The sequence below is a fragment of the Equus asinus genome, unplaced genomic scaffold (assembly GCF_041296235.1).
Source record: "Equus asinus isolate D_3611 breed Donkey unplaced genomic scaffold, EquAss-T2T_v2 contig_5, whole genome shotgun sequence".
Lineage (NCBI taxonomy): Eukaryota > Metazoa > Chordata > Mammalia > Perissodactyla > Equidae > Equus > Equus asinus.
The window spans coordinates 524,113-592,433 of record NW_027225182.1 but is presented as its reverse complement, the minus strand read 5'-3'; positions in this window follow the sequence as shown (position 1 = coordinate 592,433).

Here is a 68,321-nt window from a genome sequence, read left to right as displayed (position 1 = left end):
TTGCTTTTTCCCCAGGTCTCCACGCCTTTGGGTTTTGTTTTTGCTTAAAGATTGCCACCTGAGCTAGACTCTGTTGCCCATCTTCGTCCGTTTCAGAGGGTGGATTTCTCAGTGTTGCCTTTTCGCCAGCTCCCCACGCCCTTGTGTGTTTCTTTTGCTTAAAGATTGTCACCTGAGCTAGGCACTGTTGCCCTGCTTCCTCAGTTTCAGAGGGTACCTTTTTCAGGGTTGCTTTTTGACCGGGTCTCCTCGCCATTGTATTTTTTTATTTTATTTTTTTTGCTTAAAGATTGCCACCTGAGCTAGCCTCTGTTGCCCATCTTCGTCCGTTTCAGAGGGTGGATTTCGCAGTGTTGCCTTTTCGCCAGCTCCCCACGCCCTTGTGTGTTTCTTTTGCTTAAAGATTGCCACCTGAGCTAGCCTCTGTTGCGCTTCTTTCTCAGTTTCAGAGGGTAGATTTCTCCGTGTTGCTTTTTCCCCAGGTCTCCACGCACTTCCTTTTATTTTTCCTTAAAAATTGCCACCTGAGCTAGCCTCTGTTGCCCATGTTCGTCGGTTTCAGAGGGTAGATTTCTCGCTGTTGCTTTTTTGCCAGGTCTGCACGCCCTTGTGTTTTGTTTTTGCTTAACTGTTGCCACCTGAGCTAGCCTCTGTTGCCCATCTTCCTCAGTTTCAGAGGGTGGATTTCTCAGTGTTGCTTTTTCCCCAGGTCTCCACGCCCTTGTGTGTTTCTTTTGCTTAAAGTTTGCCACCTGAAGCCAGCCTCTCTTGCCCATCTTCCTCAGTTTCAGAGGGTAGATATTTCAGGGTTGCTTTTTCCCCAGGTCTCCACCCCTTTGTGTTTTGTTTTCGCTTAACGATTGCCACCTGAGCTAGCCTCTCTTGCCCAACTTCCTCAGTTTCAGAGGGTGGATTTCTCAGTGTTGCTTTTTCCCCAGGTCTCCACGCCCTTGTGTGTTTCTTTTGCTTAACGATTGCCACCTCAGCTAGCCTCGGTTGCCCATCTTCCTCAGTTTCAGAGGGTGGATTTCTCCGTGTTGCTTTTTCCCCAGGTCTCCACGCCCTTGTGTGTTTCTTTTGCTTATAGATTGCCACCTGAGCTAGCCTCTGTTGCCCATCTTCGTCCGTTTCAGAGGGTGGATTTCACAGTGTTGCCTTTTCGCCAGCTCCCCACGCCCTTGTGTGTTTCTTTTGCTTAAAGATTGTCACCTGAGCTAGGCACTGTTGCCCTGCTTCCTCAGTTTCAGAGGGTACCTTTTTCAGGGTTGCTTTTTGACCGGGTCTCCTCGCCATTGTATTTTTTTATTCTATTTTTTTTGCTTAAAGATTGCCACCTGAGCTAGCCTCTGTTGCCCATCTTCTTCGGTTTCAGAGGGTAGATTTCTCAGTGTTGCTTTTTCGCCAGCTCTCCACGCCCTTGCGTCTTTTTTTATTTCTGCTTAAAGGTTGCAACCTGAGCTAGCTTCTTTGGCCCATGATCGTCAGTTTCAGAGGGTGGATTTCTGCGTGTTGCTTTTTCCCGAGGTCTCCACGCCCTTGTGTGTTTCTTTTGCTTAACGATTGCCACCTGAGCCAGCCTCTGTTGCCCATCCTCGTCAGTTTCAGAGGGTAGATTTCTCAGTGCTGCTTTTTCCCCAGGTCTCCACGCCCTTGTGTGTTTCTTTTGCTTAAAGTTTGCCACCTGAAGCCAGCCTCTCTTGCCCATCTTCCTCAGTTTCAGAGGGTAGATATTTCAGGGTTGCTTTTTCCCCAGGTCTCCACGCCTGTGTGTTTTGTTTTTGCTTAACGAGTGCCACCTGAGGTAGCCTCTGTTGCCCATCTTCCTCAGTTTCAGAGGGTGTATTTCTCCGTGTTGCTTTCTCCCCAGGTCTCCACGCCCTTGTGTGTTTCTTTTGCTTAACGATTGCCACCTGAGGTAGCCTCTGTTGCCCAACCTAGTCAGTTTCAGAGGGTAGATTTCTCAGTGCTGCTTTTTCCCCAGGTCTCCACGCCCTTGTGTGTTTCTTTTGCTTAAAGTTTGCCACCTGAAACCAGCCTCTCTTGCCCATCTTCCTCACTTTCAGAGGGTAGATATTTCAGGGTTGCTTTTTCCCCAGGTCTCCACGCCTTTGGGTTTTGTTTTTGCTTAAAGATTGCCACCTGAGCTAGACTCTGTTGCCCATCTTCGTCCGTTTCAGAGGGTGGATTTCTCAGTGTTGCCTTTTCGCCAGCTCCCCACGCCCTTGTGTGTTTCTTTTGCTTAAAGATTGTCACCTGAGCTAGGCACTGTTGCCCTGCTTCCTCAGTTTCAGAGGGTACCTTTTTCAGGGTTGCTTTTTGACCGGGTCTCCTCGCCATTGTATTTTTTTATTTTATTTTTTTTGCTTAAAGATTGCCACCTGAGCTAGCCTCTGTTGCCCATCTTCGTCCGTTTCAGAGGGTGGATTTCTCAGTGTTGCCTTTTCGCCAGCTCCCCACGCCCTTGTGTGTTTCTTTTGCTTAAAGATTGCCACCTGAGCTAGCCTCTGTTGCGCTTCTTTCTCAGTTTCAGAGGGTAGATTTCTCCGTGTTGCTTTTTCCCCAGGTCTCCACGCACTTCCTTTTATTTTTCCTTAAAAATTGCCACCTGAGCTAGCCTCTGTTGCCCATGTTCGTCGGTTTCAGAGGGTAGATTTCTCGCTGTTGCTTTTTTGCCAGGTCTGCACGCCCTTGTGTTTTGTTTTTGCTTAACTGTTGCCACCTGAGCTAGCCTCTGTTGCCCATCTTCCTCAGTTTCAGAGGGTGGATTTCTCAGTGTTGCTTTTTCCCCAGGTCTCCACGCCCTTGTGTGTTTCTTTTGCTTAAAGTTTGCCACCTGAAGCCAGCCTCTCTTGCCCATCTTCCTCAGTTTCAGAGGGTAGATATTTCAGGGTTGCTTTTTCCCCAGGTCTCCACCCCTTTGTGTTTTGTTTTCGCTTAACGATTGCCACCTGAGCTAGCCTCTCTTGCCCAACTTCCTCAGTTTCAGAGGGTGGATTTCTCAGTGTTGCTTTTTCCCCAGGTCTCCACGCCCTTGTGTGTTTCTTTTGCTTAACGATTGCCACCTCAGCTAGCCTCGGTTGCCCATCTTCCTCAGTTTCAGAGGGTGGATTTCTCCGTGTTGCTTTTTCCCCAGGTCTCCACGCCCTTGTGTGTTTCTTTTGCTTATAGATTGCCACCTGAGCTAGCCTCTGTTGCCCATCTTCGTCCGTTTCAGAGGGTGGATTTCACAGTGTTGCCTTTTCGCCAGCTCCCCACGCCCTTGTGTGTTTCTTTTGCTTAAAGATTGTCACCTGAGCTAGGCACTGTTGCCCTGCTTCCTCAGTTTCAGAGGGTACCTTTTTCAGGGTTGCTTTTTGACCGGGTCTCCTCGCCATTGTATTTTTTTATTCTATTTTTTTTGCTTAAAGATTGCCACCTGAGCTAGCCTCTGTTGCCCATCTTCTTCGGTTTCAGAGGGTAGATTTCTCAGTGTTGCTTTTTCGCCAGCTCTCCACGCCCTTGCGTCTTTTTTTATTTCTGCTTAAAGGTTGCAACCTGAGCTAGCTTCTTTGGCCCATGATCGTCAGTTTCAGAGGGTGGATTTCTGCGTGTTGCTTTTTCCCGAGGTCTCCACGCCCTTGTGTGTTTCTTTTGCTTAACGATTGCCACCTGAGCCAGCCTCTGTTGCCCATCCTCGTCAGTTTCAGAGGGTAGATTTCTCAGTGCTGCTTTTTCCCCAGGTCTCCACGCCCTTGTGTGTTTCTTTTGCTTAAAGTTTGCCACCTGAAGCCAGCCTCTCTTGCCCATCTTCCTCAGTTTCAGAGGGTAGATATTTCAGGGTTGCTTTTTCCCCAGGTCTCCACGCCTGTGTGTTTTGTTTTTGCTTAACGAGTGCCACCTGAGGTAGCCTCTGTTGCCCATCTTCCTCAGTTTCAGAGGGTGGATTTCTCCGTGTTGCTTTCTCCCCAGGTCTCCACACCCTTGTGTGTTTCTTTTGCTTAACGATTGCCACCTGAGGTAGCCTCTGTTGCCCAACCTAGTCAGTTTCAGAGGGTAGATTTCTCAGTGCTGCTTTTTCCCCAGGTCTCCACGCCCTTGTGTGTTTCTTTTGCTTAAAGTTTGCCACCTGAAACCAGCCTCTCTTGCCCATCTTCCTCACTTTCAGAGGGTAGATATTTCAGGGTTGCTTTTTCCCCAGGTCTCCACGCCTTTGGGTTTTGTTTTTGCTTAAAGATTGCCACCTGAGCTAGACTCTGTTGCCCATCTTCGTCCGTTTCAGAGGGTGGATTTCTCAGTGTTGCCTTTTCGCCAGCTCCCCACGCCCTTGTGTGTTTCTTTTGCTTAAAGATTGTCACCTGAGCTAGGCACTGTTGCCCTGCTTCCTCAGTTTCAGAGGGTACCTTTTTCAGGGTTGCTTTTTGACCGGGTCTCCTCGCCATTGTATTTTTTTATTTTATTTTTTTTGCTTAAAGATTGCCACCTGAGCTAGCCTCTGTTGCCCATCTTCGTCCGTTTCAGAGGGTGGATTTCTCAGTGTTGCCTTTTCGCCAGCTCCCCACGCCCTTGTGTGTTTCTTTTGCTTAAAGATTGCCACCTGAGCTAGCCTCTGTTGCGCTTCTTTCTCAGTTTCAGAGGGTAGATTTCTCCGTGTTGCTTTTTCCCCAGGTCTCCACGCACTTCCTTTTATTTTTCCTTAAAAATTGCCACCTGAGCTAGCCTCTGTTGCCCATGTTCGTCGGTTTCAGAGGGTAGATTTCTCGCTGTTGCTTTTTTGCCAGGTCTGCACGCCCTTGTGTTTTGTTTTTGCTTAACTATTGCCACCTGAGCTAGCCTCTGTTGCCCATCTTCCTCAGTTTCAGAGGGTGGATTTCTCAGTGTTGCTTTTTCCCCAGGTCTCCACGCCCTTGTGTGTTTCTTTTGCTTAAAGTTTGCCACCTGAAGCCAGCCTCTCTTGCCCATCTTCCTCAGTTTCAGAGGGTAGATATTTCAGGGTTGCTTTTTCCCCAGGTCTCCACCCCTTTGTGTTTTGTTTTCGCTTAACGATTGCCACCTGAGCTAGCCTCTCTTGCCCAACTTCCTCAGTTTCAGAGGGTGGATTTCTCAGTGTTGCTTTTTCCCCAGGTCTCCACGCCCTTGTGTGTTTCTTTTGCTTAACGATTGCCACCTCAGCTAGCCTCGGTTGCCCATCTTCCTCAGTTTCAGAGGGTGGATTTCTCCGTGTTGCTTTTTCCCCAGGTCTCCACGCCCTTGTGTGTTTCTTTTGCTTATAGATTGCCACCTGAGCTAGCCTCTGTTGCCCATCTTCGTCCGTTTCAGAGGGTGGATTTCACAGTGTTGCCTTTTCGCCAGCTCCCCACGCCCTTGTGTGTTTCTTTTGCTTAAAGATTGTCACCTGAGCTAGGCACTGTTGCCCTGCTTCCTCAGTTTCAGAGGGTACCTTTTTCAGGGTTGCTTTTTGACCGGGTCTCCTCGCCATTGTATTTTTTTATTCTATTTTTTTTGCTTAAAGATTGCCACCTGAGCTAGCCTCTGTTGCCCATCTTCTTCGGTTTCAGAGGGTAGATTTCTCAGTGTTGCTTTTTCGCCAGCTCTCCACGCCCTTGCGTCTTTTTTTATTTCTGCTTAAAGGTTGCAACCTGAGCTAGCTTCTTTGGCCCATGATCGTCAGTTTCAGAGGGTGGATTTCTGCGTGTTGCTTTTTCCCGAGGTCTCCACGCCCTTGTGTGTTTCTTTTGCTTAACGATTGCCACCTGAGCCAGCCTCTGTTGCCCATCCTCGTCAGTTTCAGAGGGTAGATTTCTCAGTGCTGCTTTTTCCCCAGGTCTCCACGCCCTTGTGTGTTTCTTTTGCTTAAAGTTTGCCACCTGAAGCCAGCCTCTCTTGCCCATCTTCCTCAGTTTCAGAGGGTAGATATTTCAGGGTTGCTTTTTCCCCAGGTCTCCACGCCTGTGTGTTTTGTTTTTGCTTAACGAGTGCCACCTGAGGTAGCCTCTGTTGCCCATCTTCCTCAGTTTCAGAGGGTGGATTTCTCCGTGTTGCTTTCTCCCCAGGTCTCCACACCCTTGTGTGTTTCTTTTGCTTAACGATTGCCACCTGAGGTAGCCTCTGTTGCCCAACCTAGTCAGTTTCAGAGGGTAGATTTCTCAGTGCTGCTTTTTCCCCAGGTCTCCACGCCCTTGTGTGTTTCTTTTGCTTAAAGTTTGCCACCTGAAACCAGCCTCTCTTGCCCATCTTCCTCACTTTCAGAGGGTAGATATTTCAGGGTTGCTTTTTCCCCAGGTCTCCACGCCTTTGGGTTTTGTTTTTGCTTAAAGATTGCCACCTGAGCTAGACTCTGTTGCCCATCTTCGTCCGTTTCAGAGGGTGGATTTCTCAGTGTTGCCTTTTCGCCAGCTCCCCACGCCCTTGTGTGTTTCTTTTGCTTAAAGATTGTCACCTGAGCTAGGCACTGTTGCCCTGCTTCCTCAGTTTCAGAGGGTACCTTTTTCAGGGTTGCTTTTTGACCGGGTCTCCTCGCCATTGTATTTTTTTATTTTATTTTTTTTGCTTAAAGATTGCCACCTGAGCTAGCCTCTGTTGCCCATCTTCCTCCGTTTCAGAGGGTGGATTTCGCAGTGTTGCCTTTTCGCCAGCTCCCCACGCCCTTGTGTGTTTCTTTTGCTTAAAGATTGCCACCTGAGCTAGCCTCTGTTGCGCTTCTTTCTCAGTTTCAGAGGGTAGATTTCTCCGTGTTGCTTTTTCCCCAGGTCTCCACGCACTTCCTTTTATTTTTCCTTAAAAATTGCCACCTGAGCTAGCCTCTGTTGCCCATGTTCGTCGGTTTCAGAGGGTAGATTTCTCGCTGTTGCTTTTTTGCCAGGTCTGCACGCCCTTGTGTTTTGTTTTTGCTTAACGATTGCCACCTGAGCTAGCCTCTGTTGCCCATCTTCCTCAGTTTCAGAGGGTGGATTTCTCAGTGTTGCTTTTTCCCCAGGTCTCCACGCCCTTGTGTGTTTCTTTTGCTTAAAGTTTGCCACCTGAAGCCAGCCTCTCTTGCCCATCTTCCTCAGTTTCAGAGGGTAGATATTTCAGGGTTGCTTTTTCCCCAAGTCTCCACCCCTTTGTGTTTTGTTTTCGCTTAACGATTGCCACCTGAGCTAGCCTCTGTCGCCCAACTTCCTCAGTTTCAGAGGGTGGATTTCTCAGTGTTGCTTTTTCCCCAGGTCTCCACGCCCTTGTGTGTTTCTTTTGCTTAACGATTGCCACCTCAGCTAGCCTCGGTTGCCCATCTTCCTCAGTTTCAGAGGGTGGATTTCTCCGTGTTGCTTTTTCCCCAGGTCTCCACGCCCTTGTGTGTTTCTTTTGCTTATAGATTGCCACCTGAGCTAGCCTCTGTTGCCCATCTTCGTCCGTTTCAGAGGGTGGATTTCACAGTGTTGCCTTTTCGCCAGCTCCCCACGCCCTTGTGTGTTTCTTTTGCTTAAAGATTGTCACCTGAGCTAGGCACTGTTGCCCTGCTTCCTCAGTTTCAGAGGGTACCTTTTTCAGGGTTGCTTTTTGACCGGGTCTCCTCGCCATTGTATTTTTTTATTCTATTTTTTTTGCTTAAAGCTTGCCACCTGAGCTAGCCTCTGTTGCCCATCTTCTTCGGTTTCAGAGGGTAGATTTCTCAGTGTTGCTTTTTCGCCAGCTCTCCACGCCCTTGCGTCTTTTTTTATTTCTGCTTAAAGGTTGCAACCTGAGCTAGCTTCTTTGGCCCATGATCGTCAGTTTCAGAGGGTGGATTTCTGCGTGTTGCTTTTTCCCCAGGTCTCCACGCCCTTGTGTGTTTCTTTTGCTTAACGATTGCCACCTGAGCCAGCCTCTGTTGCCCATCCTCGTCAGTTTCAGAGGGTAGATTTCTCAGTGCTGCTTTTTCCCCAGGTCTCCACGCCCTTGTGTGTTTCTTTTGCTTAAAGTTTGCCACCTGAAGCCAGCCTCTCTTGCCCATCTTCCTCAGTTTCAGATGGTAGATATTTCAGGGTTGCTTTTTCCCCAGGTCTCCACGCCTGTGTGTTTTGTTTTTGCTTAACGAGTGCCACCTGAGGTAGCCTCTGTTGCCCATCTTCCTCAGTTTCAGAGGGTGGATTTCTCCGTGTTGCTTTCTCCCCAGGTCTCCACGCCCTTGTGTGTTTCTTTTGCTTAACGATTGCCACCTGAGGTAGCCTCTGTTGCCCAACCTAGTCAGTTTCAGAGGGTAGATTTCTCAGTGCTGCTTTTTCCCCAGGTCTCCACGCCCTTGTGTGTTTCTTTTGCTTAAAGTTTGCCACCTGAAACCAGCCTCTCTTGCCCATCTTCCTCACTTTCAGAGGGTAGATATTTCAGGGTTGCTTTTTCCCCAGGTCTCCACGCCTTTGGGTTTTGTTTTTGCTTAAAGATTGCCACCTGAGCTAGACTCTGTTGCCCATCTTCGTCCGTTTCAGAGGGTGGATTTCTCAGTGTTGCCTTTTCGCCAGCTCCCCACGCCCTTGTGTGTTTCTTTTGCTTAAAGATTGTCACCTGAGCTAGGCACTGTTGCCCTGCTTCCTCAGTTTCAGAGGGTACCTTTTTCAGGGTTGCTTTTTGACCGGGTCTCCTCGCCATTGTATTTTTTTATTTTATTTTTTTTGCTTAAAGATTGCCACCTGAGCTAGCCTCTGTTGCCCATCTTCGTCCGTTTCAGAGGGTGGATTTCTCAGTGTTGCCTTTTCGCCAGCTCCCCACGCCCTTGTGTGTTTCTTTTGCTTAAAGATTGCCACCTGAGCTAGCCTCTGTTGCGCTTCTTTCTCAGTTTCAGAGGGTAGATTTCTCCCTGTTGCTTTTTCCCCAGGTCTCCACGCACTTCCTTTTATTTTTCCTTAAAAATTGCCACCTGAGCTAGCCTCTGTTGCCCATGTTCGTCGGTTTCAGAGGGTAGATTTCTCGCTGTTGCTTTTTTGCCAGGTCTGCACGCCCTTGTGTTTTGTTTTTGCTTAACGATTGCCACCTGAGCTAGCCTCTGTTGCCCATCTTCCTCAGTTTCAGAGGGTGGATTTCTCAGTGTTGCTTTTTCCCCAGGTCTCCACGCCCTTGTGTGTTTCTTTTGCTTAAAGTTTGCCACCTGAAGCCAGCCTCTCTTGCCCATCTTCCTCAGTTTCAGAGGGTAGATATTTCAGGGTTGCTTTTTCCCCAAGTCTCCACCCCTTTGTGTTTAGTTTTCGCTTAACGATTGCCACCTGAGCTAGCCTCTGTCGCCCAACTTCCTCAGTTTCAGAGGGTGGATTTCTCAGTGTTGCTTTTTCCCCAGGTCTCCACGCCCTTGTGTGTTTCTTTTGCTTAACGATTGCCACCTCAGCTAGCCTCGGTTGCCCATCTTCCTCAGTTTCAGAGGGTGGATTTCTCCGTGTTGCTTTTTCCCCAGGTCTCCACGCCCTTGTGTGTTTCTTTTGCTTATAGATTGCCACCTGAGCTAGCCTCTGTTGCCCATCTTCGTCCGTTTCAGAGGGTGGATTTCACAGTGTTGCCTTTTCGCCAGCTCCCCACGCCCTTGTGTGTTTCTTTTGCTTAAAGATTGTCACCTGAGCTAGGCACTGTTGCCCTGCTTCCTCAGTTTCAGAGGGTACCTTTTTCAGGGTTGCTTTTTGACCGGGTCTCCTCGCCATTGTATTTTTTTATTCTATTTTTTTTGCTTAAAGATTGCCACCTGAGCTAGCCTCTGTTGCCCATCTTCTTCGGTTTCAGAGGGTAGATTTCTCAGTGTTGCTTTTTCGCCAGCTCTCCACGCCCTTGCGTCTTTTTTTATTTCTGCTTAAAGGTTGCAACCTGAGCTAGCTTCTTTGGCCCATGATCGTCAGTTTCAGAGGGTGGATTTCTGCGTGTTGCTTTTTCCCGAGGTCTCCACGCCCTTGTGTGTTTCTTTTGCTTAACGATTGCCACCTGAGCCAGCCTCTGTTGCCCATCCTCGTCAGTTTCAGAGGGTAGATTTCTCAGTGCTGCTTTTTCCCCAGGTCTCCACGCCCTTGTGTGTTTCTTTTGCCACCTGAAGCCAGCCTCTCTTGCCCATCTTCCTCAGTTTCAGATGGTAGATATTTCAGGGTTGCTTTTTCCCCAGGTCTCCACGCCTGTGTGTTTTGTTTTTGCTTAACGAGTGCCACCTGAGGTAGCCTCTGTTGCCCATCTTCCTCAGTTTCAGAGGGTGGATTTCTCCGTGTTGCTTTCTCCGCAGGTCTCCACGCCCTTGTGTGTTTCTTTTGCTTAACGATTGCCACCTGAGGTAGCCTCTGTTGCCCAACCTAGTCAGTTTCAGAGGGTAGATTTCTCAGTGCTGCTTTTTCCCCAGGTCTCCACGCCCTTGTGTGTTTCTTTTGCTTAAATTTTGCCACCTGAAACCAGCCTCTCTTGCCCATCTTCCTCACTTTCAGAGGGTAGATATTTCAGGGTTGCTTTTTCCCCAGGTCTCCACGCCTTTGGGTTTTGTTTTTGCTTAAAGATTGCCACCTGAGCTAGACTCTGTTGCCCATCTTCGTCCGTTTCAGAGGGTGGATTTCTCAGTGTTGCCTTTTCGCCAGCTCCCCACGCCCTTGTGTGTTTCTTTTGCTTAAAGATTGTCACCTGAGCTAGGCACTGTTGCCCTGCTTCCTCAGTTTCAGAGGGTACCTTTTTCAGGGTTGCTTTTTGACCGGGTCTCCTCGCCATTGTATTTTTTTATTTTATTTTTTTTGCTTAAAGATTGCCACCTGAGCTAGCCTCTGTTGCCCATCTTCGTCCGTTTCAGAGGGTGGATTTCTCAGTGTTGCCTTTTCGCCAGCTCCCCACGCCCTTGTGTGTTTCTTTTGCTTAAAGATTGCCACCTGAGCTAGCCTCTGTTGCGCTTCTTTCTCAGTTTCAGAGGGTAGATTTCTCCCTGTTGCTTTTTCCCCAGGTCTCCACGCACTTCCTTTTATTTTTCCTTAAAAATTGCCACCTGAGCTAGCCTCTGTTGCCCATGTTCGTCGGTTTCAGAGGGTAGATTTCTCGCTGTTGCTTTTTTGCCAGGTCTGCACGCCCTTGTGTTTTGTTTTTGCTTAACGATTGCCACCTGAGCTAGCCTCTGTTGCCCATCTTCCTCAGTTTCAGAGGGTGGATTTCTCAGTGTTGCTTTTTCCCCAGGTCTCCACGCCCTTGTGTGTTTCTTTTGCTTAAAGTTTGCCACCTGAAGCCAGCCTCTCTTGCCCATCTTCCTCAGTTTCAGAGGGTAGATATTTCAGGGTTGCTTTTTCCCCAAGTCTCCACCCCTTTGTGTTTAGTTTTCGCTTAACGATTGCCACCTGAGCTAGCCTCTGTCGCCCAACTTCCTCAGTTTCAGAGGGTGGATTTCTCAGTGTTGCTTTTTCCCCAGGTCTCCACGCCCTTGTGTGTTTCTTTTGCTTAACGATTGCCACCTCAGCTAGCCTCGGTTGCCCATCTTCCTCAGTTTCAGAGGGTGGATTTCTCCGTGTTGCTTTTTCCCCAGGTCTCCACGCCCTTGTGTGTTTCTTTTGCTTATAGATTGCCACCTGAGCTAGCCTCTGTTGCCCATCTTCGTCCGTTTCAGAGGGTGGATTTCACAGTGTTGCCTTTTCGCCAGCTCCCCACGCCCTTGTGTGTTTCTTTTGCTTAAAGATTGTCACCTGAGCTAGGCACTGTTGCCCTGCTTCCTCAGTTTCAGAGGGTACCTTTTTCAGGGTTGCTTTTTGACCGGGTCTCCTCGCCATTGTATTTTTTTATTCTATTTTTTTTGCTTAAAGATTGCCACCTGAGCTAGCCTCTGTTGCCCATCTTCTTCGGTTTCAGAGGGTAGATTTCTCAGTGTTGCTTTTTCGCCAGCTCTCCACGCCCTTGCGTCTTTTTTTATTTCTGCTTAAAGGTTGCAACCTGAGCTAGCTTCTTTGGCCCATGATCGTCAGTTTCAGAGGGTGGATTTCTGCGTGTTGCTTTTTCCCGAGGTCTCCACGCCCTTGTGTGTTTCTTTTGCTTAACGATTGCCACCTGAGCCAGCCTCTGTTGCCCATCCTCGTCAGTTTCAGAGGGTAGATTTCTCAGTGCTGCTTTTTCCCCAGGTCTCCACGCCCTTGTGTGTTTCTTTTGCCACCTGAAGCCAGCCTCTCTTGCCCATCTTCCTCAGTTTCAGATGGTAGATATTTCAGGGTTGCTTTTTCCCCAGGTCTCCACGCCTGTGTGTTTTGTTTTTGCTTAACGAGTGCCACCTGAGGTAGCCTCTGTTGCCCATCTTCCTCAGTTTCAGAGGGTGGATTTCTCCGTGTTGCTTTCTCCGCAGGTCTCCACGCCCTTGTGTGTTTCTTTTGCTTAACGATTGCCACCTGAGGTAGCCTCTGTTGCCCAACCTAGTCAGTTTCAGAGGGTAGATTTCTCAGTGCTGCTTTTTCCCCAGGTCTCCACGCCCTTGTGTGTTTCTTTTGCTTAAATTTTGCCACCTGAAACCAGCCTCTCTTGCCCATCTTCCTCACTTTCAGAGGGTAGATATTTCAGGGTTGCTTTTTCCCCAGGTCTCCACGCCTTTGGGTTTTGTTTTTGCTTAAAGATTGCCACCTGAGCTAGACTCTGTTGCCCATCTTCGTCCGTTTCAGAGGGTGGATTTCTCAGTGTTGCCTTTTCGCCAGCTCCCCACGCCCTTGTGTGTTTCTTTTGCTTAAAGATTGTCACCTGAGCTAGGCACTGTTGCCCTGCTTCCTCAGTTTCAGAGGGTACCTTTTTCAGGGTTGCTTTTTGACCGGGTCTCCTCGCCATTGTATTTTTTTATTTTATTTTTTTTGCTTAAAGATTGCCACCTGAGCTAGCCTCTGTTGCCCATCTTCGTCCGTTTCAGAGGGTGGATTTCTCAGTGTTGCCTTTTCGCCAGCTCCCCACGCCCTTGTGTGTTTCTTTTGCTTAAAGATTGCCACCTGAGCTAGCCTCTGTTGCGCTTCTTTCTCAGTTTCAGAGGGTAGATTTCTCCGTGTTGCTTTTTCCCCAGGTCTCCACGCACTTCCTTTTATTTTTCCTTAAAAATTGCCACCTGAGCTAGCCTCTGTTGCCCATGTTCGTCGGTTTCAGAGGGTAGATTTCTCGCTGTTGCTTTTTTGCCAGGTCTGCACGCCCTTGTGTTTTGTTTTTGCTTAACGATTGCCACCTGAGCTAGCCTCTGTTGCCCATCTTCCTCAGTTTCAGAGGGTGGATTTCTCAGTGTTGCTTTTTCCCCAGGTCTCCACGCCCTTGTGTGTTTCTTTTGCTTAAAGTTTGCCACCTGAAGCCAGCCTCTCTTGCCCATCTTCCTCAGTTTCAGAGGGTAGATATTTCAGGGTTGCTTTTTCCCCAAGTCTCCACCCCTTTGTGTTTTGTTTTCGCTTAACGATTGCCACCTGAGCTAGCCTCTGTCGCCCAACTTCCTCAGTTTCAGAGGGTGGATTTCTCAGTGTTGCTTTTTCCCCAGGTCTCCACGCCCTTGTGTGTTTCTTTTGCTTAACGATTGCCACCTCAGCTAGCCTCGGTTGCCCATCTTCCTCAGTTTCAGAGGGTGGATTTCTCCGTGTTGCTTTTTCCCCAGGTCTCCACGCCCTTGTGTGTTTCTTTTGCTTATAGATTGCCACCTGAGCTAGCCTCTGTTGCCCATCTTCGTCCGTTTCAGAGGGTGGATTTCACAGTGTTGCCTTTTCGCCAGCTCCCCACGCCCTTGTGTGTTTCTTTTGCTTAAAGATTGTCACCTGAGCTAGGCACTGTTGCCCTGCTTCCTCAGTTTCAGAGGGTACCTTTTTCAGGGTTGCTTTTTGACCGGGTCTCCTCGCCATTGTATTTTTTTATTCTATTTTTTTTGCTTAAAGCTTGCCACCTGAGCTAGCCTCTGTTGCCCATCTTCTTCGGTTTCAGAGGGTAGATTTCTCAGTGTTGCTTTTTCGCCAGCTCTCCACGCCCTTGCGTCTTTTTTTATTTCTGCTTAAAGGTTGCAACCTGAGCTAGCTTCTTTGGCCCATGATCGTCAGTTTCAGAGGGTGGATTTCTGCGTGTTGCTTTTTCCCCAGGTCTCCACGCCCTTGTGTGTTTCTTTTGCTTAACGATTGCCACCTGAGCCAGCCTCTGTTGCCCATCCTCGTCAGTTTCAGAGGGTAGATTTCTCAGTGCTGCTTTTTCCCCAGGTCTCCACGCCCTTGTGTGTTTCTTTTGCTTAAAGTTTGCCACCTGAAGCCAGCCTCTCTTGCCCATCTTCCTCAGTTTCAGATGGTAGATATTTCAGGGTTGCTTTTTCCCCAGGTCTCCACGCCTGTGTGTTTTGTTTTTGCTTAACGAGTGCCACCTGAGGTAGCCTCTGTTGCCCATCTTCCTCAGTTTCAGAGGGTGGATTTCTCCGTGTTGCTTTCTCCCCAGGTCTCCACGCCCTTGTGTGTTTCTTTTGCTTAACGATTGCCACCTGAGGTAGCCTCTGTTGCCCAACCTAGTCAGTTTCAGAGGGTAGATTTCTCAGTGCTGCTTTTTCCCCAGGTCTCCACGCCCTTGTGTGTTTCTTTTGCTTAAAGTTTGCCACCTGAAACCAGCCTCTCTTGCCCATCTTCCTCACTTTCAGAGGGTAGATATTTCAGGGTTGCTTTTTCCCCAGGTCTCCACGCCTTTGGGTTTTGTTTTTGCTTAAAGATTGCCACCTGAGCTAGACTCTGTTGCCCATCTTCGTCCGTTTCAGAGGGTGGATTTCTCAGTGTTGCCTTTTCGCCAGCTCCCCACGCCCTTGTGTGTTTCTTTTGCTTAAAGATTGTCACCTGAGCTAGGCACTGTTGCCCTGCTTCCTCAGTTTCAGAGGGTACCTTTTTCAGGGTTGCTTTTTGACCGGGTCTCCTCGCCATTGTATTTTTTTATTTTATTTTTTTTGCTTAAAGATTGCCACCTGAGCTAGCCTCTGTTGCCCATCTTCGTCCGTTTCAGAGGGTGGATTTCTCAGTGTTGCCTTTTCGCCAGCTCCCCACGCCCTTGTGTGTTTCTTTTGCTTAAAGATTGCCACCTGAGCTAGCCTCTGTTGCGCTTCTTTCTCAGTTTCAGAGGGTAGATTTCTCCCTGTTGCTTTTTCCCCAGGTCTCCACGCACTTCCTTTTATTTTTCCTTAAAAATTGCCACCTGAGCTAGCCTCTGTTGCCCATGTTCGTCGGTTTCAGAGGGTAGATTTCTCGCTGTTGCTTTTTTGCCAGGTCTGCACGCCCTTGTGTTTTGTTTTTGCTTAACGATTGCCACCTGAGCTAGCCTCTGTTGCCCATCTTCCTCAGTTTCAGAGGGTGGATTTCTCAGTGTTGCTTTTTCCCCAGGTCTCCACGCCCTTGTGTGTTTCTTTTGCTTAAAGTTTGCCACCTGAAGCCAGCCTCTCTTGCCCATCTTCCTCAGTTTCAGAGGGTAGATATTTCAGGGTTGCTTTTTCCCCAAGTCTCCACCCCTTTGTGTTTTGTTTTCGCTTAACGATTGCCACCTGAGCTAGCCTCTGTCGCCCAACTTCCTCAGTTTCAGAGGGTGGATTTCTCAGTGTTGCTTTTTCCCCAGGTCTCCACGCCCTTGTGTGTTTCTTTTGCTTAACGATTGCCACCTCAGCTAGCCTCGGTTGCCCATCTTCCTCAGTTTCAGAGGGTGGATTTCTCCGTGTTGCTTTTTCCCCAGGTCTCCACGCCCTTGTGTGTTTCTTTTGCTTATAGATTGCCACCTGAGCTAGCCTCTGTTGCCCATCTTCGTCCGTTTCAGAGGGTGGATTTCACAGTGTTGCCTTTTCGCCAGCTCCCCACGCCCTTGTGTGTTTCTTTTGCTTAAAGATTGTCACCTGAGCTAGGCACTGTTGCCCTGCTTCCTCAGTTTCAGAGGGTACCTTTTTCAGGGTTGCTTTTTGACCGGGTCTCCTCGCCATTGTATTTTTTTATTCTATTTTTTTTGCTTAAAGATTGCCACCTGAGCTAGCCTCTGTTGCCCATCTTCTTCGGTTTCAGAGGGTAGATTTCTCAGTGTTGCTTTTTCGCCAGCTCTCCACGCCCTTGCGTCTTTTTTTATTTCTGCTTAAAGGTTGCAACCTGAGCTAGCTTCTTTGGCCCATGATCGTCAGTTTCAGAGGGTGGATTTCTGCGTGTTGCTTTTTCCCGAGGTCTCCACGCCCTTGTGTGTTTCTTTTGCTTAACGATTGCCACCTGAGCCAGCCTCTGTTGCCCATCCTCGTCAGTTTCAGAGGGTAGATTTCTCAGTGCTGCTTTTTCCCCAGGTCTCCACGCCCTTGTGTGTTTCTTTTGCCACCTGAAGCCAGCCTCTCTTGCCCATCTTCCTCAGTTTCAGATGGTAGATATTTCAGGGTTGCTTTTTCCCCAGGTCTCCACGCCTGTGTGTTTTGTTTTTGCTTAACGAGTGCCACCTGAGGTAGCCTCTGTTGCCCATCTTCCTCAGTTTCAGAGGGTGGATTTCTCCGTGTTGCTTTCTCCGCAGGTCTCCACGCCCTTGTGTGTTTCTTTTGCTTAACGATTGCCACCTGAGGTAGCCTCTGTTGCCCAACCTAGTCAGTTTCAGAGGGTAGATTTCTCAGTGCTGCTTTTTCCCCAGGTCTCCACGCCCTTGTGTGTTTCTTTTGCTTAAATTTTGCCACCTGAAACCAGCCTCTCTTGCCCATCTTCCTCACTTTCAGAGGGTAGATATTTCAGGGTTGCTTTTTCCCCAGGTCTCCACGCCTTTGGGTTTTGTTTTTGCTTAAAGATTGCCACCTGAGCTAGACTCTGTTGCCCATCTTCGTCCGTTTCAGAGGGTGGATTTCTCAGTGTTGCCTTTTCGCCAGCTCCCCACGCCCTTGTGTGTTTCTTTTGCTTAAAGATTGTCACCTGAGCTAGGCACTGTTGCCCTGCTTCCTCAGTTTCAGAGGGTACCTTTTTCAGGGTTGCTTTTTGACCGGGTCTCCTCGCCATTGTATTTTTTTATTTTATTTTTTTTGCTTAAAGATTGCCACCTGAGCTAGCCTCTGTTGCCCATCTTCGTCCGTTTCAGAGGGTGGATTTCTCAGTGTTGCCTTTTCGCCAGCTCCCCACGCCCTTGTGTGTTTCTTTTGCTTAAAGATTGCCACCTGAGCTAGCCTCTGTTGCGCTTCTTTCTCAGTTTCAGAGGGTAGATTTCTCCGTGTTGCTTTTTCCCCAGGTCTCCACGCACTTCCTTTTATTTTTCCTTAAAAATTGCCACCTGAGCTAGCCTCTGTTGCCCATGTTCGTCGGTTTCAGAGGGTAGATTTCTCGCTGTTGCTTTTTTGCCAGGTCTGCACGCCCTTGTGTTTTGTTTTTGCTTAACGATTGCCACCTGAGCTAGCCTCTGTTGCCCATCTTCCTCAGTTTCAGAGGGTGGATTTCTCAGTGTTGCTTTTTCCCCAGGTCTCCACGCCCTTGTGTGTTTCTTTTGCTTAAAGTTTGCCACCTGAAGCCAGCCTCTCTTGCCCATCTTCCTCAGTTTCAGAGGGTAGATATTTCAGGGTTGCTTTTTCCCCAAGTCTCCACCCCTTTGTGTTTAGTTTTCGCTTAACGATTGCCACCTGAGCTAGCCTCTCTTGCCCAACTTCCTCAGTTTCAGAGGGTGGATTTCTCAGTGTTGCTTTTTCCCCAGGTCTCCACGCCCTTGTGTGTTTCTTTTGCTTAACGATTGCCACCTCAGCTAGCCTCGGTTGCCCATCTTCCTCAGTTTCAGAGGGTGGATTTCTCCGTGTTGCTTTTTCCCCAGGTCTCCACGCCCTTGTGTGTTTCTTTTGCTTATAGATTGCCACCTGAGCTAGCCTCTGTTGCCCATCTTCGTCCGTTTCAGAGGGTGGATTTCACAGTGTTGCCTTTTCGCCAGCTCCCCACGCCCTTGTGTGTTTCTTTTGCTTAAAGATTGTCACCTGAGCTAGGCACTGTTGCCCTGCTTCCTCAGTATCAGAGGGTACCTTTTTCAGGGTTGCTTTTTGACCGGGTCTCCTCGCCATTGTATTTTTTTATTCTATTTTTTTTGCTTAAAGATTGCCACCTGAGCTAGCCTCTGTTGCCCATCTTCTTCGGTTTCAGAGGGTAGATTTCTCAGTGTTGCTTTTTCGCCAGCTCTCCACGCCCTTGCGTCTTTTTTTATTTCTGCTTAAAGGTTGCAACCTGAGCTAGCTTCTTTGGCCCATGATCGTCAGTTTCAGAGGGTGGATTTCTGCGTGTTGCTTTTTCCCGAGGTCTCCACGCCCTTGTGTGTTTCTTTTGCTTAACGATTGCCACCTGAGCCAGCCTCTGTTGCCCATCCTCGTCAGTTTCAGAGGGTAGATTTCTCAGTGCTGCTTTTTCCCCAGGTCTCCACGCCCTTGTGTGTTTCTTTTGCTTAAAGTTTGCCACCTGAAGCCAGCCTCTCTTGCCCATCTTCCTCAGTTTCAGAGGGTAGATATTTCAGGGTTGCTTTTTCCCCAAGTCTCCACCCCTTTGTGTTTTGTTTTCGCTTAACGATTGCCACCTGAGCTAGCCTCTGTCGCCCAACTTCCTCAGTTTCAGAGGGTGGATTTCTCAGTGTTGCTTTTTCCCCAGGTCTCCACGCCCTTGTGTGTTTCTTTTGCTTAACGATTGCCACCTCAGCTAGCCTCGGTTGCCCATCTTCCTCAGTTTCAGAGGGTGGATTTCTCCGTGTTGCTTTTTCCCCAGGTCTCCACGCCCTTGTGTGTTTCTTTTGCTTATAGATTGCCACCTGAGCTAGCCTCTGTTGCCCATCTTCGTCCGTTTCAGAGGGTGGATTTCACAGTGTTGCCTTTTCGCCAGCTCCCCACGCCCTTGTGTGTTTCTTTTGCTTAAAGATTGTCACCTGAGCTAGGCACTGTTGCCCTGCTTCCTCAGTTTCAGAGGGTACCTTTTTCAGGGTTGCTTTTTGACCGGGTCTCCTCGCCATTGTATTTTTTTATTCTATTTTTTTTGCTTAAAGATTGCCACCTGAGCTAGCCTCTGTTGCCCATCTTCTTCGGTTTCAGAGGGTAGATTTCTCAGTGTTGCTTTTTCGCCAGCTCTCCACGCCCTTGCGTCTTTTTTTATTTCTGCTTAAAGGTTGCAACCTGAGCTAGCTTCTTTGGCCCATGATCGTCAGTTTCAGAGGGTGGATTTCTGCGTGTTGCTTTTTCCCGAGGTCTCCACGCCCTTGTGTGTTTCTTTTGCTTAACGATTGCCACCTGAGCCAGCCTCTGTTGCCCATCCTCGTCAGTTTCAGAGGGTAGATTTCTCAGTGCTGCTTTTTCCCCAGGTCTCCACGCCCTTGTGTGTTTCTTTTGCCACCTGAAGCCAGCCTCTCTTGCCCATCTTCCTCAGTTTCAGATGGTAGATATTTCAGGGTTGCTTTTTCCCCAGGTCTCCACGCCTGTGTGTTTTGTTTTTGCTTAACGAGTGCCACCTGAGGTAGCCTCTGTTGCCCATCTTCCTCAGTTTCAGAGGGTGGATTTCTCCGTGTTGCTTTCTCCGCAGGTCTCCACGCCCTTGTGTGTTTCTTTTGCTTAACGATTGCCACCTGAGGTAGCCTCTGTTGCCCAACCTAGTCAGTTTCAGAGGGTAGATTTCTCAGTGCTGCTTTTTCCCCAGGTCTCCACGCCCTTGTGTGTTTCTTTTGCTTAAAGTTTGCCACCTGAAACCAGCCTCTCTTGCCCATCTTCCTCACTTTCAGAGGGTAGATATTTCAGGGTTGCTTTTTCCCCAGGTCTCCACGCCTTTGGGTTTTGTTTTTGCTTAAAGATTGCCACCTGAGCTAGACTCTGTTGCCCATCTTCGTCCGTTTCAGAGGGTGGATTTCTCAGTGTTGCCTTTTCGCCAGCTCCCCACGCCCTTGTGTGTTTCTTTTGCTTAAAGATTGTCACCTGAGCTAGGCACTGTTGCCCTGCTTCCTCAGTTTCAGAGGGTACCTTTTTCAGGGTTGCTTTTTGACCGGGTCTCCTCGCCATTGTATTTTTTTATTTTATTTTTTTTGCTTAAAGATTGCCACCTGAGCTAGCCTCTGTTGCCCATCTTCGTCCGTTTCAGAGGGTGGATTTCTCAGTGTTGCCTTTTCGCCAGCTCCCCACGCCCTTGTGTGTTTCTTTTGCTTAAAGATTGCCACCTGAGCTAGCCTCTGTTGCGCTTCTTTCTCAGTTTCAGAGGGTAGATTTCTCCGTGTTGCTTTTTCCCCAGGTCTCCACGCACTTCCTTTTATTTTTCCTTAAAAATTGCCACCTGAGCTAGCCTCTGTTGCCCATGTTCGTCGGTTTCAGAGGGTAGATTTCTCGCTGTTGCTTTTTTGCCAGGTCTGCACGCCCTTGTGTTTTGTTTTTGCTTAACTATTGCCACCTGAGCTAGCCTCTGTTGCCCATCTTCCTCAGTTTCAGAGGGTGGATTTCTCAGTGTTGCTTTTTCCCCAGGTCTCCACGCCCTTGTGTGTTTCTTTTGCTTAAAGTTTGCCACCTGAAGCCAGCCTCTCTTGCCCATCTTCCTCAGTTTCAGAGGGTAGATATTTCAGGGTTGCTTTTTCCCCAAGTCTCCACCCCTTTGTGTTTTGTTTTCGCTTAACGATTGCCACCTGAGCTAGCCTCTCTTGCCCAACTTCCTCAGTTTCAGAGGGTGGATTTCTCAGTGTTGCTTTTTCCCCAGGTCTCCACGCCCTTGTGTGTTTCTTTTGCTTAACGATTGCCACCTCAGCTAGCCTCGGTTGCCCATCTTCCTCAGTTTCAGAGGGTGGATTTCTCCGTGTTGCTTTTTCCCCAGGTCTCCACGCCCTTGTGTGTTTCTTTTGCTTATAGATTGCCACCTGAGCTAGCCTCTGTTGCCCATCTTCGTCCGTTTCAGAGGGTGGATTTCACAGTGTTGCCTTTTCGCCAGCTCCCCACGCCCTTGTGTGTTTCTTTTGCTTAAAGATTGTCACCTGAGCTAGGCACTGTTGCCCTGCTTCCTCAGTTTCAGAGGGTACCTTTTTCAGGGTTGCTTTTTGACCGGGTCTCCTCGCCATTGTATTTTTTTATTCTATTTTTTTTTGCTTAAAGATTGCCACCTGAGCTAGCCTCTGTTGCCCATCTTCTTCGGTTTCAGAGGGTAGATTTCTCAGTGTTGCTTTTTCGCCAGCTCTCCACGCCCTTGCGTCTTTTTTTATTTCTGCTTAAAGGTTGCAACCTGAGCTAGCTTCTTTGGCCCATGATCGTCAGTTTCAGAGGGTGGATTTCTGCGTGTTGCTTTTTCCCGAGGTCTCCACGCCCTTGTGTGTTTCTTTTGCTTAACGATTGCCACCTGAGCCAGCCTCTGTTGCCCATCCTCGTCAGTTTCAGAGGGTAGATTTCTCAGTGCTGCTTTTTCCCCAGGTCTCCACGCCCTTGTGTGTTTCTTTTGCTTAAAGTTTGCCACCTGAAGCCAGCCTCTCTTGCCCATCTTCCTCAGTTTCAGATGGTAGATATTTCAGGGTTGCTTTTTCCCCAGGTCTCCACGCCTGTGTGTTTTGTTTTTGCTTAACGAGTGCCACCTGAGGTAGCCTCTGTTGCCCATCTTCCTCAGTTTCAGAGGGTGGATTTCTCCGTGTTGCTTTCTCCCCAGGTCTCCACGCCCTTGTGTGTTTCTTTTGCTTAACGATTGCCACCTGAGGTAGCCTCTGTTGCCCAACCTAGTCAGTTTCAGAGGGTAGATTTCTCAGTGCTGCTTTTTCCCCAGGTCTCCACGCCCTTGTGTGTTTCTTTTGCTTAAAGTTTGCCACCTGAAACCAGCCTCTCTTGCCCATCTTCCTCACTTTCAGAGGGTAGATATTTCAGGGTTGCTTTTTCCCCAGGTCTCCACGCCTTTGGGTTTTGTTTTTGCTTAAAGATTGCCACCTGAGCTAGACTCTGTTGCCCATCTTCGTCCGTTTCAGAGGGTGGATTTCTCAGTGTTGCCTTTTCGCCAGCTCCCCACGCCCTTGTGTGTTTCTTTTGCTTAAAGATTGTCACCTGAGCTAGGCACTGTTGCCCTGCTTCCTCAGTTTCAGAGGGTACCTTTTTCAGGGTTGCTTTTTGACCGGGTCTCCTCGCCATTGTATTTTTTTATTTTATTTTTTTTGCTTAAAGATTGCCACCTGAGCTAGCCTCTGTTGCCCATCTTCGTCCGTTTCAGAGGGTGGATTTCTCAGTGTTGCCTTTTCGCCAGCTCCCCACGCCCTTGTGTGTTTCTTTTGCTTAAAGATTGCCACCTGAGCTAGCCTCTGTTGCGCTTCTTTCTCAGTTTCAGAGGGTAGATTTCTCCGTGTTGCTTTTTCCCCAGGTCTCCACGCACTTCCTTTTATTTTTCCTTAAAAATTGCCACCTGAGCTAGCCTCTGTTGCCCATGTTCGTCGGTTTCAGAGGGTAGATTTCTCGCTGTTGCTTTTTTGCCAGGTCTGCACGCCCTTGTGTTTTGTTTTTGCTTAACGATTGCCACCTGAGCTAGCCTCTGTTGCCCATCTTCCTCAGTTTCAGAGGGTGGATTTCTCAGTGTTGCTTTTTCCCCAGGTCTCCACGCCCTTGTGTGTTTCTTTTGCTTAAAGTTTGCCACCTGAAGCCAGCCTCTCTTGCCCATCTTCCTCAGTTTCAGAGGGTAGATATTTCAGGGTTGGTTTTTCCCCAAGTCTCCACCCCTTTGTGTTTTGTTTTCGCTTAACGATTGCCACCTGAGCTAGCCTCTGTCGCCCAACTTCCTCAGTTTCAGAGGGTGGATTTCTCAGTGTTGCTTTTTCCCCAGGTCTCCACCCCTTTGTGTTTTGTTTTCGCTTAACGATTGCCACCTGAGCTAGCCTCTGTCGCCCAACTTCCTCAGTTTCAGAGGGTGGATTTCTCCGTGTTGCTTTTTCCCCAGGTCTCCACGCCCTTGTGTGTTTCTTTTGCTTAACGATTGCCACCTCAGCTAGCCTCGGTTGCCCATCTTCCTCAGTTTCAGAGGGTGGATTTCTCCGTGTTGCTTTTTCCCCAGGTCTCCACGCCCTTGTGTGTTTCTTTTGCTTATAGATTGCCACCTGAGCTAGCCTCTGTTGCCCATCTTCGTCCGTTTCAGAGTGTGGATTTCACAGTGTTGCCTTTTCGCCAGCTCCCCACGCCCTTGTGTGTTTCTTTTGCTTAAAGATTGTCACCTGAGCTAGGCACTGTTGCCCTGCTTCCTCAGTTTCAGAGGGTACCTTTTTCAGGGTTGCTTTTTGACCGGGTCTCCTCGCCATTGTATTTTTTTATTTTATTTTTTTTGCTTAAAGATTGCCACCTGAGCTAGCCTCTGTTGCCCATCTTCGTCCGTTTCAGAGGGTGGATTTCTCAGTGTTGCCTTTTCGCCAGCTCCCCACGCCCTTGTGTGTTTCTTTTGCTTAAAGATTGCCACCTGAGCTAGCCTCTGTTGCGCTTCTTTCTCAGTTTCAGAGGGTAGATTTCTCCGTGTTGCTTTTTCCCCAGGTCTCCACGCACTTCCTTTTATTTTTCCTTAAAAATTGCCACCTGAGCTAGCCTCTGTTGCCCATGTTCGTCGGTTTCAGAGGGTAGATTTCTCGCTGTTGCTTTTTTGCCAGGTCTGCACGCCCTTGTGTTTTGTTTTTGCTTAACGATTGCCACCTGAGCTAGCCTCTGTTGCCCATCTTCCTCAGTTTCAGAGGGTGGATTTCTCAGTGTTGCTTTTTCCCCAGGTCTCCACGCCCTTGTGTGTTTCTTTTGCTTAAAGTTTGCCACCTGAAGCCAGCCTCTCTTGCCCATCTTCCTCAGTTTCAGAGGGTAGATATTTCAGGGTTGCTTTTTCCCCAAGTCTCCACCCCTTTGTGTTTTGTTTTCGCTTAACGATTGCCACCTGAGCTAGCCTCTCTTGCCCAACTTCCTCAGTTTCAGAGGGTGGATTTCTCAGTGTTGCTTTTTCCCCAGGTCTCCACGCCCTTGTGTGTTTCTTTTGCTTAACGATTGCCACCTCAGCTAGCCTCGGTTGCCCATCTTCCTCAGTTTCAGAGGGTGGATTTCTCCGTGTTGCTTTTTCCCCAGGTCTCCACGCCCTTGTGTGTTTCTTTTGCTTATAGATTGCCACCTGAGCTAGCCTCTGTTGCCCATCTTCGTCCGTTTCAGAGGGTGGATTTCACAGTGTTGCCTTTTCGCCAGCTCCCCACGCCCTTGTGTGTTTCTTTTGCTTAAAGATTGTCACCTGAGCTAGGCACTGTTGCCCTGCTTCCTCAGTTTCAGAGGGTACCTTTTTCAGGGTTGCTTTTTGACCGGGTCTCCTCGCCATTGTATTTTTTTATTCTATTTTTTTTGCTTAAAGATTGCCACCTGAGCTAGCCTCTGTTGCCCATCTTCTTCGGTTTCAGAGGGTAGATTTCTCAGTGTTGCTTTTTCGCCAGCTCTCCACGCCCTTGCGTGTTTCTTTTGCTTAAAGATTGCCACCTGAGCTAGCCTCTGTTGCGCTTCTTTCTCAGTTTCACAGGGTAGATTTCTCCGTGTTGCTTTTTCCCCAGGTCTCCACGCACTTCCTTTTATTTTTCCTTAAAAATTGCCACCTGAGCTAGCCTCTGTTGCCCATGTTCGTCGGTTTCAGAGGGTAGATTTCTCGCTGTTGCTTTTTTGCCAGGTCTGCACGCCCTTGTGTTTTGTTTTTGCTTAACTATTGCCACCTGAGCTAGCCTCTGTTGCCCATCTTCCTCAGTTTCAGAGGGTGGATTTCTCAGTGTTGCTTTTTCCCCAGGTCTCCACGCCCTTGTGTGTTTCTTTTGCTTAAAGTTTGCCACCTGAAGCCAGCCTCTCTTGCCCATCTTCCTCAGTTTCAGATGGTAGATATTTCAGGGTTGCTTTTTCCCCAAGTCTCCACCCCTTTGTGTTTTGTTTTCGCTTAACGATTGCCACCTGAGCTAGCCTCTGTCGCCCAACTTCCTCAGTTTCAGAGGGTGGATTTCTCAGTGTTGCTTTTTCCCCAGGTCTCCACGCCCTTGTGTGTTTCTTTTGCTTAACGATTGCCACCTCAGCTAGCCTCGGTTGCCCATCTTCCTCAGTTTCAGAGGGTGGATTTCTCCGTGTTGCTTTTTCCCCAGGTCTCCACGCCCTTGTGTGTTTCTTTTGCTTATAGATTGCCACCTGAGCTAGCCTCTGTTGCCCATCTTCGTCCGTTTCAGAGGGTGGATTTCACAGTGTTGCCTTTTCGCCAGCTCCCCAAGCCCTTGTGTGTTTCTTTTGCTTAAAGATTGTCACCTGAGCTAGGCACTGTTGCCCTGCTTCCTCAGTTTCAGAGGGTACCTTTTTCAGGGTTGCTTTTTGACCGGGTCTCCTCGCCATTGTATTTTTTTATTCTATTTTTTTTGCTTAAAGATTGCCACCTGAGCTAGCCTCTGTTGCCCATCTTCTTCGGTTTCAGAGGGTAGATTTCTCAGTGTTGCTTTTTCGCCAGCTCTCCACGCCCTTGCGTCTTTTTTTTTTCTGCTTAAAGGTTGCAACCTGAGCTAGCTTCTTTTGCCCATGTTCCTCAGTTTCGGAGGGTGGATTTCTCCGTGTTGCTTTTTCCCCAGGTCTCCACGCCCTTGTGAGTTTCTTTTGCTTAACGTTTGCCACCTGAGGTAGCCTCTGTTGCCCATCCTCGTCAGTTTCAGAGGGTAGATTTCTCAGTGCTGCTGTTTCCCCAGGTCTCCACGCCCTTGTGTGTTTCTTTTGCTTAAAGTTTCCCACCTGAAGCCAGACTCTCTTGCCCATCTTCCTCAGTTTCAGAGGGTAGATATTTCAGGGTTGCTTTTTCCCCAGGTCTCCACGCCTTTGTGTTTTGTTTTTGCTTAACGATTGCCACCTGAGCTAGCCTCTCTTGCACATCTTCCTCAGTTTCAGAGGGGGGATTTCTCCGTGTTGATTTTTCCCCAGGTCTCCACGCCCTTGCGTCTTTTGTTGTTTCTGCATAAAGGTTGCAACCTGAGCTAGCTTCTTTTGCCCATGTTCGTCAGTTTCAGAGGGTGGAATTCCCGGGTTGCTTTTTTCCCAGGTCTCCACGCCCTTGTGTGTTTCCTTTGCTTAAAGATTGCCACCTGAGGTAGCCTCTGTTGCCCATCCTCGTCAGTTTCAGAGGGTAGATTTCTCAGTGCTGCTTTTTCCCCAGGTCTCCACGCTCTTGTGTGTTTCCTTTGCTTAAAGATTGCCACCTGAGGTAGCCTCTGTTGCCCATCCTCGTCAGTTTCAGAGGGTAGATTTATCAGTGCTGCTTTTTCCCCAGGTCTCCACGCCCTTGTGTGTTTCTTTTGCTTAAAGTTTGCCACCTGAATCCAACCTCTCTTGCCCATCTTCCTCAGTTACAGAGGGTGGATTTCTCAGTGTTGCCTTTTCGCCAGCTCCCCACGCCCTTGTGTGTTTCTTTTGCTTAAAGATTGTCACCTGAGCTAGGCACTGTTGCCTGCTTACTCAGTTTCAGAGGGTACCTTTTTAAGGGTTGCTTTATGACCGGGTCTCTTTGCCGTTGTACTTTTTTATTTTATTTGTTTTGCTTAAAGATTGCCACCTGAGCTAGCCTCTGTCGCCCAACTTCCTCAGTTTCAGAGGGTGGATTTCTCAGTGTTGCTTTTTCCCCAGGTCTCCACGCCCTTGTGTGTTTCTTTTGCTTAACGATTGCCACCTCAGCTAGCCTCGGTTGCCCATCTTCCTCAGTTTCAGAGGGTGGATTTCTCCGTGTTGCTTTTTCCCCAGGTCTCCACGCCCTTGTGTGTTTCTTTTGCTTATAGATTGCCACCTGAGCTAGCCTCTGTTGCCCATCTTCGTCCGTTTCAGAGGGTGGATTTCACAGTGTTGCCTTTTCGCCAGCTCCCCACGCCCTTGTGTGTTTCTTTTGCTTAAAGATTGTCACCTGAGCTAGGCACTGTTGCCCTGCTTCCTCAGTTTCAGAGGGTACCTTTTTCAGGGTTGCTTTTTGACCGGGTCTCCTCGCCATTGTATTTTTTTATTCTATTTTTTTTGCTTAAAGATTGCCACCTGAGCTAGCCTCTGTTGCCCATCTTCTTCGGTTTCAGAGGGTAGATTTCTCAGTGTTGCTTTTTCGCCAGCTCTCCACGCCCTTGCGTCTTTTTTTATTTCTGCTTAAAGGTTGCAACCTGAGCTAGCTTCTTTGGCCCATGATCGTCAGTTTCAGAGGGTGGATTTCTGCGTGTTGCTTTTTCCCGAGGTCTCCACGCCCTTGTGTGTTTCTTTTGCTTAACGATTGCCACCTGAGCCAGCCTCTGTTGCCCATCCTCGTCAGTTTCAGAGGGTAGATTTCTCAGTGCTGCTTTTTCCCCAGGTCTCCACGCCCTTGTGTGTTTCTTTTGCTTAAAGTTTGCCACCTGAAGCCAGCCTCTCTTGCCCATCTTCCTCAGTTTCAGAGGGTAGATATTTCAGGGTTGCTTTTTCCCCAAGTCTCCACCCCTTTGTGTTTTGTTTTCGCTTAACGATTGCCACCTGAGCTAGCCTCTCTTGCCCAACTTCCTCAGTTTCAGAGGGTGGATTTCTCAGTGTTGCTTTTTCCCCAGGTCTCCACGCCCTTGTGTGTTTCTTTTGCTTAACGATTGCCACCTCAGCTAGCCTCGGTTGCCCATCTTCCTCAGTTTCAGAGGGTGGATTTCTCCGTGTTGCTTTTTCCCCAGGTCTCCACGCCCTTGTGTGTTTCTTTTGCTTATAGATTGCCACCTGAGCTAGCCTCTGTTGCCCATCTTCGTCCGTTTCAGAGGGTGGATTTCACAGTGTTGCCTTTTCGCCAGCTCCCCACGCCCTTGTGTGTTTCTTTTGCTTAAAGATTGTCACCTGAGCTAGGCACTGTTGCCCTGCTTCCTCAGTTTCAGAGGGTACCTTTTTCAGGGTTGCTTTTTGACCGGGTCTCCTCGCCATTGTATTTTTTTATTCTATTTTTTTTGCTTAAAGATTGCCACCTGAGCTAGCCTCTGTTGCCCATCTTCTTCGGTTTCAGAGGGTAGATTTCTCAGTGTTGCTTTTTCGCCAGCTCTCCACGCCCTTGCGTCTTTTTTTATTTCTGCTTAAAGGTTGCAACCTGAGCTAGCTTCTTTGGCCCATGATCGTCAGTTTCAGAGGGTGGATTTCTGCGTGTTGCTTTTTCCCGAGGTCTCCACGCCCTTGTGTGTTTCTTTTGCTTAACGATTGCCACCTGAGCCAGCCTCTGTTGCCCATCCTCGTCAGTTTCTGAGGGTAGATTTCTCAGTGCTGCTTTTTCCCCAGGTCTCCACGCCCTTGTGTGTTTCTTTTGCCACCTGAAGCCAGCCTCTCTTGCCCATCTTCCTCAGTTTCAGATGGTAGATATTTCAGGGTTGCTTTTTCCCCAGGTCTCCACGCCTGTGTGTTTTGTTTTTGCTTAACGAGTGCCACCTGAGGTAGCCTCTGTTGCCCATCTTCCTCAGTTTCAGAGGGTGGATTTCTCCGTGTTGCTTTCTCCGCAGGTCTCCACGCCCTTGTGTGTTTCTTTTGCTTAACGATTGCCACCTGAGGTAGCCTCTGTTGCCCAACCTAGTCAGTTTCAGAGGGTAGATTTCTCAGTGCTGCTTTTTCCCCAGGTCTCCACGCCCTTGTGTGTTTCTTTTGCTTAAATTTTGCCACCTGAAACCAGCCTCTCTTGCCCATCTTCCTCACTTTCAGAGGGTAGATATTTCAGGGTTGCTTTTTCCCCAGGTCTCCACGCCTTTGGGTTTTGTTTTTGCTTAAAGATTGCCACCTGAGCTAGACTCTGTTGCCCATCTTCGTCCGTTTCAGAGGGTGGATTTCTCAGTGTTGCCTTTTCGCCAGCTCCCCACGCCCTTGTGTGTTTCTTTTGCTTAAAGATTGTCACCTGAGCTAGGCACTGTTGCCCTGCTTCCTCAGTTTCAGAGGGTACCTTTTTCAGGGTTGCTTTTTGACCGGGTCTCCTCGCCATTGTATTTTTTTATTTTATTTTTTTTGCTTAAAGATTGCCACCTGAGCTAGCCTCTGTTGCCCATCTTCGTCCGTTTCAGAGGGTGGATTTCTCAGTGTTGCCTTTTCGCCAGCTCCCCACGCCCTTGTGTGTTTCTTTTGCTTAAAGATTGCCACCTGAGCTAGCCTCTGTTGCGCTTCTTTCTCAGTTTCAGAGGGTAGATTTCTCCGTGTTGCTTTTTCCCCAGGTCTCCACGCACTTCCTTTTATTTTTCCTTAAAAATTGCCACCTGAGCTAGCCTCTGTTGCCCATGTTCGTCGGTTTCAGAGGGTAGATTTCTCGCTGTTGCTTTTTTGCCAGGTCTGCACGCCCTTGTGTTTTGTTTTTGCTTAACTATTGCCACCTGAGCTAGCCTCTGTTGCCCATCTTCCTCAGTTTCAGAGGGTGGATTTCTCAGTGTTGCTTTTTCCCCAGGTCTCCACGCCCTTGTGTGTTTCTTTTGCTTAAAGTTTGCCACCTGAAGCCAGCCTCTCTTGCCCATCTTCCTCAGTTTCAGAGGGTAGATATTTCAGGGTTGCTTTTTCCCCAAGTCTCCACCCCTTTGTGTTTTGTTTTCGCTTAACGATTGCCACCTGAGCTAGCCTCTCTTGCCCAACTTCCTCAGTTTCAGAGGGTGGATTTCTCAGTGTTGCTTTTTCCCCAGGTCTCCACGCCCTTGTGTGTTTCTTTTGCTTAACGATTGCCACCTCAGCTAGCCTCGGTTGCCCATCTTCCTCAGTTTCAGAGGGTGGATTTCTCCGTGTTGCTTTTTCCCCAGGTCTCCACGCCCTTGTGTGTTTCTTTTGCTTATAGATTGCCACCTGAGCTAGCCTCTGTTGCCCATCTTCGTCCGTTTCAGAGGGTGGATTTCACAGTGTTGCCTTTTCGCCAGCTCCCCACGCCCTTGTGTGTTTCTTTTGCTTAAAGATTGTCACCTGAGCTAGGCACTGTTGCCCTGCTTCCTCAGTTTCAGAGGGTACCTTTTTCAGGGTTGCTTTTTGACCGGGTCTCCTCGCCATTGTATTTTTTTATTCTATTTTTTTTTGCTTAAAGATTGCCACCTGAGCTAGCCTCTGTTGCCCATCTTCTTCGGTTTCAGAGGGTAGATTTCTCAGTGTTGCTTTTTCGCCAGCTCTCCACGCCCTTGCGTCTTTTTTTATTTCTGCTTAAAGGTTGCAACCTGAGCTAGCTTCTTTGGCCCATGATCGTCAGTTTCAGAGGGTGGATTTCTGCGTGTTGCTTTTTCCCGAGGTCTCCACGCCCTTGTGTGTTTCTTTTGCTTAACGATTGCCACCTGAGCCAGCCTCTGTTGCCCATCCTCGTCAGTTTCAGAGGGTAGATTTCTCAGTGCTGCTTTTTCCCCAGGTCTCCACGCCCTTGTGTGTTTCTTTTGCTTAAAGTTTGCCACCTGAAGCCAGCCTCTCTTGCCCATCTTCCTCAGTTTCAGATGGTAGATATTTCAGGGTTGCTTTTTCCCCAGGTCTCCACGCCTGTGTGTTTTGTTTTTGCTTAACGAGTGCCACCTGAGGTAGCCTCTGTTGCCCATCTTCCTCAGTTTCAGAGGGTGGATTTCTCCGTGTTGCTTTCTCCGCAGGTCTCCACGCCCTTGTGTGTTTCTTTTGCTTAACGATTGCCACCTGAGGTAGCCTCTGTTGCCCAACCTAGTCAGTTTCAGAGGGTAGATTTCTCAGTGCTGCTTTTTCCCCAGGTCTCCACGCCCTTGTGTGTTTCTTTTGCTTAAATTTTGCCACCTGAAACCAGCCTCTCTTGCCCATCTTCCTCACTTTCAGAGGGTAGATATTTCAGGGTTGCTTTTTCCCCAGGTCTCCACGCCTTTGGGTTTTGTTTTTGCTTAAAGATTGCCACCTGAGCTAGACTCTGTTGCCCATCTTCGTCCGTTTCAGAGGGTGGATTTCTCAGTGTTGCCTTTTCGCCAGCTCCCCACGCCCTTGTGTGTTTCTTTTGCTTAAAGATTGTCACCTGAGCTAGGCACTGTTGCCCTGCTTCCTCAGTTTCAGAGGGTACCTTTTTCAGGGTTGCTTTTTGACCGGGTCTCCTCGCCATTGTATTTTTTTATTTTATTTTTTTTGCTTAAAGATTGCCACCTGAGCTAGCCTCTGTTGCCCATCTTCGTCCGTTTCAGAGGGTGGATTTCTCAGTGTTGCCTTTTCGCCAGCTCCCCACGCCCTTGTGTGTTTCTTTTGCTTAAAGATTGCCACCTGAGCTAGCCTCTGTTGCGCTTCTTTCTCAGTTTCAGAGGGTAGATTTCTCCGTGTTGCTTTTTCCCCAGGTCTCCACGCACTTCCTTTTATTTTTCCTTAAAAATTGCCACCTGAGCTAGCCTCTGTTGCCCATGTTCGTCGGTTTCAGAGGGTAGATTTCTCGCTGTTGCTTTTTTGCCAGGTCTGCACGCCCTTGTGTTTTGTTTTTGCTTAACGATTGCCACCTGAGCTAGCCTCTGTTGCCCATCTTCCTCAGTTTCAGAGGGTGGATTTCTCAGTGTTGCTTTTTCCCCAGGTCTCCACGCCCTTGTGTGTTTCTTTTGCTTAAAGTTTGCCACCTGAAGCCAGCCTCTCTTGCCCATCTTCCTCAGTTTCAGAGGGTAGATATTTCAGGGTTGCTTTTTCCCCAAGTCTCCACCCCTTTGTGTTTTGTTTTCGCTTAACGATTGCCACCTGAGCTAGCCTCTGTCGCCCAACTTCCTCAGTTTCAGAGGGTGGATTTCTCAGTGTTGCTTTTTCCCCAGGTCTCCACGCCCTTGTGTGTTTCTTTTGCTTAACGATTGCCACCTCAGCTAGCCTCGGTTGCCCATCTTCCTCAGTTTCAGAGGGTGGATTTCTCCGTGTTGCTTTTTCCCCAGGTCTCCACGCCCTTGTGTGTTTCTTTTGCTTATAGATTGCCACCTGAGCTAGCCTCTGTTGCCCATCTTCGTCCGTTTCAGAGGGTGGATTTCACAGTGTTGCCTTTTCGCCAGCTCCCCACGCCCTTGTGTGTTTCTTTTGCTTAAAGATTGTCACCTGAGCTAGGCACTGTTGCCCTGCTTCCTCAGTTTCAGAGGGTACCTTTTTCAGGGTTGCTTTTTGACCGGGTCTCCTCGCCATTGTATTTTTTTATTCTATTTTTTTTGCTTAAAGATTGCCACCTGAGCTAGCCTCTGTTGCCCATCTTCTTCGGTTTCAGAGGGTAGATTTCTCAGTGTTGCTTTTTCGCCAGCTCTCCACGCCCTTGCGTGTTTCTTTTGCTTAAAGATTGCCACCTGAGCTAGCCTCTGTTGCGCTTCTTTCTCAGTTTCAGAGGGTAGATTTCTCCGTGTTGCTTTTTCCCCAGGTCTCCACGCACTTCCTTTTATTTTTCCTTAAAAATTGCCACCTGAGCTAGCCTCTGTTGCCCATGTTCGTCGGTTTCAGAGGGTAGATTTCTCGCTGTTGCTTTTTTGCCAGGTCTGCACGCCCTTGTGTTTTGTTTTTGCTTAACTATTGCCACCTGAGCTAGCCTCTGTTGCCCATCTTCCTCAGTTTCAGAGGGTGGATTTCTCAGTGTTGCTTTTTCCCCAGGTCTCCACGCCCTTGTGTGTTTCTTTTGCTTAAAGTTTGCCACCTGAAGCCAGCCTCTCTTGCCCATCTTCCTCAGTTTCAGAGGGTAGATATTTCAGGGTTGCTTTTTCCCCAAGTCTCCACCCCTTTGTGTTTTGTTTTCGCTTAACGATTGCCACCTGAGCTAGCCTCTGTCGCCCAACTTCCTCAGTTTCAGAGGGTGGATTTCTCAGTGTTGCTTTTTCCCCAGGTCTCCACGCCCTTGTGTGTTTCTTTTGCTTAACGATTGCCACCTCAGCTAGCCTCGGTTGCCCATCTTCCTCAGTTTCAGAGGGTGGATTTCTCCGTGTTGCTTTTTCCCCAGGTCTCCACGCCCTTGTGTGTTTCTTTTGCTTATAGATTGCCACCTGAGCTAGCCTCTGTTGCCCATCTTCGTCCATTTCAGAGGGTGGATTTCACAGTGTTGCCTTTTCGCCAGCTCCCCACGCCCTTGTGTGTTTCTTTTGCTTAAAGATTGTCACCTGAGCTAGGCACTGTTGCCCTGCTTCCTCAGTTTCAGAGGGTACCTTTTTCAGGGTTGCTTTTTGACCGGGTCTCCTCGCCATTGTATTTTTTTATTCTATTTTTTTTGCTTAAAGATTGCCACCTGAGCTAGCCTCTGTTGCCCATCTTCTTCGGTTTCAGAGGGTAGATTTCTCAGTGTTGCTTTTTCGCCAGCTCTCCACGCCCTTGCGTGTTTCTTTTGCTTAAAGATTGCCACCTGAGCTAGCCTCTGTTGCGCTTCTTTCTCAGTTTCAGAGGGTAGATTTCTCCGTGTTGCTTTTTCCCCAGGTCTCCACGCACTTCCTTTTATTTTTCCTTAAAAATTGCCACCTGAGCTAGCCTCTGTTGCCCATGTTCGTCGGTTTCAGATGGTAGATTTCTCGCTGTTGCTTTTTTGCCAGGTCTGCACGCCCTTGTGTTTTGTTTTTGCTTAACGATTGCCACCTGAGCTAGCCTCTGTTGCCCATCTTCCTCAGTTTCAGAGGGTGGATTTCTCAGTGTTGCTTTTTCCCCAGGTCTCCACGCCCTTGTGTGTTTCTTTTGCTTAAAGTTTGCCACCTGAAGCCAGCCTCTCTTGCCCATCTTCCTCAGTTTCAGAGGGTAGATATTTCAGGGTTGCTTTTTCCCCAAGTCTCCACCCCTTTGTGTTTTGTTTTCGCTTAACGATTGCCACCTGAGCTAGCCTCTGTCGCCCAACTTCCTCAGTTTCAGAGGGTGGATTTCTCAGTGTTGCTTTTTCCCCAGGTCTCCACGCCCTTGTGTGTTTCTTTTGCTTAACGATTGCCACCTCAGCTAGCCTCGGTTGCCCATCTTCCTCAGTTTCAGAGGGTGGATTTCTCCGTGTTGCTTTTTCCCCAGGTCTCCACGCCCTTGTGTGTTTCTTTTGCTTATAGATTGCCACCTGAGCTAGCCTCTGTTGCCCATCTTCGTCCGTTTCAGAGGGTGGATTTCACAGTGTTGCCTTTTCGCCAGCTCCCCACGCCCTTGTGTGTTTCTTTTGCTTAAAGATTGTCACCTGAGCTAGGCACTGTTGCCCTGCTTCCTCAGTTTCAGAGGGTACCTTTTTCAGGGTTGCTTTTTGACCGGGTCTCCTCGCCATTGTATTTTTTTATTCTATTTTTTTTGCTTAAAGATTGCCACCTGAGCTAGCCTCTGTTGCCCATCTTCTTCGGTTTCAGAGGGTAGATTTCTCAGTGTTGCTTTTTCGCCAGCTCTCCACGCCCTTGCGTCTTTTTTTTTTCTGCTTAAAGGTTGCAACCTGAGCTAGCTTCTTTTGCCCATGTTCCTCAGTTTCAGAGGGTGGATTTCTCCGTGTTGCTTTTTCCCCAGGTCTCCACGCCCTTGTGAGTTTCTTTTGCTTAACGTTTGCCACCTGAGGTAGCCTCTGTTGCCCATCCTCGTCAGTTTCAGAGGGTAGATTTCTCAGTGCTTCTGTTTCCCCAGGTCTCCACGCCCTTGTGTGTTTCTTTTGCTTAAAGTTTCCCACCTGAAGCCAGACTCTCTTGCCCATCTTCCTCAGTTTCAGAGGGTAGATATTTCAGGGTTGCTTTTTCCCCAGGTCTCCACGCCTTTGTGTTTTGTTTTTGCTTAACGATTGCCACCTGAGCTAGCCTCTCTTGCACATCTTCCTCTTTTTCAGAGGGGGGATTTCTCCGTGTTGATTTTTCCCCAGGTCTCCACGCCCTTGCGTCTTTTGTTGTTTCTGCATAAAGGTTGCAACCTGAGCTAGCTTCTTTTGCCCATGTTCGTCAGTTTCAGAGGGTGGAATTCCCGGGTTGCTTTTTTCCCAGGTCTCCACGCCCTTGTGTGTTTCCTTTGCTTAAAGATTGCCACCTGAGGTAGCCTCTGTTGCCCATCCTCGTCAGTTTCAGAGGGTAGATTTCTCAGTGCTGCTTTTTCCCCAGGTCTCCACGCTCTTGTGTGTTTCCTTTGCTTAAAGATTGCCACCTGAGGTAGCCTCTCTTGCCCATCCTCGTCAGTTTCAGAGGGTAGATTTATCAGTGCTGCTTTTTCCCCAGGTCTCCACGCCCTTGTGTGTTTCTTTTGCTTAAAGTTTGCCACCTGAATCCAACCTCTCTTGCCCATCTTCCTCAGTTACAGAGGGTGGATTTCTCAGTGTTGCCTTTTCGCCAGCTCCCCACGCCCTTGTGTGTTTCTTTTGCTTAAAGATTGTCACCTGAGCTAGGCACTGTTGCCTGCTTACTCAGTTTCAGAGGGTACCTTTTTAAGGGTTGCTTTATGACCGGGTCTCTTTGCCGTTGTACTTTTTTATTTTATTTGTTTTGCTTAAAGATTGCCACCTGAGCTAGCCTTTGTTGCCCATCTTCTTCGGTTTCAGAGGGTAGATTTCTCAGTGTTGCTTTTCGCCAGCTCTCCACGCCCTTTCGTCTTTTTTTGTTCTTGCAAAAGGTTGCAACCTGAGCTAGCTTCTTTTGCCCATGTTTGTCACTTTCAGAGTGTGGATTTCTCCGTGTTGCTTTTTCCCCACGTCTCCACGCCCTTGTGTGTTTCTTTTGCTTAACGATTGCCACCTCAGGTAGCCTCGGTTGCCCATCCTCGTCAGTTTCAGAGGGTAGATTTCTCAGTGCTGCTTTTTCCCCAGGTCTCCACGCCCTTGTGTGTTTCTTTTGCATAAAGTTTCCTGCCTGAAGCCAGCCTCTCTTGACCATCTTCCTCAGTTTCAGAGGCTAGATATTTGAGGGTTGCTTTTTCCCCAGGTCTCCACGCCTTTGTGTTTTGTTTTTGCTTAACGATTGCCACCTGAGCTAGCCTCTCTTGCCCATCTTCCTCAGTTTCAGAGGGTGGATTTCTCCGTGTTGCTTTTTCCCCAGGTCTCCACGCCCTGGTGTGTTTCTTTTGCTTAACGATTGCTACGTGATGTAGCCTCTGGACCCAAAGCATCTTGCTCCCAGCTCTTCGGGAAGATAAGAAACAGCTGGCTCTGCCCAGTGCTCTTACAGCCTAAGAGAACATGTCTTTGAAAGGTCTGTGAAACGCAGTTTCTTGGCAGGCCTGACCTGGCTGAAGTAGAACTTCTGTTCTGGTTGTGCTACATAGGCCTAGAGATACCAGGACCTAAGGGCTGCCTTGTTTCCAAAGGGGGAGAGAGGCCCCAAAGCATCTTGCCTCCAGCACTTTGGGAAGCTAAAAAACAACTGGTTCTGCCCAGTGCTCTCACAGCCTACCGTGAAGATCTCCTACCAAGGGCTGTGAAACGCACTTTCTGGGCAGGACTGATCTGCCTGAAGTAGAACTTCTGCTGTGGGTGTGCTCCATTGGCCTAGAGCTGCCGGGCCCAAACGGCTGCCTTTTTCCAAAGACGGAGAGTGGACCCAAAGCATCTTGCTCCCAGCTCTTCGGTTAGCTAGGAAACAGCTGGCTCTGCCCAGTGCTCTTACAGCCTAAGAAAACATCTCTTTGAAAGTCCTGTGAAACGCAGTTTCTTGGCAGGCCTGACCTGGCTGAAGTAGAACTTCTGTTCTGGTTGTGCTACATAGGCCTAGAGATACCAGGACCTAAGGGCTGCCTTGTTTCCAAAGGGGGAGAGAGGCCCCAAAGCATCTTGCCTCCAGCACTTTGGGAAGCTAAAAAACAACTGGTTCTGCCCAGTGCTCTCACAGCCTACCGGGAACATCTCTTACCAAGGCCTGTGAAACGCAGTTTCTTGGCAGGCCTGATCTGGCTGAAGTAGAACTCCTGCTCTGGGCGTGCTACTTTGGCCTAGAGCTGCCAGGCCCAAAGGGCCGCCTTGTTTCCAAAGGGGCTGAGAGTCCTCAAAGTATCTTGCTTCCAAATCTTTGGGAAGCTAAGAAACAACTGGCTCTGCACAGTGCTCTCACAGCCTACTGGCAACGTGACAGAGAAAGGCCTGTGAGACGCAGTTTCTTGGAAGGCCTGATCTGGCTGAGGTAGAACTTCTGCTCTGGGTGTACTCCATTGGCCTAGGGCTGCCAGGCCCAAAGGGCTGCCCTTATTTCCAAAGTGTGAGAGAGGCCCCAAAGCATCTTGCTTCCTGCTCTCTGGGAAGCTAAAACAACTGGCTCTGCACAGTGCTCTCACAGCCTACCGGGAACGTCACATACAAAGGCCTGTGAAACGCAGTTCCTTGGCAGGCCTGATCTGGCTGAAGTAGGACTTCTGCTCTGTGTGTGCTCCATTGGCCTAGAGCTGAAAGGCCCAAAGGGATGCCTTGTTTGCAAAGAGGCAGAGAGGCCCCAAAGCATCTTGCTTCCAGCTCTTTGGGAAGCTAAGAAACAACTGGCTCTGCCCAGTGCTATTACAGCCTAAGAGACAATCTCTTACCAAGGCCTGTGAAATGCACTTTGTTGGTGGCCTGAACTGGCCGAAGTAGAACTTCTGCTCTGGGAGTGCTCCACTGGCCTAGAGCTACCTGCCCCAAAGGGCTGCCTTGATTCCAAAGTGAGAGAGTGGCACCAAAGCATCTTGCTTCCAGGTCTTCGGGAAGCTAAAGCAACTGGCTCTCCACAGTGCTCTCACAGCCTACCGGGAACATCTCTTACCAAGGCCTGTGAAACGCAGTTTCTTGGCAGGCCTGATCTGGCTGAAGTAGAACTCCTGCTCTGGGCGTGCTACTTTGGCCTAGAGCTGCCAGGCCCAAAGGGCCGCCTTGTTTCCAAAGGGGCTGAGAGTCCCCAAAGTATCTTGCTTCCAAATCTTTGGGAAGCTAAGAAACAACTGGCTCTGCACAGTGCTCTCACAGCCTACCGGCAACGTGACAGAGAAAGGCCTGTGAGACGCAGTTTCTTGGAAGGCCTGATCTGGCTGAGGTAGAACTTCTGCTCTGGGTGTACTCCATTGGCCTAGGGCTGCCAGGCCCAAAGGGCTGCCTTTATTTCCAAAGTGTGAGAGAGGCCCCAAAGCATCTTGCTTCCTGCTCTCTGGGAAGCTAAAACAACTGGCTCTGCACAGTGCTCTCAAAGCCAACCGGGAACGTCACATACAAAGGCCTGTGAAACGCAGCTTCTTGACAGGCCTTATCTGGCTGAGGTAGAACTTGTGCTCTGGGTGTGCTACTTTGGCCTAGAGCTGCCAGGCACAAAGGCTGCTTTGTTTCCAAAGGGGGAGAGAGGCCCCAAATCATGTTGCTTCCAGCTGTTTTTGAAGCTAAGAAACAACTCGCTCTGCCAGGTACTCTTACAGCCTTCCGGGAACACCTCTTACGAAGGCCTGTGAAAAGCAGTTTCTTGGCAGGCCTGATCTGGCTGAGGTAGAACTTCTGCTCTGGGTGTGCTCCATTGCCCTAGAGATGAAAGGCCAAAAGGGCTGCCTTGTTTCCAAAGGGGGAGAGAGGCCCCAAAGCATCTTGCTTCCACCTCTTGGGAAGCTAAGAAACAACTGGCTGTGCCCAGTGCTCTTATAGCCTAAGAGGACATCTCTTATCAAGGCCTGTGAAACGCACTGTCTAGGCAGGCCTGATCTGGAAGAAGTAGAACTTCTGCTCTGGTTGTGCTCCATTGCCCTAGAGCTGCCAGACCCAACGTGCTGCCTTGTTTCCAAAGGGGCAGAGAGGCCCCAAAGCGTCTTGCTTCCAGCTGTTTGGGAAACAAGGAAACAACTGGCTCTGCACCGTGCTCTCACAGCCTACCGGGAACGTCACATACAAAGGCCTCTGAAACGCAGTTCCTTGGCAGGCCTGATCTGGCTGAAGTAGGACTTCTGCTTTGGGTGTGCTCCATTGGCCTAGAGCTGAAAGGCCCAAGGGTCGGCCTTGTTGGCAAAGGGGCAGGGAGCCCCCAAAGCATCTTGCTTCCAGCTCTTTGGGAAGCTAAGAAACAACTGGCTCTGCCCAGTGCTCTTACAGCCTAAGAGACAATCTCTTACCAAGGCCTGTGAAATGCACTTTGTTGGTGGCCTGAACTGGCCGAAGTAGAACTTCTGCTCTGGGAGTGCTCCACTGGCCTAGAGCTACCTGCCCCAAAGGGCTGCCTTGATTCCAAAGTGAGAGAGTGGCACCAAAGCATCTTGCTTCCAGCTCTTCGGGAAGCTAAGAAACATCTGGCGTTGCCCAGTGCTCTTACAGCCTACCGGGAACATCTCTTACCAAGGCCTGTGAAACGCAGTTTCCTGGCAGGCCTGATCTGGCTGAAGTAGAACTTCTGCTCTGGGTGTGCTCCATTGGCCTAGAGCTGCCAGGCCCAAACGGCTGCCTTTTGTCCAAAGGGAGAGAGAGGCCCCAAAGCATCTTGCTTCCAGCTCTGTGGGAAGCTAAAGCAACTGGCTCTCCACAGTGCTCTCACAGCCTACCGGGAACATCTCTTACCAAGGCCTGTGAAACGCAGTTTCTTGGCAGGCCTGATCTGGCTGAAGTAGAACTCCTGCTCTGGGCGTGCTACTTTGGCCTAGAGCTGCCAGGCCCAAAGGGCCGCCTTGTTTCCAAAGGGGCTGAGAGTCCTCAAAGTATCTTGCTTCCAAATCTTTGGGAAGCTAAGAAACAACTGGCTCTGCACAGTGCTCTCACAGCCTACTGGCAACGTGACAGAGAAAGGCCTGTGAGACGCAGTTTCTTGGAAGGCCTGATCTGGCTGAGGTAGAACTTCTGCTCTGGGTGTACTCCATTGGCCTAGGGCTGCCAGGCCCAAAGGGCTGCCCTTATTTCCAAAGTGTGAGAGAGGCCCCAAAGCATCTTGCTTCCTGCTCTCTGGGAAGCTAAAACAACTGGCTCTGCACAGTGCTCTCAAAGCCAACCGGGAACGTCACATACAAAGGCCTGTGAAACGCAGCTTCTTGACAGGCCTTATCTGGCTGAGGTAGAACTTGTGCTCTGGGTGTGCTCCATTGGCCTAGAGCTGCCAGGCCCAAACGGCTGCCTTGTGTCCAAAGGGAGAGAGAGGCCCCAAAGCATCTTGCTTCCAGCTCTGTGGGAAGCTAAAGCAACTGGCTCTCCACAGTGCTCTCACAGCCTACCGGGAACATCTCTTACCAAGGCCTGTGAAACGCAGTTTCTTGGCAGGCCTGATCTGGCTGAAGTAGAACTCCTGCTCTGGGCGTGCTACTTTGGCCTAGAGCTGCCAGGCCCAAAGGGCCGCCTTGTTTCCAAAGGGGCTGAGAGTCCCCAAAGTATCTTGCTTCCAAATCTTTGGGAAGCTAAGAAACAACTGGCTCTGCACAGTGCTCTCACAGCCTACCGGCAACGTGACAGAGAAAGGCCTGTGAGACGCAGTTTCTTGGAAGGCCTGATCTGGCTGAGGTAGAACTTCTGCTCTGGGTGTACTCCATTGGCCTAGGGCTGCCAGGCCCAAAGGGCTGCCTTTATTTCCAAAGTGTGAGAGAGGCCCCAAAGCATCTTGCTTCCTGCTCTCTGGGAAGCTAAAACAACTGGCTCTGCACAGTGCTCTCAAAGCCAACCGGGAACGTCACATACAAAGGCCTGTGAAACGCAGCTTCTTGACAGGCCTTATCTGGCTGAGGTAGAACTTGTGCTCTGGGTGTGCTACTTTGGCCTAGAGCTGCCAGGCACAAAGGCTGCTTTGTTTCCAAAGGGGGAGAGAGGCCCCAAATCATGTTGCTTCCAGCTGTTTTTGAAGCTAAGAAACAACTCGCTCTGCCAGGTACTCTTACAGCCTTCCGGGAACACCTCTTACGAAGGCCTGTGAAAAGCAGTTTCTTGGCAGGCCTGATCTGGCTGAGGTAGAACTTCTGCTCTGGGTGTGCTCCATTGCCCTAGAGATGAAAGGCCAAAAGGGCTGCCTTGTTTCCAAAGGGGGAGAGAGGCCCCAAAGCATCTTGCTTCCACCTCTTGGGAAGCTAAGAAACAACTGGCTGTGCCCAGTGCTCTTATAGCCTAAGAGGACATCTCTTATCAAGGCCTGTGAAACGCACTGTCTAGGCAGGCCTGATCTGGAAGAAGTAGAACTTCTGCTCTGGTTGTGCTCCATTGCCCTAGAGCTGCCAGACCCAACGTGCTGCCTTGTTTCCAAAGGGGCAGAGAGGCCCCAAAGCGTCTTGCTTCCAGCTGTTTGGGAAACAAGGAAACAACTGGCTCTGCACCGTGCTCTCACAGCCTACCGGGAACGTCACATACAAAGGCCTCTGAAACGCAGTTCCTTGGCAGGCCTGATCTGGCTGAAGTAGGACTTCTGCTTTGGGTGTGCTCCATTGGCCTAGAGCTGAAAGGCCCAAGGGTCGGCCTTGTTGGCAAAGGGGCAGGGAGCCCCCAAAGCATCTTGCTTCCAGCTCTTTGGGAAGCTAAGAAACAACTGGCTCTGCCCAGTGCTCTTACAGCCTAAGAGACAATCTCTTACCAAGGCCTGTGAAATGCACTTTGTTGGTGGCCTGAACTGGCCGAAGTAGAACTTCTGCTCTGGGAGTGCTCCACTGGCCTAGAGCTACCTGCCCCAAAGGGCTGCCTTGATTCCAAAGTGAGAGAGTGGCACCAAAGCATCTTGCTTCCAGCTCTTCGGGAAGCTAAGAAACATCTGGCGTTGCCCAGTGCTCTTACAGCCTACCGGGAACATCTCTTACCAAGGCCTGTGAAACGCAGTTTCCTGGCAGGCCTGATCTGGCTGAAGTAGAACTTCTGCTCTGGGTGTGCTCCATTGCCCTAGAGCTGCCAGGCCCAAACGGCTGCCTTTTGTCCAAAGGGAGAGAGAGGCCCCAAAGCATCTTGCTTCCAGCTCTGTGGGAAGCTAAAGCAACTGGCTCTCCACAGTGCTCTCACAGCCTACCGGGAACATCTCTTACCAAGGCCTGTGAAACGCAGTTTCTTGGCAGGCCTGATCTGGCTGAAGTAGAACTCCTGCTCTGGGCGTGCTACTTTGGCCTAGAGCTGCCAGGCCCAAAGGGCCGCCTTGTTTCCAAAGGGGCTGAGAGTCCTCAAAGTATCTTGCTTCCAAATCTTTGGGAAGCTAAGAAACAACTGGCTCTGCACAGTGCTCTCACAGCCTACTGGCAACGTGACAGAGAAAGGCCTGTGAGACGCAGTTTCTTGGAAGGCCTGATCTGGCTGAGGTAGAACTTCTGCTCTGGGTGTACTCCATTGGCCTAGGGCTGCCAGGCCCAAAGGGCTGCCCTTATTTCCAAAGTGTGAGAGAGGCCCCAAAGCATCTTGCTTCCTGCTCTCTGGGAAGCTAAAACAACTGGCTCTGCACAGTGCTCTCAAAGCCAACCGGGAACGTCACATACAAAGGCCTGTGAAACGCAGCTTCTTGACAGGCCTTATCTGGCTGAGGTAGAACTTGTGCTCTGGGTGTGCTCCATTGGCCTAGAGCTGCCAGGCCCAAACGGCTGCCTTGTGTCCAAAGGGAGAGAGAGGCCCCAAAGCATCTTGCTTCCAGCTCTGTGGGAAGCTAAAGCAACTGGCTCTCCACAGTGCTCTCACAGCCTACCGGGAACATCTCTTACCAAGGCCTGTGAAACGCAGTTTCTTGGCAGGCCTGATCTGGCTGAAGTAGAACTCCTGCTCTGGGCGTGCTACTTTGGCCTAGAGCTGCCAGGCCCAAAGGGCCGCCTTGTTTCCAAAGGGGCTGAGAGTCCCCAAAGTATCTTGCTTCCAAATCTTTGGGAAGCTAAGAAACAACTGGCTCTGCACAGTGCTCTCACAGCCTACCGGCAACGTGACAGAGAAAGGCCTGTGAGACGCAGTTTCTTGGAAGGCCTGATCTGGCTGAGGTAGAACTTCTGCTCTGGGTGTACTCCATTGGCCTAGGGCTGCCAGGCCCAAAGGGCTGCCTTTATTTCCAAAGTGTGAGAGAGGCCCCAAAGCATCTTGCTTCCTGCTCTCTGGGAAGCTAAAACAACTGGCTCTGCACAGTGCTCTCAAAGCCAACCGGGAACGTCACATACAAAGGCCTGTGAAACGCAGCTTCTTGACAGGCCTTATCTGGCTGAGGTAGAACTTGTGCTCTGGGTGTGCTACTTTGGCCTAGAGCTGCCAGGCACAAAGGCTGCTTTGTTTCCAAAGGGGGAGAGAGGCCCCAAATCATGTTGCTTCCAGCTGTTTTTGAAGCTAAGAAACAACTCGCTCTGCCAGGTACTCTTACAGCCTTCCGGGAACACCTCTTACGAAGGCCTGTGAAAAGCAGTTTCTTGGCAGGCCTGATCTGGCTGAGGTCGAACTTCTGCTCTGGGTGTGCTCCATTGCCCTAGAGCTGCCAGACCCAACGTGCTGCCTTGTTTCCAAAGGGGCAGAGAGGCCCCAAAGCGTCTTGCTTCCAGCTGTTTGGGAAACAAGGAAACAACTGGCTCTGCACCGTGCTCTCACAGCCTACCGGGAACGTCACATACAAAGGCCTCTGAAACGCAGTTCCTTGGCAGGCCTGATCTGGCTGAAGTAGGACTTCTGCTTTGGGTGTGCTCCATTGGCCTAGAGCTGAAAGGCCCAAGGGTCGGCCTTGTTGGCAAAGGGGCAGGGAGCCCCCAAAGCATCTTGCTTCCAGCTCTTTGGGAAGCTAAGAAACAACTGGCTCTGCCCAGTGCTCTTACAGCCTAAGAGACAATCTCTTACCAAGGCCTGTGAAATGCACTTTGTTGGTGGCCTGAACTGGCCGAAGTAGAACTTCTGCTCTGGGAGTGCTCCACTGGCCTAGAGCTACCTGCCCCAAAGGGCTGCCTTGATTCCAAAGTGAGAGAGTGGCACCAAAGCATCTTGCTTCCAGCTCTTCGGGAAGCTAAGAAACATCTGGCGTTGCCCAGTGCTCTTACAGCCTACCGGGAACATCTCTTACCAAGGCCTGTGAAACGCAGTTTCCTGGCAGGCCTGATCTGGCTGAAGTAGAACTTCTGCTCTGGGTGTGCTCCATTGCCCTAGAGCTGCCAGGCCCAAACGGCTGCCTTTTGTCCAAAGGGAGAGAGAGGCCCCAAAGCATCTTGCTTCCAGCTCTGTGGGAAGCTAAAGCAACTGGCTCTCCACAGTGCTCTCACAGCCTACCGGGAACATCTCTTACCAAGGCCTGTGAAACGCAGTTTCTTGGCAGGCCTGATCTGGCTGAAGTAGAACTCCTGCTCTGGGCGTGCTACTTTGGCCTAGAGCTGCCAGGCCCAAAGGGCCGCCTTGTTTCCAAAGGGGCTGAGAGTCCTCAAAGTATCTTGCTTCCAAATCTTTGGGAAGCTAAGAAACAACTGGCTCTGCACAGTGCTCTCACAGCCTACTGGCAACGTGACAGAGAAAGGCCTGTGAGACGCAGTTTCTTGGAAGGCCTGATCTGGCTGAGGTAGAACTTCTGCTCTGGGTGTACTCCATTGGCCTAGGGCTGCCAGGCCCAAAGGGCTGCCCTTATTTCCAAAGTGTGAGAGAGGCCCCAAAGCATCTTGCTTCCTGCTCTCTGGGAAGCTAAAACAACTGGCTCTGCACAGTGCTCTCAAAGCCAACCGGGAACGTCACATACAAAGGCCTGTGAAACGCAGCTTCTTGACAGGCCTTATCTGGCTGAGGTAGAACTTGTGCTCTGGGTGTGCTCCATTGGCCTAGAGCTGCCAGGCCCAAACGGCTGCCTTGTGTCCAAAGGGAGAGAGAGGCCCCAAAGCATCTTGCTTCCAGCTCTGTGGGAAGCTAAAGCAACTGGCTCTCCACAGTGCTCTCACAGCCTACCGGGAACATCTCTTACCAAGGCCTGTGAAACGCAGTTTCTTGGCAGGCCTGATCTGGCTGAAGTAGAACTCCTGCTCTGGGCGTGCTACTTTGGCCTAGAGCTGCCAGGCCCAAAGGGCCGCCTTGTTTCCAAAGGGGCTGAGAGTCCCCAAAGTATCTTGCTTCCAAATCTTTGGGAAGCTAAGAAACAACTGGCTCTGCACAGTGCTCTCACAGCCTACCGGCAACGTGACAGAGAAAGGCCTGTGAGACGCAGTTTCTTGGAAGGCCTGATCTGGCTGAGGTAGAACTTCTGCTCTGGGTGTACTCCATTGGCCTAGGGCTGCCAGGCCCAAAGGGCTGCCTTTATTTCCAAAGTGTGAGAGAGGCCCCAAAGCATCTTGCTTCCTGCTCTCTGGGAAGCTAAAACAACTGGCTCTGCACAGTGCTCTCAAAGCCAACCGGGAACGTCACATACAAAGGCCTGTGAAACGCAGCTTCTTGACAGGCCTTATCTGGCTGAGGTAGAACTTGTGCTCTGGGTGTGCTACTTTGGCCTAGAGCTGCCAGGCACAAAGGCTGCTTTGTTTCCAAAGGGGGAGAGAGGCCCCAAATCATGTTGCTTCCAGCTGTTTTTGAAGCTAAGAAACAACTCGCTCTGCCAGGTACTCTTACAGCCTTCCGGGAACACCTCTTACGAAGGCCTGTGAAAAGCAGTTTCTTGGCAGGCCTGATCTGGCTGAGGTCGAACTTCTGCTCTGGGTGTGCTCCATTGCCCTAGAGCTGCCAGACCCAACGTGCTGCCTTGTTTCCAAAGGGGCAGAGAGGCCCCAAAGCGTCTTGCTTCCAGCTGTTTGGGAAACAAGGAAACAACTGGCTCTGCACCGTGCTCTCACAGCCTACCGGGAACGTCACATACAAAGGCCTCTGAAACGCAGTTCCTTGGCAGGCCTGATCTGGCTGAAGTAGGACTTCTGCTTTGGGTGTGCTCCATTGGCCTAGAGCTGAAAGGCCCAAGGGTCGGCCTTGTTGGCAAAGGGGCAGGGAGCCCCCAAAGCATCTTGCTTCCAGCTCTTTGGGAAGCTAAGAAACAACTGGCTCTGCCCAGTGCTCTTACAGCCTAAGAGACAATCTCTTACCAAGGCCTGTGAAATGCACTTTGTTGGTGGCCTGAACTGGCCGAAGTAGAACTTCTGCTCTGGGAGTGCTCCACTGGCCTAGAGCTACCTGCCCCAAAGGGCTGCCTTGATTCCAAAGTGAGAGAGTGGCACCAAAGCATCTTGCTTCCAGCTCTTCGGGAAGCTAAGAAACATCTGGCGTTGCCCAGTGCTCTTACAGCCTACCGGGAACATCTCTTACCAAGGCCTGTGAAACGCAGTTTCCTGGCAGGCCTGATCTGGCTGAAGTAGAACTTCTGCTCTGGGTGTGCTCCATTGCCCTAGAGCTGCCAGGCCCAAACGGCTGCCTTTTGTCCAAAGGGAGAGAGAGGCCCCAAAGCATCTTGCTTCCAGCTCTGTGGGAAGCTAAAGCAACTGGCTCTCCACAGTGCTCTCACAGCCTACCGGGAACATCTCTTACCAAGGCCTGTGAAACGCAGTTTCTTGGCAGGCCTGATCTGGCTGAAGTAGAACTCCTGCTCTGGGCGTGCTACTTTGGCCTAGAGCTGCCAGGCCCAAAGGGCCGCCTTGTTTCCAAAGGGGCTGAGAGTCCTCAAAGTATCTTGCTTCCAAATCTTTGGGAAGCTAAGAAACAACTGGCTCTGCACAGTGCTCTCACAGCCTACTGGCAACGTGACAGAGAAAGGCCTGTGAGACGCAGTTTCTTGGAAGGCCTGATCTGGCTGAGGTAGAACTTCTGCTCTGGGTGTACTCCATTGGCCTAGGGCTGCCAGGCCCAAAGGGCTGCCCTTATTTCCAAAGTGTGAGAGAGGCCCCAAAGCATCTTGCTTCCTGCTCTCTGGGAAGCTAAAACAACTGGCTCTGCACAGTGCTCTCAAAGCCAACCGGGAACGTCACATACAAAGGCCTGTGAAACGCAGCTTCTTGACAGGCCTTATCTGGCTGAGGTAGAACTTGTGCTCTGGGTGTGCTCCATTGGCCTAGAGCTGCCAGGCCCAAACGGCTGCCTTGTGTCCAAAGGGAGAGAGAGGCCCCAAAGCATCTTGCTTCCAGCTCTGTGGGAAGCTAAAGCAACTGGCTCTCCACAGTGCTCTCACAGCCTACCGGGAACATCTCTTACCAAGGCCTGTGAAACGCAGTTTCTTGGCAGGCCTGATCTGGCTGAAGTAGAACTCCTGCTCTGGGCGTGCTACTTTGGCCTAGAGCTGCCAGGCCCAAAGGGCCGCCTTGTTTCCAAAGGGGCTGAGAGTCCCCAAAGTATCTTGCTTCCAAATCTTTGGGAAGCTAAGAAACAACTGGCTCTGCACAGTGCTCTCACAGCCTACCGGCAACGTGACAGAGAAAGGCCTGTGAGACGCAGTTTCTTGGAAGGCCTGATCTGGCTGAGGTAGAACTTCTGCTCTGGGTGTACTCCATTGGCCTAGGGCTGCCAGGCCCAAAGGGCTGCCTTTATTTCCAAAGTGTGAGAGAGGCCCCAAAGCATCTTGCTTCCTGCTCTCTGGGAAGCTAAAACAACTGGCTCTGCACAGTGCTCTCAAAGCCAACCGGGAACGTCACATACAAAGGCCTGTGAAACGCAGCTTCTTGACAGGCCTTATCTGGCTGAGGTAGAACTTGTGCTCTGGGTGTGCTACTTTGGCCTAGAGCTGCCAGGCACAAAGGCTGCTTTGTTTCCAAAGGGGGAGAGAGGCCCCAAATCATGTTGCTTCCAGCTGTTTTTGAAGCTAAGAAACAACTCGCTCTGCCAGGTACTCTTACAGCCTTCCGGGAACACCTCTTACGAAGGCCTGTGAAAAGCAGTTTCTTGGCAGGCCTGATCTGGCTGAGGTCGAACTTCTGCTCTGGGTGTGCTCCATTGCCCTAGAGCTGCCAGACCCAACGTGCTGCCTTGTTTCCAAAGGGGCAGAGAGGCCCCAAAGCGTCTTGCTTCCAGCTGTTTGGGAAACAAGGAAACAACTGGCTCTGCACCGTGCTCTCACAGCCTACCGGGAACGTCACATACAAAGGCCTCTGAAACGCAGTTCCTTGGCAGGCCTGATCTGGCTGAAGTAGGACTTCTGCTTTGGGTGTGCTCCATTGGCCTAGAGCTGAAAGGCCCAAGGGTCGGCCTTGTTGGCAAAGGGGCAGGGAGCCCCCAAAGCATCTTGCTTCCAGCTCTTTGGGAAGCTAAGAAACAACTGGCTCTGCCCAGTGCTCTTACAGCCTAAGAGACAATCTCTTACCAAGGCCTGTGAAATGCACTTTGTTGGTGGCCTGAACTGGCCGAAGTAGAACTTCTGCTCTGGGAGTGCTCCACTGGCCTAGAGCTACCTGCCCCAAAGGGCTGCCTTGATTCCAAAGTGAGAGAGTGGCACCAAAGCATCTTGCTTCCAGCTCTTCGGGAAGCTAAGAAACATCTGGCGTTGCCCAGTGCTCTTACAGCCTACCGGGAACATCTCTTACCAAGGCCTGTGAAACGCAGTTTCCTGGCAGGCCTGATCTGGCTGAAGTAGAACTTCTGCTCTGGGTGTGCTCCATTGCCCTAGAGCTGCCAGGCCCAAACGGCTGCCTTTTGTCCAAAGGGAGAGAGAGGCCCCAAAGCATCTTGCTTCCAGCTCTGTGGGAAGCTAAAGCAACTGGCTCTCCACAGTGCTCTCACAGCCTACCGGGAACATCTCTTACCAAGGCCTGTGAAACGCAGTTTCTTGGCAGGCCTGATCTGGCTGAAGTAGAACTCCTGCTCTGGGCGTGCTACTTTGGCCTAGAGCTGCCAGGCCCAAAGGGCCGCCTTGTTTCCAAAGGGGCTGAGAGTCCTCAAAGTATCTTGCTTCCAAATCTTTGGGAAGCTAAGAAACAACTGGCTCTGCACAGTGCTCTCACAGCCTACTGGCAACGTGACAGAGAAAGGCCTGTGAGACGCAGTTTCTTGGAAGGCCTGATCTGGCTGAGGTAGAACTTCTGCTCTGGGTGTACTCCATTGGCCTAGGGCTGCCAGGCCCAAAGGGCTGCCCTTATTTCCAAAGTGTGAGAGAGGCCCCAAAGCATCTTGCTTCCTGCTCTCTGGGAAGCTAAAACAACTGGCTCTGCACAGTGCTCTCAAAGCCAACCGGGAACGTCACATACAAAGGCCTGTGAAACGCAGCTTCTTGACAGGCCTTATCTGGCTGAGGTAGAACTTGTGCTCTGGGTGTGCTCCATTGGCCTAGAGCTGCCAGGCCCAAACGGCTGCCTTGTGTCCAAAGGGAGAGAGAGGCCCCAAAGCATCTTGCTTCCAGCTCTGTGGGAAGCTAAAGCAACTGGCTCTCCACAGTGCTCTCACAGCCTACCGGGAACATCTCTTACCAAGGCCTGTGAAACGCAGTTTCTTGGCAGGCCTGATCTGGCTGAAGTAGAACTCCTGCTCTGGGCGTGCTACTTTGGCCTAGAGCTGCCAGGCCCAAAGGGCCGCCTTGTTTCCAAAGGGGCTGAGAGTCCCCAAAGTATCTTGCTTCCAAATCTTTGGGAAGCTAAGAAACAACTGGCTCTGCACAGTGCTCTCACAGCCTACCGGCAACGTGACAGAGAAAGGCCTGTGAGACGCAGTTTCTTGGAAGGCCTGATCTGGCTGAGGTAGAACTTCTGCTCTGGGTGTACTCCATTGGCCTAGGGCTGCCAGGCCCAAAGGGCTGCCTTTATTTCCAAAGTGTGAGAGAGGCCCCAAAGCATCTTGCTTCCTGCTCTCTGGGAAGCTAAAACAACTGGCTCTGCACAGTGCTCTCAAAGCCAACCGGGAACGTCACATACAAAGGCCGGTGAAACGCAGCTTCTTGACAGGCCTTATCTGGCTGAGGTAGAACTTGTGCTCTGGGTGTGCTACTTTGGCCTAGAGCTGCCAGGCACAAAGGCTGCTTTGTTTCCAAAGGGGGAGAGAGGCCCCAAATCATGTTGCTTCCAGCTGTTTTTGAAGCTAAGAAACAACTCGCTCTGCCAGGTACTCTTACAGCCTTCCGGGAACACCTCTTACGAAGGCCTGTGAAAAGCAGTTTCTTGGCAGGCCTGATCTGGCTGAGGTAGAACTTCTGCTCTGGGTGTGCTCCATTGCCCTAGAGATGAAAGGCCAAAAGGGCTGCCTTGTTTCCAAAGGGGGAGAGAGGCCCCAAAGCATCTTGCTTCCACCTCTTGGGAAGCTAAGAAACAACTGGCTGTGCCCAGTGCTCTTATAGCCTAAGAGGACATCTCTTATCAAGGCCTGTGAAACGCACTGTCTAGGCAGGCCTGATCTGGAAGAAGTAGAACTTCTGCTCTGGTTGTGCTCCATTGCCCTAGAGCTGCCAGACCCAACGTGCTGCCTTGTTTCCAAAGGGGCAGAGAGGCCCCAAAGCGTCTTGCTTCCAGCTGTTTGGGAAACAAGGAAACAACTGGCTCTGCACCGTGCTCTCACAGCCTACCGGGAACGTCACATACAAAGGCCTCTGAAACGCAGTTCCTTGGCAGGCCTGATCTGGCTGAAGTAGGACTTCTGCTTTGGGTGTGCTCCATTGGCCTAGAGCTGAAAGGCCCAAGGGTCGGCCTTGTTGGCAAAGGGGCAGGGAGCCCCCAAAGCATCTTGCTTCCAGCTCTGTGGGAAGCTAAGAAACAACTGGCTCTGCCCAGTGCTCTTACAGCCTAAGAGACAATCTCTTACCAAGGCCTGTGAAATGCACTTTGTTGGTGGCCTGAACTGGCCGAAGTAGAACTTCTGCTCTGGGAGTGCTCCACTGGCCTAGAGCTACCTGCCCCAAAGGGCTGCCTTGATTCCAAAGTGAGAGAGTGGCACCAAAGCATCTTGCTTCCAGCTCTTCGGGAAGCTAAGAAACATCTGGCGTTGCCCAGTGCTCTTACAGCCTACCGGGAACATCTCTTACCAAGGCCTGTGAAACGCAGTTTCCTGGCAGGCCTGATCTGGCTGAAGTAGAACTTCTGCTCTGGGTGTGCTCCATTGCCCTAGAGCTGCCAGGCCCAAACGGCTGCCTTTTGTCCAAAGGGAGAGAGAGGCCCCAAAGCATCTTGCTTCCAGCTCTGTGGGAAGCTAAAGCAACTGGCTCTCCACAGTGCTCTCACAGCCTACCGGGAACATCTCTTACCAAGGCCTGTGAAACGCAGTTTCTTGGCAGGCCTGATCTGGCTGAAGTAGAACTCCTGCTCTGGGCGTGCTACTTTGGCCTAGAGCTGCCAGGCCCAAAGGGCCGCCTTGTTTCCAAAGGGGCTGAGAGTCCCCAAAGTATCTTGCTTCCAAATCTTTGGGAAGCTAAGAAACAACTGGCTCTGCACAGTGCTCTCACAGCCTACTGGCAACGTGACAGAGAAAGGCCTGTGAGACGCAGTTTCTTGGAAGGCCTGATCTGGCTGAGGTAGAACTTCTGCTCTGGGTGTACTCCATTGGCCTAGGGCTGCCAGGCCCAAAGGGCTGCCCTTATTTCCAAAGTGTGAGAGAGGCCCCAAAGCATCTTGCTTCCTGCTCTCTGGGAAGCTAAAACAACTGGCTCTGCACAGTGCTCTCAAAGCCAACCGGGAACGTCACATACAAAGGCCTGTGAAACGCAGCTTCTTGACAGGCCTTATCTGGCTGAGGTAGAACTTGTGCTCTGGGTGTGCTCCATTGGCCTAGAGCTGCCAGGCCCAAACGGCTGCCTTGTGTCCAAAGGGAGAGAGAGGCCCCAAAGCATCTTGCTTCCAGCTCTGTGGGAAGCTAAAGCAACTGGCTCTCCACAGTGCTCTCACAGCCTACCGGGAACATCTCTTACCAAGGCCTGTGAAACGCAGTTTCTTGGCAGGCCTGATCTGGCTGAAGTAGAACTCCTGCTCTGGGCGTGCTACTTTGGCCTAGAGCTGCCAGGCCCAAAGGGCCGCCTTGTTTCCAAAGGGGCTGAGAGTCCCCAAAGTATCTTGCTTCCAAATCTTTGGGAAGCTAAGAAACAACTGGCTCTGCACAGTGCTCTCACAGCCTACCGGCAACGTGACAGAGAAAGGCCTGTGAGACGCAGTTTCTTGGAAGGCCTGATCTGGCTGAGGTAGAACTTCTGCTCTGGGTGTACTCCATTGGCCTAGGGCTGCCAGGCCCAAAGGGCTGCCTTTATTTCCAAAGTGTGAGAGAGGCCCCAAAGCATCTTGCTTCCTGCTCTCTGGGAAGCTAAAACAACTGGCTCTGCACAGTGCTCTCAAAGCCAACCGGGAACGTCACATACAAAGGCCTGTGAAACGCAGCTTCTTGACAGGCCTTATCTGGCTGAGGTAGAACTTGTGCTCTGGGTGTGCTACTTTGGCCTAGAGCTGCCAGGCACAAAGGCTGCTTTGTTTCCAAAGGGGGAGAGAGGCCCCAAATCATGTTGCTTCCAGCTGTTTTTGAAGCTAAGAAACAACTCGCTCTGCCAGGTACTCTTACAGCCTTCCGGGAACACCTCTTACGAAGGCCTGTGAAAAGCAGTTTCTTGGCAGGCCTGATCTGGCTGAGGTAGAACTTCTGCTCTGGGTGTGCTCCATTGCCCTAGAGATGAAAGGCCAAAAGGGCTGCCTTGTTTCCAAAGGGGGAGAGAGGCCCCAAAGCATCTTGCTTCCACCTCTTGGGAAGCTAAGAAACAACTGGCTGTGCCCAGTGCTCTTATAGCCTAAGAGAACATCTCTTATCAAGGCCTGTGAAACGCACTGTCTAGGCAGGCCTGATCTGGAAGAAGTAGAACTTCTGCTCTGGTTGTGCTCCATTGCCCTAGAGCTGCCAGACCCAACGTGCTGCCTTGTTTCCAAAGGGGCAGAGAGGCCCCAAAGCGTCTTGCTTCCAGCTGTTTGGGAAACAAGGAAACAACTGGCTCTGCACCGTGCTCTCACAGCCTACCGGGAACGTCACATACAAAGGCCTCTGAAACGCAGTTCCTTGGCAGGCCTGATCTGGCTGAAGTAGGACTTCTGCTTTGGGTGTGCTCCATTGGCCTAGAGCTGAAAGGCCCAAGGGTCGGCCTTGTTGGCAAAGGGGCAGGGAGCCCCCAAAGCATCTTGCTTCCAGCTCTGTGGGAAGCTAAGAAACAACTGGCTCTGCCCAGTGCTCTTACAGCCTAAGAGACAATCTCTTACCAAGGCCTGTGAAATGCACTTTGTTGGTGGCCTGAACTGGCCGAAGTAGAACTTCTGCTCTGGGAGTGCTCCACTGGCCTAGAGCTACCTGCCCCAAAGGGCTGCCTTGATTCCAAAGTGAGAGAGTGGCACCAAAGCATCTTGCTTCCAGCTCTTCGGGAAGCTAAGAAACATCTGGCGTTGCCCAGTGCTCTTACAGCCTACCGGGAACATCTCTTACCAAGGCCTGTGAAACGCAGTTTCCTGGCAGGCCTGATCTGGCTGAAGTAGAACTTCTGCTCTGGGTGTGCTCCATTGCCCTAGAGCTGCCAGGCCCAAACGGCTGCCTTTTGTCCAAAGGGAGAGAGAGGCCCCAAAGCATCTTGCTTCCAGCTCTGTGGGAAGCTAAAGCAACTGGCTCTCCACAGTGCTCTCACAGCCTACCGGGAACATCTCTTACCAAGGCCTGTGAAACGCAGTTTCTTGGCAGGCCTGATCTGGCTGAAGTAGAACTCCTGCTCTGGGCGTGCTACTTTGGCCTAGAGCTGCCAGGCCCAAAGGGCCGCCTTGTTTCCAAAGGGGCTGAGAGTCCTCAAAGTATCTTGCTTCCAAATCTTTGGGAAGCTAAGAAACAACTGGCTCTGCACAGTGCTCTCACAGCCTACTGGCAACGTGACAGAGAAAGGCCTGTGAGACGCAGTTTCTTGGAAGGCCTGATCTGGCTGAGGTAGAACTTCTGCTCTGGGTGTACTCCATTGGCCTAGGGCTGCCAGGCCCAAAGGGCTGCCCTTATTTCCAAAGTGTGAGAGAGGCCCCAAAGCATCTTGCTTCCTGCTCTCTGGGAAGCTAAAACAACTGGCTCTGCACAGTGCTCTCAAAGCCAACCGGGAACGTCACATACAAAGGCCTGTGAAACGCAGCTTCTTGACAGGCCTTATCTGGCTGAGGTAGAACTTGTGCTCTGGGTGTGCTCCATTGGCCTAGAGCTGCCAGGCCCAAACGGCTGCCTTGTGTCCAAAGGGAGAGAGAGGCCCCAAAGCATCTTGCTTCCAGCTCTGTGGGAAGCTAAAGCAACTGGCTCTCCACAGTGCTCTCACAGCCTACCGGGAACATCTCTTACCAAGGCCTGTGAAACGCAGTTTCTTGGCAGGCCTGATCTGGCTGAAGTAGAACTCCTGCTCTGGGCGTGCTACTTTGGCCTAGAGCTGCCAGGCCCAAAGGGCCGCCTTGTTTCCAAAGGGGCTGAGAGTCCCCAAAGTATCTTGCTTCCAAATCTTTGGGAAGCTAAGAAACAACTGGCTCTGCACAGTGCTCTCACAGCCTACCGGCAACGTGACAGAGAAAGGCCTGTGAGACGCAGTTTCTTGGAAGGCCTGATCTGGCTGAGGTAGAACTTCTGCTCTGGGTGTACTCCATTGGCCTAGGGCTGCCAGGCCCAAAGGGCTGCCTTTATTTCCAAAGTGTGAGAGAGGCCCCAAAGCATCTTGCTTCCTGCTCTCTGGGAAGCTAAAACAACTGGCTCTGCACAGTGCTCTCAAAGCCAACCGGGAACGTCACATACAAAGGCCTGTGAAACGCAGCTTCTTGACAGGCCTTATCTGGCTGAGGTAGAACTTGTGCTCTGGGTGTGCTACTTTGGCCTAGAGCTGCCAGGCACAAAGGCTGCTTTGTTTCCAAAGGGGGAGAGAGGCCCCAAATCATGTTGCTTCCAGCTGTTTTTGAAGCTAAGAAACAACTCGCTCTGCCAGGTACTCTTACAGCCTTCCGGGAACACCTCTTACGAAGGCCTGTGAAAAGCAGTTTCTTGGCAGGCCTGATCTGGCTGAGGTAGAACTTCTGCTCTGGGTGTGCTCCATTGCCCTAGAGATGAAAGGCCAAAAGGGCTGCCTTGTTTCCAAAGGGGGAGAGAGGCCCCAAAGCATCTTGCTTCCACCTCTTGGGAAGCTAAGAAACAACTGGCTGTGCCCAGTGCTCTTATAGCCTAAGAGAACATCTCTTATCAAGGCCTGTGAAACGCACTGTCTAGGCAGGCCTGATCTGGAAGAAGTAGAACTTCTGCTCTGGTTGTGCTCCATTGCCCTAGAGCTGCCAGACCCAACGTGCTGCCTTGTTTCCAAAGGGGCAGAGAGGCCCCAAAGCGTCTTGCTTCCAGCTGTTTGGGAAACAAGGAAACAACTGGCTCTGCACCGTGCTCTCACAGCCTACCGGGAACGTCACATACAAAGGCCTCTGAAACGCAGTTCCTTGGCAGGCCTGATCTGGCTGAAGTAGGACTTCTGCTTTGGGTGTGCTCCATTGGCCTAGAGCTGAAAGGCCCAAGGGTCGGCCTTGTTGGCAAAGGGGCAGGGAGCCCCCAAAGCATCTTGCTTCCAGCTCTTTGGGAAGCTAAGAAACAACTGGCTCTGCCCAGTGCTCTTACAGCCTAAGAGACAATCTCTTACCAAGGCCTGTGAAATGCACTTTGTTGGTGGCCTGAACTGGCCGAAGTAGAACTTCTGCTCTGGGAGTGCTCCACTGGCCTAGAGCTACCTGCCCCAAAGGGCTGCCTTGATTCCAAAGTGAGAGAGTGGCACCAAAGCATCTTGCTTCCAGCTCTTCGGGAAGCTAAGAAACATCTGGCGTTGCCCAGTGCTCTTACAGCCTACCGGGAACATCTCTTACCAAGGCCTGTGAAACGCAGTTTCCTGGCAGGCCTGATCTGGCTGAAGTAGAACTTCTGCTCTGGGTGTGCTCCATTGCCCTAGAGCTGCCAGGCCCAAACGGCTGCCTTTTGTCCAAAGGGAGAGAGAGGCCCCAAAGCATCTTGCTTCCAGCTCTGTGGGAAGCTAAAGCAACTGGCTCTCCACAGAGCTCTCACAGCCTACCGGGAACATCTCTTACCAAGGCCTGTGAAACGCAGTTTCTTGGCAGGCCTGATCTGGCTGAAGTAGAACTTCTGCTCTGGGTGTGCTCCATTGCCCTAGAGCTGCCAGGCCCAAAGGGCTGCCTTGTTTCCAAAGACGGAGAGTGGACCCAAAGCATCTTGCTCCCAGCTCTTCGGGAAGCTAAGAAACAGCTGGCTCTGCCCAGTGCTCTTACAGCCTAAGAGAACATGTCTTTGAAAGGCCTGTGAAACGCAGTTTCTTGGCAGGCCTGACCTGGCTGAAGTAGAACTTCTGTTCTGGTTGTGCTGCATAGGCCTAGAGCTACCAGGACCTAAGGGCTGCCTTGTTTCCAAAGGGGGAGAGAGGCCCCAAAGCATCTTGCCTCCAGCACTTTGGGAAGCTAAAAAACAACTGGTTCTGCCCAGTGCTCTCACAGCCTACCGTGAACATCTCTTACCAAGGGCTGTGAAACGCAGTTTCTGGGCAGGACTGATCTGCCTGAAGTAGAACTTCTGCTGTGGGTGTGCTCCATTGGCCTAGAGCTGCCAGGCCCAAACGGCTGCCTTGTGTCCAAAGGGAGAGAGAGGCCCCAAAGCATCTTGCTTCCAGCTCTGTGGGAAGCTAAAGCAACTGGCTCTCCACAGTGCTCTCACAGCCTACAGGGAACATCTCTTACCAAGGCCTGTGAAACGCAGTTTCTTGGCAGGCCTGATCTGGCTGAAGTAGAACTCCTGCTCTGGGCGTGCTACTTTGGCCTAGAGCTGCCAGGCCCAAAGGGCCGCCTTGTTTCCAAAGGGGCTGAGAGTCCCCAAAGTATCTTGCTTCCAAATCTTTGGGAAGCTAAGAAACAACTGGCTCTGCACAGTGCTCTCACAGCCTACCGGCAACGTGACAGAGAAAGGCCTGTGAGACGCAGTTTCTTGGAAGGCCTGATATGGCTGAGGTAGAACTTCTGCTCTGGGTGTACTCCATTGGCCTAGGGCTGCCAGGCCCAAAGGGCTGCCTTTATTTCCAAAGTGTGAGAGAGGCCCCAAAGCATCTTGCTTCCTGCTCTCTGGGAAGCTAAAACAACTGGCTCTGCACAGTGCTCTCAAAGCCAACCGGGAACGTCACATACAAAGGCCTGTGAAACGCAGCTTCTTGACAGGCCTTATCTGGCTGAGGTAGAACTTGTGCTCTGGGTGTGCTACTTTGGCCTAGAGCTGCCAGGCACAAAGGCTGCTTTGTTTCCAAAGGGGGAGAGAGGCCCCAAATCATGTTGCTTCCAGCTGTTTTTGAAGCTAAGAAACAACTCGCTCTGCCAGGTACTCTTACAGCCTTCCGGGAACACCTCTTACGAAGGCCTGTGAAAAGCAGTTTCTTGGCAGGCCTGATCTGGCTGAGGTAGAACTTCTGCTCTGGGTGTGCTCCATTGCCCTAGAGATGAAAGGCCAAAAGGGCTGCCTTGTTTCCAAAGGGGGAGAGAGGCCCCAAAGCATCTTGCTTCCACCTCTTGGGAAGCTAAGAAACAACTGGCTGTGCCCAGTGCTCTTATAGCCTAAGAGGACATCTCTTATCAAGGCCTGTGAAACGCACTGTCTAGGCAGGCCTGATCTGGAAGAAGTAGAACTTCTGCTCTGGTTGTGCTCCATTGCCCTAGAGCTGCCAGACCCAACGTGCTGCCTTGTTTCCAAAGGGGCAGAGAGGCCCCAAAGCGTCTTGCTTCCAGCTGTTTGGGAAACAAGGAAACAACTGGCTCTGCACCGTGCTCTCACAGCCTACCGGGAACGTCACATACAAAGGCCTCTGAAACGCAGTTCCTTGGCAGGCCTGATCTGGCTGAAGTAGGACTTCTGCTTTGGGTGTGCTCCATTGGCCTAGAGCTGAAAGGCCCAAGGGTCGGCCTTGTTGGCAAAGGGGCAGGGAGCCCCCAAAGCATCTTGCTTCCAGCTCTGTGGGAAGCTAAGAAACAACTGGCTCTGCCCAGTGCTCTTACAGCCTAAGAGACAATCTCTTACCAAGGCCTGTGAAATGCACTTTGTTGGTGGCCTGAACTGGCCGAAGTAGAACTTCTGCTCTGGGAGTGCTCCACTGGCCTAGAGCTACCTGCCCCAAAGGGCTGCCTTGATTCCAAAGTGAGAGAGTGGCACCAAAGCATCTTGCTTCCAGCTCTTCGGGAAGCTAAGAAACATCTGGCGTTGCCCAGTGCTCTTACAGCCTACCGGGAACATCTCTTACCAAGGCCTGTGAAACGCAGTTTCCTGGCAGGCCTGATCTGGCTGAAGTAGAACTTCTGCTCTGGGTCTGCTCCATTGCCCTAGAGCTGCCAGGCCCAAACGGCTGCCTTTTGTCCAAAGGGAGAGAGAGGCCCCAAAGCATCTTGCTTCCAGCTCTGTGGGAAGCTAAAGCAACTGGCTCTCCACAGTGCTCTCACAGCCTACCGGGAACATCTCTTACCAAGGCCTGTGAAACGCAGTTTCTTGGCAGGCCTGATCTGGCTGAAGTAGAACTCCTGCTCTGGGCGTGCTACTTTGGCCTAGAGCTGCCAGGCCCAAAGGGCCGCCTTGTTTCCAAAGGGGCTGAGAGTCCTCAAAGTATCTTGCTTCCAAATCTTTGGGAAGCTAAGAAACAACTGGCTCTGCACAGTGCTCTCACAGCCTACTGGCAACGTGACAGAGAAAGGCCTGTGAGACGCAGTTTCTTGGAAGGCCTGATCTGGCTGAGGTAGAACTTCTGCTCTGGGTGTACTCCATTGGCCTAGGGCTGCCAGGCCCAAAGGGCTGCCCTTATTTCCAAAGTGTGAGAGAGGCCCCAAAGCATCTTGCTTCCTGCTCTCTGGGAAGCTAAAACAACTGGCTCTGCACAGTGCTCTCAAAGCCAACCGGGAACGTCACATACAAAGGCCTGTGAAACGCAGCTTCTTGACAGGCCTTATCTGGCTGAGGTAGAACTTGTGCTCTGGGTGTGCTCCATTGGCCTAGAGCTGCCAGGCCCAAACGGCTGCCTTGTGTCCAAAGGGAGAGAGAGGCCCCAAAGCATCTTGCTTCCAGCTCTGTGGGAAGCTAAAGCAACTGGCTCTCCACAGTGCTCTCACAGCCTACCGGGAACATCTCTTACCAAGGCCTGTGAAACGCAGTTTCTTGGCAGGCCTGATCTGGCTGAAGTAGAACTCCTGCTCTGGGCGTGCTACTTTGGCCTAGAGCTGCCAGGCCCAAAGGGCCGCCTTGTTTCCAAAGGGGCTGAGAGTCCCCAAAGTATCTTGCTTCCAAATCTTTGGGAAGCTAAGAAACAACTGGCTCTGCACAGTGCTCTCACAGCCTACCGGCAACGTGACAGAGAAAGGCCTGTGAGACGCAGTTTCTTGGAAGGCCTGATCTGGCTGAGGTAGAACTTCTGCTCTGGGTGTACTCCATTGGCCTAGGGCTGCCAGGCCCAAAGGGCTGCCTTTATTTCCAAAGTGTGAGAGAGGCCCCAAAGCATCTTGCTTCCTGCTCTCTGGGAAGCTAAAACAACTGGCTCTGCACAGTGCTCTCAAAGCCAACCGGGAACGTCACATACAAAGGCCGGTGAAACGCAGCTTCTTGACAGGCCTTATCTGGCTGAGGTAGAACTTGTGCTCTGGGTGTGCTACTTTGGCCTAGAGCTGCCAGGCACAAAGGCTGCTTTGTTTCCAAAGGGGGAGAGAGGCCCCAAATCATGTTGCTTCCAGCTGTTTTTGAAGCTAAGAAACAACTCGCTCTGCCAGGTACTCTTACAGCCTTCCGGGAACACCGCTTACGAAGGCCTGTGAAAAGCAGTTTCTTGGCAGGCCTGATCTGGCTGAGGTAGAACTTCTGCTCTGGGTGTGCTCCATTGCCCTAGAGATGAAAGGCCAAAAGGGCTGCCTTGTTTCCAAAGGGGGAGAGAGGCTCCAAAGCATCTTGCTTCCACCTCTTGGGAAGCTAAGAAACAACTGGCTGTGCCCAGTGCTCTTATAGCCTAAGAGAACATCTCTTATCAAGGCCTGTGAAACGCACTGTCTAGGCAGGCCTGATCTGGAAGAAGTAGAACTTCTGCTCTGGTTGTGCTCCATTGCCCTAGAGCTGCCAGACCCAACGTGCTGCCTTGTTTCCAAAGGGGCAGAGAGGCCCCAAAGCGTCTTGCTTCCAGCTGTTTGGGAAACAAGGAAACAACTGGCTCTGCACCGTGCTCTCACAGCCTACCGGGAACGTCACATACAAAGGCCTCTGAAACGCAGTTCCTTGGCAGGCCTGATCTGGCTGAAGTAGGACTTCTGCTTTGGGTGTGCTCCATTGGCCTAGAGCTGAAAGGCCCAAGGGTCGGCCTTGTTGGCAAAGGGGCAGGGAGCCCCCAAAGCATCTTGCTTCCAGCTCTTTGGGAAGCTAAGAAACAACTGGCTCTGCCCAGTGCTCTTACAGCCTAAGAGACAATCTCTTACCAAGGCCTGTGAAATGCACTTTGTTGGTGGCCTGAACTGGCCGAAGTAGAACTTCTGCTCTGGGAGTGCTCCACTGGCCTAGAGCTACCTGCCCCAAAGGGCTGCCTTGATTCCAAAGTGAGAGAGTGGCACCAAAGCATCTTGCTTCCAGCTCTTCGGGAAGCTAAGAAACATCTGGCGTTGCCCAGTGCTCTTACAGCCTACCGGGAACATCTCTTACCAAGGCCTGTGAAACGCAGTTTCCTGGCAGGCCTGATCTGGCTGAAGTAGAACTTCTGCTCTGGGTGTGCTCCATTGCCCTAGAGCTGCCAGGCCCAAACGGCTGCCTTTTGTCCAAAGGGAGAGAGAGGCCCCAAAGCATCTTGCTTCCAGCTCTGTGGGAAGCTAAAGCAACTGGCTCTCCACAGAGCTCTCACAGCCTACCGGGAACATCTCTTACCAAGGCCTGTGAAACGCAGTTTCTTGGCAGGCCTGATCTGGCTGAAGTAGAACTTCTGCTCTGGGTGTGCTCCATTGCCCTAGAGCTGCCAGGCCCAAAGGGCTGCCTTGTTTCCAAAGACGGAGAGTGGACCCAAAGCATCTTGCTCCCAGCTCTTCGGGAAGCTAAGAAACAGCTGGCTCTGCCCAGTGCTCTTATAGCCTAAGAGGACATCTCTTATCAAGGCCTGTGAAACGCACTGTCTAGGCAGGCCTGATCTGGAAGAAGTAGAACTTCTGCTCTGGTTGTGCTCCATTGCCCTAGAGCTGCCAGACCCAACGTGCTGCCTTGTTTCCAAAGGGGCAGAGAGGCCCCAAAGCGTCTTGCTTCCAGCTGTTTGGGAAACAAGGAAACAACTGGCTCTGCACCGTGCTCTCACAGCCTACCGGGAACGTCACATACAAAGGCCTCTGAAACGCAGTTCCTTGGCAGGCCTGATCTGGCTGAAGTAGGACTTCTGCTTTGGGTGTGCTCCATTGGCCTAGAGCTGAAAGGCCCAAGGGTCGGCCTTGTTGGCAAAGGGGCAGGGAGCCCCCAAAGCATCTTGCTTCCAGCTCTTTGGGAAGCTAAGAAACAACTGGCTCTGCCCAGTGCTCTTACAGCCTAAGAGACAATCTCTTACCAAGGCCTGTGAAATGCACTTTGTTGGTGGCCTGAACTGGCCGAAGTAGAACTTCTGCTCTGGGAGTGCTCCACTGGCCTAGAGCTACCTGCCCCAAAGGGCTGCCTTGATTCCAAAGTGAGAGAGTGGCACCAAAGCATCTTGCTTCCAGCTCTTCGGGAAGCTAAGAAACATCTGGCGTTGCCCAGTGCTCTTACAGCCTACCGGGAACATCTCTTACCAAGGCCTGTGAAACGCAGTTTCCTGGCAGGCCTGATCTGGCTGAAGTAGAACTTCTGCTCTGGGTGTGCTCCATTGCCCTAGAGCTGCCAGGCCCAAACGGCTGCCTTGTGTCCAAAGGGAGAGAGAGGCCCCAAAGCATCTTGCTTCCAGCTCTGTGGGAAGCTAAAGCAACTGGCTCTCCACAGTGCTCTCACAGCCTACCGGGAACATCTCTTACCAAGGCCTGTGAAACGCAGTTTCTTGGCAGGCCTGATCTGGCTGAAGTAGAACTTCTGCTCTGGGTGTGCTCCATTGCCCTAGAGCTGCCAGGCCCAAAGGGCTGCCTTGTTTCCAAAGACGGAGAGTGGACCCAAAGCATCTTGCTCCCAGCTCTTCGGGAAGCTAAGAAACAGCTGGCTCTGCCCAGTGCTCTTACAGCCTAAGAGAACATGTCTTTGAAAGGCCTGTGAAACGCAGTTTCTTGGCAGGCCTGACCTGGCTGAAGTAGAACTTCTGTTCTGGTTGTGCTGCATAGGCCTAGAGCTACCAGGACCTAAGGGCTGCCTTGTTTCCAAAGGGGGAGAGAGGCCCCAAAGCATCTTGCCTCCAGCACTTTGGGAAGCTAAAAAACAACTGGTTCTGCCCAGTGCTCTCACAGCCTACCGTGAACATCTCTTACCAAGGGCTGTGAAACGCAGTTTCTGGGCAGGACTGATCTGCCTGAAGTAGAACTTCTGCTGTGGGTGTGCTCCATTGGCCTAGAGCTGCCAGGCCCAAACGGCTGCCTTGTGTCCAAAGGGAGAGAGAGGCCCCAAAGCATCTTGCTTCCAGCTCTGTGGGAAGCTAAAGCAACTGGCTCTCCACAGTGCTCTCACAGCCTACAGGGAACATCTCTTACCAAGGCCTGTGAAACGCAGTTTCTTGGCAGGCCTGATCTGGCTGAAGTAGAACTCCTGCTCTGGGCGTGCTACTTTGGCCTAGAGCTGCCAGGCCCAAAGGGCCGCCTTGTTTCCAAAGGGGCTGAGAGTCCCCAAAGTATCTTGCTTCCAAATCTTTGGGAAGCTAAGAAACAACTGGCTCTGCACAGTGCTCTCACAGCCTACCGGCAACGTGACAGAGAAAGGCCTGTGAGACGCAGTTTCTTGGAAGGCCTGATATGGCTGAGGTAGAACTTCTGCTCTGGGTGTACTCCATTGGCCTAGGGCTGCCAGGCCCAAAGGGCTGCCTTTATTTCCAAAGTGTGAGAGAGGCCCCAAAGCATCTTGCTTCCTGCTCTCTGGGAAGCTAAAACAACTGGCTCTGCACAGTGCTCTCAAAGCCAACCGGGAACGTCACATACAAAGGCCGGTGAAACGCAGCTTCTTGACAGGCCTTATCTGGCTGAGGTAGAACTTGTGCTCTGGGTGTGCTACTTTGGCCTAGAGCTGCCAGGCACAAAGGCTGCTTTGTTTCCAAAGGGGGAGAGAGGCCCCAAATCATGTTGCTTCCAGCTGTTTTTGAAGCTAAGAAACAACTCGCTCTGCCAGGTACTCTTACAGCCTTCCGGGAACACCTCTTACGAAGGCCCGTGAAAAGCAGCTTCTTGGCAGGCCTGATCTGGCTGAGGTAGAACTTCTGCTCTGGGTGTGCTCCATTGGCCTAGAGCTGAAAGGCCCAAAGGTCAGCCTTGTTGGCAAAGGGGCAGGGAGCCCCCAAAGCATCTTGCTTCCAGCTCTTTGGGAAGCTAAGAAACAACTGGCTCTGCCCAGTGCTCTTACAGCCTAAGAGAAAATCTCTTACCAATGCCTGTGAAACGCACTTTGTTGGTGGCCTGATCTAGCTGAAGTAGAACTTCTGCTCTGGGTGTGCTCCATTGGCCGAGAGCTGCCTGGCCCAAAGGGCCGCCTTGTTTGCAAAGGGGATGAGAGGCCCCAAAGCATCTTGCTTCCAGCTCTTCGGGAAGCTAAGAAACATCTGGCGTTGCCCAGTGCTCTTACAGCCTACCGGGAACATCTCTTACCAAGGCCTGTGAAACGCAGTTTGTTGGTGGCCTGAACTGGCCGAAGTAGAACTTCTGCTCTGGGTGTGCTCCACTGGCCTAGAGCTACCTGCCCCAAAGGGCTGCCTTGATTCCAAAGTGAGAGAGTGGCACCAAAGCATCTTGCTTCCAGCTCTTCGGGAAGCTAAGAAACATCTGGCGTTGCCCAGTGCTCTTACAGCCTACCGGGAACATCTCTTACCAAGGCCTGTGAAACGCCGTTTCCTGGCAGGCCTGATTTGGCTGAAGTAGAACTTCTGCTCTGGGTGTGCTCCATTGCCCTAGAGCTGCCAGGCCCAAGGTGCTGCCTTCTTTCCTAAGGGGCAGAGAGGCCCCAAAGCATCTTGCTTCCAGCTCTCTGGGAAGCTAAGAACCAACTCGCTCTGGCCCGTGCTCTTACAGCCTACCGGGAACATGTCTTTGAAAGGCCTGTGAAACGCAGTTTCTTGGCAGGCATGATCTGGCTGAAGTAGAACTCCGGCTCTGGGTGTGCTCCATTGCCCTAGAGCTGCCAGGCCCAAAGTGCTGCCCTGTTTCCAAGGGGCAGAGAGGCCCAAAGCATCTTGCTTCCAGCTCTTCGGGAAGCTAAGAAACATCTGGCGTTGCCCAGTGATCTTACAGCCTACCGGGAACATCTCTTACCAAGGCCTGTCAAACGCTGTTTCTTTGCAGGCCTGATCAGGCTGAAGTAGATCTCCTGCTCTGCGTGTGCTCCATTGGCCTAGAGCTTCCCGACCCAAAAGGCTGCCTTGTTCCCAAACGGGCAGAGGGGTCCCAAGCATCTTGCTTCCAGCTTTTCAGGAAGGTAAGAAACAACTGGCTCTGCCCAGTGCTCTTACAGCCTACCGGGAACATCTCTTACCAAGGCCTGTGAAACGCAGTTTCCTGGCAGGCCTGATCTGGCTGAAGTAGAACTTCTGCTCTGGGTGTGCTCCATTGCCCTAGAGCTGCCAGGCCCAAAGGGCTGCCTTGTTTCCAAAGACGGAGAGTGGACCCAAAGCATCTTGCTCCCAGCTCTTCGGGAAGCTAAGAAACAGCTGGCTCTGCCCAGTGCTCTTACAGCCTAAGAGAACATGTCTTTGAAAGGCCTGTGAAACGCAGTTTCTTGGCAGGCCTGACCTGGCTGAAGTAGAACTTCTGTTCTGGTTGTGCTGCATAGGCCTAGAGCTACCAGGACCTAAGGGCTGCCTTGTTTCCAAAGGGGGAGAGAGGCCCCAAAGCATCTTGCCTCCAGCACTTTGGGAAGCTAAAAAACAACTGGTTCTGCCCAGTGCTCTCACAGCCTACCGTGAACATCTCTTACCAAGGGCTGTGAAACGCAGTTTCTGGGCAGGACTGATCTGCCTGAAGTAGAACTTCTGCTGTGGGTGTGCTCCATTGGCCTAGAGCTGCCAGGCCCAAACGGCTGCCTTGTGTCCAAAGGGAGAGAGAGGCCCCAAAGCATCTTGCTTCCAGCTCTGTGGGAAGCTAAAGCAACTGGCTCTCCACAGTGCTCTCACAGCCTACCGGGAACATCTCTTACCAAGGCCTGTGAAACGCAGTTTCTTGGCAGGCCTGATCTGGCTGAAGTAGAACTCCTGCTCTGGGCGTGCTACTTTGGCCTAGAGCTGCCAGGCCCAAAGGGCCGCCTTGTTTCCAAAGGGGCTGAGAGTCCCCAAAGTATCTTGCTTCCAAATCTTTGGGAAGCTAAGAAACAACTGGCTCTGCACAGTGCTCTCACAGCCTACCGGCAACGTGACAGAGAAAGGCCTGTGAGACGCAGTTTCTTGGAAGGCCTGATATGGCTGAGGTAGAACTTCTGCTCTGGGTGTACTCCATTGGCCTAGGGCTGCCAGGCCCAAAGGGCTGCCTTTATTTCCAAAGTGTGAGAGAGGCCCCAAAGCATCTTGCTTCCTGCTCTCTGGGAAGCTAAAACAACTGGCTCTGCACAGTGCTCTCAAAGCCAACCGGGAACGTCACATACAAAGGCCGGTGAAACGCAGCTTCTTGACAGGCCTTATCTGGCTGAGGTAGAACTTGTGCTCTGGGTGTGCTACTTTGGCCTAGAGCTGCCAGGCACAAAGGCTGCTTTGTTTCCAAAGGGGGAGAGAGGCCCCAAATCATGTTGCTTCCAGCTGTTTTTGAAGCTAAGAAACAACTCGCTCTGCCAGGTACTCTTACAGCCTTCCGGGAACACCTCTTACGAAGGCCCGTGAAAAGCAGCTTCTTGGCAGGCCTGATCTGGCTGAGGTAGAACTTCTGCTCTGGGTGTGCTCCATTGGCCTAGAGCTGAAAGGCCCAAAGGTCAGCCTTGTTGGCAAAGGGGCAGGGAGCCCCCAAAGCATCTTGCTTCCAGCTCTTTGGGAAGCTAAGAAACAACTGGCTCTGCCCAGTGCTCTTACAGCCTAAGAGAAAATCTCTTACCAAGGCCTGTGAAACGCACTTTGTTGGTGGCCTGATCTAGCTGAAGTAGAACTTCTGCTCTGGGTGTGCTCCATTGGCCGAGAGCTGCCTGGCCCAAAGGGCCGCCTTGTTTGCAAAGGGGATGAGAGGCCCCAAAGCATCTTGCTTCCAGCTCTTCGGGAAGCTAAGAAACATCTGGCGTTGCCCAGTGCTCTTACAGCCTACCGGGAACATCTCTTACCAAGGCCTGTGAAACGCAGTTTGTTGGTGGCCTGAACTGGCCGAAGTAGAACTTCTGCTCTGGGTGTGCTCCACTGGCCTAGAGCTACCTGCCCCAAAGGGCTGCCTTGATTCCAAAGTGAGAGAGTGGCACCAAAGCATCTTGCTTCCAGCTCTTCGGGAAGCTAAGAAACATCTGGCGTTGCCCAGTGCTCTTACAGCCTACTGGGAACATCTCTTACCAAGGCCTGTGAAACGCCGTTTCCTGGCAGGCCTGATTTGGCTGAAGTAGAACTTCTGCTCTGGGTGTGCTCCATTGCCCTAGAGCTGCCAGGCCCAAGGTGCTGCCTTCTTTCCTAAGGGGCAGAGAGGCCCCAAAGCATCTTGCTTCCAGCTCTCTGGGAAGCTAAGAACCAACTCGCTCTGGCCCGTGCTCTTACAGCCTACCGGGAACATGTCTTTGAAAGGCCTGTGAAACGCAGTTTCTTGGCAGGCATGATCTGGCTGAAGTAGAACTCCGGCTCTGGGTGTGCTCCATTGCCCTAGAGCTGCCAGGCCCAAAGTGCTGCCCTGTTTCCAAGGGGCAGAGAGGCCCAAAGCATCTTGCTTCCCGGTCTTTGCGAAGCTAAGAAACAACTGGCTCTGCCCAGTGCTCTTACACCTACCGGGAACATCTCTTACCAAGGCCTGTCAAACGCTGTTTCTTTGTAGGCCTGATCAGGCTGAAGTAGAACTGCTGCTCTGCGTGTGCTCCATTGGCCTAGAGCTTCCCGACCCAAAAGGCTGCCTTGTTCCCAAACGGGCAGAGGGGTCCCAAGCATCTTGCTTCCAGCTTTTCAGGAAGGTAAGAAACAACTGGCTCTGCCCAGTGCTCTTACAGCCTACCGGGAACATCTCTTACCAAGGCCTGTGAAACGCAGTTTCCTGGCAGGCCTGATCTGGCTGAAGTAGAACTTCTGCTCTGGGTGTGCTCCATTGCCCTAGAGCTGCCAGGCCCAAAGGGCTGCCTTGTTTCCAAAGACGGAGAGTGGACCCAAAGCATCTTGCTCCCAGCTCTTCGGGAAGCTAAGAAACAGCTGGCTCTGCCCAGTGCTCTTACAGCCTAAGAGAACATGTCTTTGAAAGGCCTGTGAAACGCAGTTTCTTGGCAGGCCTGACCTGGCTGAAGTAGAACTTCTGTTCTGGTTGTGCTGCATAGGCCTAGAGCTACCAGGACCTAAGGGCTGCCTTGTTTCCAAAGGGGGAGAGAGGCCCCAAAGCATCTTGCCTCCAGCACTTTGGGAAGCTAAAAAACAACTGGTTCTGCCCAGTGCTCTCACAGCCTACCGTGAACATCTCTTACCAAGGGCTGTGAAACGCAGTTTCTGGGCAGGACTGATCTGCCTGAAGTAGAACTTCTGCTGTGGGTGTGCTCCATTGGCCTAGAGCTGCCAGGCCCAAACGGCTGCCTTGTGTCCAAAGGGAGAGAGAGGCCCCAAAGCATCTTGCTTCCAGCTCTGTGGGAAGCTAAAGCAACTGGCTCTCCACAGTGCTCTCACAGCCTACAGGGAACATCTCTTACCAAGGCCTGTGAAACGCAGTTTCTTGGCAGGCCTGATCTGGCTGAAGTAGAACTCCTGCTCTGGGCGTGCTACTTTGGCCTAGAGCTGCCAGGCCCAAAGGGCCGCCTTGTTTCCAAAGGGGCTGAGAGTCCCCAAAGTATCTTGCTTCCAAATCTTTGGGAAGCTAAGAAACAACTGGCTCTGCACAGTGCTCTCACAGCCTACCGGCAACGTGACAGAGAAAGGCCTGTGAGACGCAGTTTCTTGGAAGGCCTGATATGGCTGAGGTAGAACTTCTGCTCTGGGTGTACTCCATTGGCCTAGGGCTGCCAGGCCCAAAGGGCTGCCTTTATTTCCAAAGTGTGAGAGAGGCCCCAAAGCATCTTGCTTCCTGCTCTCTGGGAAGCTAAAACAACTGGCTCTGCACAGTGCTCTCAAAGCCAACCGGGAACGTCACATACAAAGGCCGGTGAAACGCAGCTTCTTGACAGGCCTTATCTGGCTGAGGTAGAACTTGTGCTCTGGGTGTGCTACTTTGGCCTAGAGCTGCCAGGCACAAAGGCTGCTTTGTTTCCAAAGGGGGAGAGAGGCCCCAAATCATGTTGCTTCCAGCTGTTTTTGAAGCTAAGAAACAACTCGCTCTGCCAGGTACTCTTACAGCCTTCCGGGAACACCTCTTACGAAGGCCCGTGAAAAGCAGCTTCTTGGCAGGCCTGATCTGGCTGAGGTAGAACTTCTGCTCTGGGTGTGCTCCATTGGCCTAGAGCTGAAAGGCCCAAAGGTCAGCCTTGTTGGCAAAGGGGCAGGGAGCCCCCAAAGCATCTTGCTTCCAGCTCTTTGGGAAGCTAAGAAACAACTGGCTCTGCCCAGTGCTCTTACAGCCTAAGAGAAAATCTCTTACCAAGGCCTGTGAAACGCACTTTGTTGGTGGCCTGATCTAGCTGAAGTAGAACTTCTGCTCTGGGTGTGCTCCATTGGCCGAGAGCTGCCTGGCCCAAAGGGCCGCCTTGTTTGCAAAGGGGATGAGAGGCCCCAAA